Source organism: Diospyros lotus, unplaced genomic scaffold (assembly GCF_014633365.1).
Source record: "Diospyros lotus cultivar Yz01 unplaced genomic scaffold, ASM1463336v1 superscaf1, whole genome shotgun sequence".
Taxonomy (NCBI): Eukaryota; Viridiplantae; Streptophyta; class Magnoliopsida; order Ericales; family Ebenaceae; genus Diospyros; species Diospyros lotus.
This window is the reverse complement of record NW_026267104.1, coordinates 6,311,679-6,383,767: the sequence shown is the minus strand read 5'-3', so window position 1 is coordinate 6,383,767 and position 72,089 is coordinate 6,311,679. Positions and strand designations below refer to the sequence as shown.

The window sequence follows — 72,089 nt, the reverse complement described above, 5'->3', positions numbered from 1 at the left end:
GCATTCTACAACCTCAAAGCTGGCACCGGTGGTTAGCATTGGCCCAGTAGTGGTATAATTCTAACCACCACACATCCCTGGAAATGTCACCTTTTGAGGCCAACTACGGTTACAAACCTCCCATCCTACCAGCTTTAGAGGGACATGCCACAGTTGCTGTTGTTGAGGAGTATATGCAGTAAAGAAGGGTGGTATTACAACAACTTAAGCAAGAACTAGCCACAGCCCAAAATAGGATGAAGCAATATGCAGACAAGAAAAGGAGTGAGAGGGAATTGAAAGTTGGAGAGAAGGTGTATTTACGATTGAGGTACCCCCACCTAAAATCCCTCACCCAAGGGCCGGTGTCCAAACTCAATCCCAAGTATTTTGGGCCATTTCCCATAGTCGCTCGGGTAAGGAAAGTGACCTACCGTCTACAACTCCCTGAGGAATTCCATATTCATTCAATCTTCCATGTCTCCCTATGAAAGATATCAGCTGGAGCTGAGCTGAGCTGATCAACCCAACACTGCCCACCATTCCTAAGGAGAAGGAAAATTTGGAGGAGCCGGAAGCCATTATGGACAAAAGGGTGATCTACAACCAAGGGGTGCCCATCATCCAAATGCTGGTGAAATGGCAACAAGGATACACAGGAAGTAGCACTTGGGAATACCTGCCAAGTCTTCTCCAACGATTTCCCAGGGTTGCCAGCCTCCTTAGCATTTCTTGAGGACAAGAAATGATTTAAGGGGGAGGGAATTGTCACATGCGGCGACTTATTGTTATTTTTAAAAATTTTCGTTAATGTTGTAATTGTTATTTCCTTTATTACTGTTATTGCTTATTATAGTTTGTTGCTTTAATTTCCAGTTGTAATAGTTTGTTACTAGGAGAATATTCTAGGGAGAGCCTACGTGTATGGGCTAAAATATGACAAAACTGGTTGTCATAACCGCTTGTAAGGGGGAATCTGCTATGGCAGCACCCATGCTAGGAGGTATATATATCCCTCCTAGACCTTCCAAGAAGGATTATGGAGAATTATCATTGAAATTCAATATCTCTCTCTCTTTCTCTCTCTCTCTCTCTCTCTCTGTTCTTTCTTTCCTCTGTTTTGCCTAACTTTTTCTCTCTTCTACTGCTATTCACCGATTTATACTAAGTCAGTAAGATAGCCATTGTCACTAGCAGTGACAAGGTTGATTGGATGAAAGGGGTGAGTCCAATAAGCTTTGACTTCAAAAGGATGGAAGTGCCTTTTGAAAAAGAAATGAGGAGAATGACTCTTACAGGGGGAAGGGAGGTCGGAGCCTGTAAACTGATGACCAGTAAGAGGTTACACAAGCTATTCAGGAACAAGTGGTGCCAATTGGCACAACTGTTTTCAATTGTGGCATTGGATGAAGACCTGAAACAGGTGATGCAAGGAGAATTGCAACTCACTGTTAGCCACCAACAAAGGAAGATTGAACAGGTACAACCTCAGCCCCTTATTGATGAATTGCTATTAGAATTTTAAGGACCTCTTTACTAAGCCTACCACATTACCTCTTGTCCAATCCTTGGACCACCCTATCAACCTTAAGCCTAACTCCGAACCCATAAACATTAGATCATACCGTTACTCCCCAATCCAAAAAACAGAGATCAAGAAGATGGTGAGGGACATGCTTAGCCAATCATTCGTAAGACCTAGCCAAAGTCCTTTCGCCTCACCCATCCTATTAGTCAAAAAGGAAGAAACATGGCACTTCTATGTTGATTACCGGCAATTAAACGCCTTAACTGTTAAGGACAAATTTCCTATACCCCTAGTGGAAGGCCTAATAGATGAATTACACAATGCCAAATACTTTTCCAAACTTGACATTCGCTCGGGCTACCATCATATCAAAATAAAGCCCAAAGACATCCATAAAACTGCCTTTAGAACACACCATGCACACTTTGAATTCTTGGTGATGCCTTTTAGGCTCACCAATGCCCTTGCAACTTTTCAATCCCTAATGAACCAAATTTTTTAACCTTACTTAAGAAAATTTATACTTGTATTCTTCGATGATATACTTGTGTACAGCCTCAACTTGGACCAACACCTTACTCACCTAAGAACCACCTTTGAGATCCTTAGAACTAACCAATTTTTCATCAAAAGGTCAAAATATACCTCTGTTCAAAGTCAGGTGGAGTACCTAGGGCATTTGATCTTGGGAGAAGGAGTGAGCACTGATCCGAGAAAGGTGGAAGCCATGTTGGCATGGCCCAAACCTACCACAGTGAGAGCATTAAGGGGGTCCTTGGGCTTGACCGGCTATTACCACAGGTTTGTGAGGGACTATGGAGTCATTAGTAAGCCATTAACGGACCTTCTAAGTAAGGAAAATTTTAGTTGGGGAAAGGAAGCAGAGGAAGCATTTGAAAGACTAAAGAAGGCCATAAGTAGAGTGCCCATCCTGGGATTACCCGATTTTAGCCAACCTTTTGTGTTGGAAATTGATGCATGTGGAACAAGAATATGTGCGGTATTGGCGCAGGAAGGTAGGCCGATAGCATTTTTTAGCCAAGCCTTAAACACAAAGCATCTTGGTCTTAGTATATATAAGAAGGAATTTTTGGCAGTTCTATTGGTAGTGGATAAATAGCGACACTATCCAAAAGGGGGGAGATTCATAATCAAAATTGACCGTGAGAGTTTGAAATTTTTGCTACAACAAAAATTACATACTCAATCACAAAAGAAGGGAATGGCCAAGCTAATGGGTTTAGACTATTCGATACAATACAAAAGGGGGAAGGAGAATGTGGCCGCGGATGCCCTTTCAAGGTGCCATGAGGAGGGAAGTACTGCAACCATCACCACAGTAATTCTAGAATGGTATCATAAGGTGATAGAGAGCTATGAAGGGGATGAGCAAGTTAAAGTAATTTTGGAGAGACTGGCTGTTGACCCTAAGGGGGTAGAGGGATACACACTGGTGAAGGGGTTGCTGAGGAACAATGGAAGGATTGTCATCAGAAACCATGAAAGGCTCAAGAGGAGAATTCTGCCAACCCTGCACGAATCTCCCTTAGGGGGACATTCTGGAGTTCAGAACACCTACAGCTAGGTGAAGCAATTATTCCATTGGCCAAGACTAAAGGTAGAGGTGAGGGAGTTTGTGTTAACTTGTGACACTTGCAAGAGGTGTAAGCACGAAAATATGGCCTATCCCAATCTATTACAACCGTTGCCCATACCTGATCAAGCTTGGAAAAGTGTATCTATGAATTTCATCGAAGGGCTACCTAAGTCAGAAGGTAAAGATAGTATTCTTGTGGTGGTTGACCATCTAACTAAGTTTACCCATTTTATAGGGTTGGCTCATCCCTATACAGTCCAAGAAATCGCCAGAGTATTCATGGACCAAGTGGTAGCAGTGCATGGGGTTCCGGAAGCCATAATTTCTGACAGAGACAAGATATTCACGAGCCTCTTTTGGCAGGAGCTTATGAGGACCTTGGGTACTAAATTGAAAATATCAACTGCCTATCACCCCCAATCGGATGGGCAAACTGAGAGGGTGAATCAAGTTCTGGAGACATACCTAAGATGCATTTGTATTTTACAGCCAAAGAGTTGGCATAGGTGGGTAGCCTTAGCCCAATGGTGGTATAACTCCAACCAACACTCCTCTTTGAAAATGTCCCCATTTGAAGCATTGTTTGAGTACAAACCTCCCCTCTTGCCGGTAGTAGGAGGGCAACCTACCACAGCCTCGGTTGAAGAATATTTACAGCAAAGGAGTGTGGTACTACAACAATTCAAGCAAGAGCTAGCATTAGCCCAGAATAGGATGAAGCAATGTGCTTATAGGAGAAGGAGTGACCGGGAGTTTGAAGTGAGAGAAAAGGTATATCTAAAGCTAAAGTACCCTTATCTGAAGTCCTTCGCCCCAAGGTCAGTGTCTAAGCTCAGCCCAAGGTATTTTGGGCCATATCCTATAACAACTAGAGTGGGAAAGGTTGCCTATCGTCTGCAATTACCTGAAGGAACACACATTCATCCAATGTTCCATGTATCATTGTTAAAAAATTCAGCAGGGGCAAAACAAGTGAGTCCTGCATTACCCTTTCTCCCTAAGGAAGTGAACCAAGGTAATGAACCAGAGGCTATATTGGATAGAAGGGTGGTTTACGACCAAGGGGCCCCTCTTATACAAGTTTTGGTGAAATGGCAAAATGGAGCTATGGGAAGCAGCATTTGGGAATACCGACCTAGTCTCCTTCAACAATTTTCGAGAGTTGCCAGTCTCCTTAGCATCTCTTGAGGACAAGAGGCTGCTAAGGAAGGGGGAATTGTCACAGATAGGGTCTTATTACAACAGTTTTGTTTTCTTAGTGGTTGTGACTCCTTTTTATTTCCTTTGTATTTCCTTTACTATTGTAGTTTCTGTAATTTTTTTTTCTTTTCTTTTACTACTGTATTTGGGAATATTTCTGTTAGAGAATCAATAAGAAAGAGAAAGCACATGCTAGGGTTAGAATAGGACAAAGGATATGGTTGTAAGTGATCTACTGTGGCAGCATCACCCGAAGGTCCTGTAAATTCTCCCCAAGGCCTCGGAGAAGCATTATCGAAAATCAAGAAGAATATCTTACTTCTCTCTTAATTTCTCTCTTCTATGTGTTCTACTTCTCTCTCCCTATTCTTCTTCCTAATTTCCTACCGTGGACTACTGATTCACACTGAATCAGGAAGTCCACCATTGTCTCTGCTTGGCAGTGACAGAATGTCACCTCTAGATTATTAAAATCAAACACTAAGGGGCTGACTGTCCTCATCCAATCCACCCCAAGAACTATGTCACACCCTCCTAATTTCAGAAGTCTAAGATCTGCAGTGAACTCTTGTCTTTGAGGGTCTGGGCATCTAATGTGTGGCACCCAAGTGTTGTTCCTAAGCATGCTTTCGCCCTTTGGCTTGCTGCCAAATCAAGGCTGCTTATGAGGGACAAGTTACTCTATCTTGATATTGACAGAAGCTGCGTTCTTTGTGGGGCTGCTGTGGAGACCAACAGCCATCTTTTCTTCCAATGCCCTTTCAGCTCATCTGTTTGGGGCATTATCTGTGAATGGTTGGGCCTACCGAGGCTCATGAGCACTATTCTCAGTGCTTTAAAATGGTTGAAGAAGGAAGCTCGAGGATCATCGTGGCAAGCCAAAGTCAAGAGGATTGCTCTTGCATGCACCGTTTACTATCTTTGGAACACCAGGAACAGGAAGATTTTTGAAGACCATAGGCCTTGTATTGACACTGTCATTCGTAGGATCAAAACACAAGTATACAGAGTTACTTTTTCTTTGCATCCTCATGTTTTGATTCATTTTGAGGCCCTCTCTTTAGGTCAATGATTGTATTCCTGGGTATGCCCAGTGTACTTGTACAGTTCTTTTGATCATATACATTTACCTTTCAATCAAAAAAAAAAAAACCTTGGCACTTCAATTTACTAAACATTTTAGTGTTGTTGGCCACAGGAACAGCTAAAGGGAACGTGGCTGATGTTGGGCTCTTTAACTCCCTAGCAGTAGTTTCGTCTAAGAAACTGTGAGTGCTCCTACTATCAATTAGGACCATCAACTTCCTCTTCCCATGTTGCCCCCTAACCTTGATTATCTTGCCCAACGAATAGCCTTGAAGGGCATGCAGCGAGATTTCACCATCTTCCTCCCCTGCTTCCTTCACTTCGGCTTCTTCCCCTTCTCTTGTGACAACTTCTTCTTCTTCCTCTATCCCTTCCATTTGCAATAGTTGTCATCAGCATTGGTGTCCGAGGTCATATTTTTTGCCACACCTAAACCAAGCTGTCTCTTCTGCTCCATTGAAAGGGCCTTCGTTGGAGTCACATTCAATGGTCCCTTGGTCATCAAACCCCCCTTCTATGCTACTGGATTGATGGATTTATAACTCCCACTGCCACTGATCTGAGAACCACTCCCCCCGAAATTCTTAGACAGCATTCGATGCTTCCTAAAAATCGCCTCTAGTGCTAACTCTTAGAGTCTGGCCTTCTTCGCAGCCTACTTAACGGTGGTTGGTTGCATCATCTTCACCGTCGGTTGCAGTTCTTCATTTAAGATATGCCACAGCCCAATTTACCTTTTGACTTTTGACCACATGATAATAGTGAAAGAACCTTTCACAACGTAGAATCCACCAACGCGACTTGCCCCCATCGAATACTGGTATTTCCAGCCTCGGCATCAAGGTATTGGTATGGCCTGTATATCCCCCTCGGTTGGAAGCCCTTGCTACAAATCTTGGTCAATCCTTTGTTTCCAAAGGATCCAGAGTACGGCTGTAAATCCTTGCTCTTACCAAGATCAGAGTTGTAATCGTTCTTGGGGGGAAATCTCCCAGCAAACTTGCATTGGGCAACCTCGAAAATAAACTCAAAACAGTACTCAACTACTGCCTGAACTTGGAAAACTCCTCCCAGAGACTAGAAACATCCTCACAAACACCGCTAATCTTAGCCTTCACATTTTTCTCCACCAATATCATCATATCTTTGGTCTCCGCATTCTCGGCCCTGCCATGTCTCCACCGCTTGCCACCTCCGATTGACATGAACTTCCTTCTTGTTCAATTTAATTAATTATCTAGACAAACCTACTTGCCACCTTCAGATCCCACCATCGACGGAACTCCCGCACCAATTGCAACGCTTGTCTGTCCGCGTCGCCTCCAATGTGCTCCTCCATCAACAAGCTTTTGTCCAGCTGCCAAAACCACCGGCTATGATACCAATTGTCAGATCCTTAGATCTAATAGTGGTAATTTCAGTAAAATTCAAGAGAAATTGGAAGTAGAGAGAGGGTTCGGAAGAGAATCGAGAGAGAGAATGAGACAGAAATTAAGAAAAGAGGGAAAGATTCAATCTTTAATTGCCTGAATCCCATCCTCTTACAACTACCCTTTTATAGGGATCCTCAACTGCTCTTCAACTGTAGTAACTGAAAGCCCCAACAGCCAATGCAACAACCATTGCTTCTAACCACTTAACAACAATCGAGATAACAACTAACCACTTCTAACCAATCTACAACAACAACAACCCTCAATTTACACAATTACCCCTCCCACAGCCTAGGGTCGTGACAGGAAAATCAAGAGACAATCTCACCTGATTCTGCCCTACAAACATCAACATGAAACTCTGCAATTGTTGTCAGATCTGGCTCCCAATGCCTTTACACATCTACGTGATTACGTTGTCTAACTTCCATTCCACCATCTCATCCACCGATCCTACTCGGTTCTACAATTCTGACATCGTCACGAACATCTGTTGCAGCTGCACCTCCATTTGCTTCATTCTAGTTTCGTCTGCCACTGCTATCTTTGTTCGAGTGTAGATCGAAGGCCAAGGTTCAATGCTCTAATACCAAATTGTTAGGTTCCTAGGGCTAGCCTAGGGTTTGTAATGGAAATTGGAAGGGATCAAGGGATTTTGTCGGAAATGGAGGGAGATTAGAACAGAAAGGGAGGGATGACGAACAAAACTAAGGGAGAATAGGAGAGATCAAGAGAGAACAAAGAATTGAGAGGGAAATTTTAAGATTCAGTTATCATCAAAAATTATTTATAGGCTGGTCCAACCTATTCAACTGAAAGGTACAAACTGCTACAGCAAGTACAACTAGAAAGAAATACATCTAATATCTATTACTACCATACCCTTGGGTCATGACACAAAAAGAAATTAATTGTTTTTTTGCAATAATATTAGTTGTTATTACAACGTTGGTTGGATGTCATTTATGATTTTATGAGTTTGCATCTATCTCCTTATACATATTGAAAAGATTAGTATATAAGTATTTTATAAGCATTTTGATAAATGTGAGCCTCAGGTGCCTTAGGCTCGCACTTTGCTTGCGCCTCGTGCCTAGGCCCTAAGAATTTGTGCCTTAGCACACCTTGCACCTTTGACAACTATGCTACGAGTAAGCTGCCTCAACAACTAGCAGACTAAAGACCCCACATTGACCTACCAAGTCAAATTCACTCAAATCCACTTCGATAAAAACATAATTGGAAATATGACAGGGGTTGTTCTAACTTCCAAAGCAAATTGAAAATTTCTGAAAGGAAAGTTAAGTTCTCAAATCAAGGACAAGATTTCTATTCATCTCAAAATTGGACCAGTTCAGAGTTCAGGCAAGAAATGAATTAAACAGAAGAACCCAAAAGTTTTTAGTGTCAAGGGTTTTCCTTGTAATCTTGGCCTTATGCAAACTTTGAGTCTATCTAACTCGAGTTCATAAAACAGAATCGTCATACAGAAGCACCTAAACAATTCTAGGAGATCAGAAAACAAGGCTAAAAACCAATATAATGGCCGAAATTTCAATCAAGCCCATTCTCAAACAATCAAATTCTATGCTAAGTAGAATCAGATAATCAAGATTCATAAGCATGAACACTTTAAGCCTTTATAATCTGAAGAACTAATTCGCAATTGTGAGTGTTTGACTTGTGAAGAAACTGTTACTAACCAAGAGTAAACAATCCAGGAAAAACAATGCCTTCTGAATGATGCATGCATTTGCCAACAAAATAAAAATTAAAAAAGAAATACTCCATATTCAGAACATAATAACACAATGAAACCATTCCAACCGAACAAGGTGCATCCACTCACATCCGAATCAATATGATTGACGCTGAGAATTGAAACCCTTGAATAACACCAACTCAATCACTCAAAAAAACAAAACTTTCATGAAAAATGAAAACAAGAGAGAGGTCTAACCTGAAAAGCTGAGCGTGAAAACCCTTGGCTTGATACCTCGATCCAATAAGGACTAGAAAAGGAAAAAATCCTCGACGTAATCTAACGAGATTAAGGAAAATGAAGAGCATCAGGGTTCCAGTAAGATCGGTTAGGGGATTTTTTTCTTTTCCTAAGTGGTTTGGGGATTCTTGAAGTGAGAAGAATTAACAGGGGTTTTACAGTGAAAGAATTAGGGCTCCTTTTGAGAGAATTAACGATTGGAGCAGGATTAAAGATTGTTTTATTGAAATTGGGTTAGGTTTAGAACATTCCTTATTATTTTTTTTTTTATCAAGGTTGAGTGGGAAGGCAGTTGTTATTCCCGCCTCGCCTCACCCCAATACTGTATATATGTATATATTAATTAATATATAAATCTGTTATTTATTCTATTGAACATAAAAAAAATATTATCTATTCTACATTATATTTTTTTTTGAAAACATAAAAATATTTATATGAATATACATAAATATTATATATTCTATTAATTAAGGAAATAAGCCATTTTGAGATTATAAAATATTTTTAATAAGGTGAATTTCAATATTTTTTATTTTACTTAAAAAACAAAAACTTATGGAAATACGAATTAAAATTCATTTTTCTTTCGGATATATTTCTAAGTTTTAAATAATTTCAAAAACTATTTATATATTCATAATATAGTATTTTAAATCTTTTAACATAAGAGATTATTTTTGAGGCATCTCAATTTGGGATTAGTTTTGAGGCATTTCAATTTTGTTGGAGTGAGGTATCAAGTAAAAACTCTTAACGGCTATGATATAAGACAAAGGGCATGTTTGTTACACCTTAAAATTTGTGACTTTTAACTTATAGCTTTTAAAAAGTAGAAATGTAGTGTTTATTTTAGCTTATAGAATTTTAGTTTATAGATTCCACTAATTTTTAGAAAGGGTAGAAGTTGGTTTTTTCAAAACTGAGGTACTTCAGTTTCTATAACTTCTGATTAAACAATCACATTTTAATGACAATTTTGCCCCTATTTTTAATAAAGAATTACCCTCCTATCCACGCAATCAAACGTCTCTCTTCTCTACCGTCATCTCCCTCTTTCTCTATACACTAATTAATTTTTTTATAACTACTAGGGGTATTATGGACAATTATACAATAATAAGTTATTCTACAACTTATGGTATCAAATATCACAACTGTTTAACTATAATTTCTTAGAAATTGCAACAAACAGGTTTACAACTTATTTTAAGTTTTAGAAGTTATAATCTGAGAAGATAGAAACTATAATTTCTCTAATTAAGCTGTAACAAGCAGGGCCAAAGTATTGGAGTTTGAAATTAAAGACGAGACAATTTTGTCTTGTTGCCAATGCTTGACTTAGATCTTAAAATTAATGGTGTCTTAATATGTAGTAATTTTTTTGAAAAGAAGCCAAGGGCTTCTTTAGTTTCTAATTTTTTTTTAATTTTTAAATTTACATATTTTAATAGTTTATGTTTTAAAATGTAATAACATTTATTCTTAAAAAATTTAGAAAACAACACGTTCTTTAATCCATAATATAAAATTGAAAAATAAGAAAATTGAGCCTTTTATTTTATAATTAGAGACTCCATCATTTAACAAAAGATTGAAGTTAAAAAATTAAAAAATATTTTCTATAACTAAACAAGAATATTAAGATTATTTTTACAAAATAATATTGATGATGTAGATATTTAAATACCAAATATTTATTTAACACATCGCTCAAATTATGGGCTAGGTTTAGGTAATTAGATCTATAAAATAAGAGTTATGACTACCTTAAGACTTGTTTGACAAATCACATCGATGCCTAATGGAGTACTAGTAAAGTAACCAAAATAGTTATGAATAGTGATTGAGAATGCTTACCCTAAATAATATGTCATAATTTATTTATATTGTTTTGAGGATAATCCTTTGTTCAAAATTAGGTATATGATTGTGACTAATTAGGAATAAAAGTCCTTGATAGACTTAAAAAGGTTTCCCTTATCTCAGGTGATCGCCTCTCTAAGTTATAGGGAAAAAGGTTAACTCTAAAATTGTAGAAATTAATTTTAAATCGAATTGAGTTATTCCTAAATTATAAGAGTGAATCCTAGCTGAGAGGGGGTTTTGTCCCCTGTTAAAATATATGTTAAGTGTCTTAAACAAGATTAGTGTCATTTCATGAATTCTGAGTGAGATCACTTAATTCCTAAGCCTTCAACTAAGTTCTCCATTGTCTCAGACCTTCAAGGCCCATGCTTGGCCCAAAGGTTCTAAGGTGGAGCGTGGCCATATGACCACCGAGAGTGAACCTCTATTAATGATGATAAGGTTGAGCCTAGCCTTGAGAAAATGTGTTGTAAGTTCCAAATATCAAATATATATATTGATTTGATTTGCCTAAAATCAAAATATTGTTATTAAAAGTGAATTGCAAGCCAATTAGTTTATATACCCACATGATCAAGTGAGTATAGAAATTATTTTTACATTGACACTGTATATTCCTCAAGTTGTAGAAGGGCTAGTCTGTCCACACCAAACAAGCCTTCTAGAATCAATTCGTTGTTCTCGTCATGTGCCAACTAGAGAACGTTGAGTTACCAACACTTGTCATGTTCTCCCAATCTTTTAAAATCCTGACTAAACGTTCAAGCCTATTGCAACAAGTAATAGACAATGAGCTAGAGTCGGCCCAATGGAGGGCCTTGGAAGAAAAAATTTGTCGATGTTTTTTCAAGAGTATTAATTTATTTTATAAAAAAAATAAATAATACACATTTTCTAAAAAAAAATCATCATTTACTAAATTAAAAAAATTGAAGTTTAATTATAGTAAATTTTTAACTAAAATATAATGTCTCAGAAATAAAAAAAATAAAAACAAACGACCTACTACAATAAATAAAGAAAAAAAACTAATTTTTGGTAAAACTCTAAGAAAATTGATGCAAGTCGAACAAAGAACTAAACATTCCTGACTTTTTAATTTTTATTGGGAAGGAAGACCCAAACTTTAGGTTTAGATTATATATTGTATATTTAATTTTAATAAAATATTTATTATTAAAAAATAAAATATGTATATAATAAAACAAAATGATTTTTGAAAATGTCTAAAATGTATCTCTAGGTTGATTCTATGACTGAAATGAGTTTTGAATGTTGGTCAATAGTTTAGATAAATTTCACTTCCCACCTAGTTTTTCTCTCTCTCTCACTCCCTTACTCGTTGTCTCTTTTTCTCTATTTCTCTCTCTTACAGACCCACTCACTCACACTTTCTCTTAGACCCACCCACTCACGCCTTCGTCGGCTCCCCCTGTCGCCCCTTTCTCCATCATTCGCTATACCCCTTCTCAACCTAGCCTCACAATTATCGCATGCCCGTTTCGTCGTTTTAGCCCAACCCCAATGTTGTCGCTCCTTCCCTATGACCCCCCCCCTCACACACATACATATACACACACACAAACACGTATACACTCGCGCGCGCGTTGTGCTCGCGACAGGGGGTGACGACCAACAAACTTTGCTCGCAGCAGTAGGGGGCAACAACGGTGCTCGTATTGGTTGGCCGCTGGTAGCAGCCGACCCATCGCCCCTGATCAGCAGTGATGAAGGCTTAGTGATTGTGTATGTGGGTTACATTTATGTCTTTCTCAACAAAAATAGTTCTTTCAAAACTTCTTAACTATTATAGGATTTGGCATTGTTGGTGTTTTCATGTTATCACTCATTATTACAACTGGTGATCTGCTTCTCTCTCACATTATTTTCATTTTTGCTCACCCTTGGAGCCCCTAACCAGTGGTAGTTGAGGACTACAATTTTTTTTTAAAGTTTTTATTTTTTTAAAAATTTATTTTTTAAAAAATTTAATTTTTAAAGTATTCAACAATGTAAGTTTTTGAAAATTTTGAAATATCATGTAAGTTTAGAAATATCTTGTAAGTTTTAAATAAAAAAAAAAACCAACGGTGTAAGTTTTAATGTATAAAAATTTGATATAGATGATTCAATTCCAAAAGAAATAAAAATCACTTTTTTAAATCATTGATGATCAAATATTGTTTTAATGTAAAACTTTATTCAAATAATGATATCAAAGTAGGAAGATTAATTCGAAATTTAATATTTTTATCTTTAGGTGTTGAATCTTTGATATTTTAAATTTTTTTTAAATTTAATTTTTAAAGTATTTAATACTTAATTTTTAAGTATTCTAAATATCAAAAGTGTAAGTTTTTGAAATATCATGTAAGTTTTAATACTTATTTTTTTAAATAAAAAAAACATCAACAGTGTAAGTTTTAATGTATAAGAATTTGACATTTAGAATTTAACATGGATGATTCAATTTCAAAAGAAATAAAAATCTCTTTTTTAAATTATTGATGATCAAAATGTTGTTTTTAGTATAAAACTTTATTTAAATAATGATATCAAAGTAAGAAGCTTAATTCGAAATTTAATATTTTTATCTTTAGGTATTGAATCTTTGAGACTTAAAGAAATGTAAAATTGGTTAATCTATCCTATTGAGTTACTTAAAGATGCAAATATTCAAAAAGAATTTATTTATTTTTTATTAATTCTATTTTTTATTTTAGGCACAATAATTTTTTTTTAAATTAAAATAATATAAAAATCAAAGAGTTCTCGACCACGCATGGTCGGGGAACCCAAGGTTCTCCGACCCCGAACTGAGGTTCCCTGTGGCCATGGCGGCCAGCGACGGCTGGTATGTATTATTTGATATTTAATTTTCAATTCAATTTGTTCATATTGTAAAGTACTTACTGATGTGTTTTATTATATAGATTTAATAAAAAAAATTCTTTTTATTATAAAACGTTAATAAGTATAAAATAACTTTAATTTTTATTTTTTGATCAATGTTTATAATTTTTTTTACTTGCTTTTATATTTTGATTTACAATATTAGTGAACATTATAAATCTTATATGTTTGTTTCTTATTTGAGTTTTGTAAAGTGTTTAATAAAAATAAAATTATTACAAGTTCCTCACAAATTTCAACATAATACATATAAATTATAATTATATTTTAATCTTAATATTATTCACACTGTGCCTTTAGGCACGGGTATATGCTAATACATATATAAATTATGACTTTTTGACTTTGGAGACCTTAGGTGACCACCTACATACTTAACCGACGAGTCAGCTCTGCAATATTGAGCAAAAGATGAGAAGTAGTGCAAAACCGAATAGCAAGAGCAAAACCCGTAAGCCTCACATAAATACTCTAATTTCCTCTTAATCTCTTGTCCATCTACTTAATCCAAGGGGCCCAATAGAAGGAAACTAGAGAGCAATAAATAAGAAAACTTACTTTTATAAATATATATAAAGATCATCAAATATATTTTACACACCTGCTAAACATCATCTAAATCTAATATTATAGCACATCACTAACAATTCTAAGTTTGGATCACTAGCTAATCTTGATAAATTGGAAAAGAAAAAGGTGAGACTACCCCAAGGCTTGCTAGGAAAGTCATACTGTTGCTTAAGTAAAACATAAAAATAATAAAGGAGAAATAATGGAGCTAGAGATAGCCTGTGGGCATAATTGAGAATGCTTACCTCGAATGAGAACTTTCTCTACTTATAATAGTTTAGAGATAATCCTTTAGTTAAAATTAGGTATCCTTGGTTAGACAACATTAGAATACTTATCCTAAACAATTATGAGGAGATAAGCATACCTCCTAAGACTACCTTCTTAGGATTTAAGAAAAGGGTTTTATTTCGAATTTATCGAGATTAGAATAAATCATTGGATTAATGCAAGTCAACCAAGATCAATGTTTATTCCTTAATTGTAAGAGAATAATCCTTAGCCAAATTTAAGTAACTCAGTCCCTAGTAGGATTATTGGTCACCCTCAGGCCTATAAAAGACTCCCCATTTGGGTTAAGCGAGGCCTTCATATAATACCAAAGCCGAAGGTGTCCTAGCTAGTAGGTTGAGGCCAAGCGTATTCTGGTTATTGGGCTGAGGCTAAGTGTACTCCAAATAAAGTGTATACGTACGTGCGAATTAAATTGAATCTCGAGTATCATTATAATTTTACCAACACCATTTAAATTCATGATCTTTAACTTATAATAAACTTATTTTACTACTACACTAAATCTTATATTTATTTAAATTTTACTTACAAATCTAAAACCTAAATTGCAACTGATTATAGTCATTAAATAAATCTTCATTTGAAATATTTTATTTTTTTACTTGCACATGAAGTGCTCGACCTACACTTTTAGCAGCAAAGGATAGTACTCAGTAATTTTGCGTGGGAGACTAAATTAAGTTAGAGATTTATCATTTTAAATTAGAATTCCCACCTAGAGATTGATTTAGAATTAAATTCAGAACATGAAGCAACAAAAACTTGGGGGAAGAAAAGAATAGAGAGAGCAGTTTTGTGAAAATAACATAACCCGAAGGATATTTACAGCATTTAATAAAATTCTATTGGAATTCTATTTTTTCTCATGGGGATTGCAATATATCTCTCAGGGTAAAAGATGAAATTCACACTTAATTCATTGTATCACGATGTCTTGGAAGATAAAGGGTGACACCAAGATCTTCCCTAAGATTGCCTTTCATGGCCTTAAGAGGGAGAAAATCTTGCCGTTGATTACATAATAATGAGTAAAAAAACTAAAAGGATAATGATAAAGATGAAGAAGAAAGGTGGTTGAGTGCATCGACCGACAGAGCAAAATTACAATTTAGCCCATGCATGAAAATCAATCCATTTTCATGCATGGGCTAGATTGTAATTTTGCTCTGTCGGCTAACGCATTCGGCCACTCTTTTCGACAATCATATCTTCATCGCAAACATATTGTTACCAAATCTCCTGCATTTAATTACAACACATCTCCATGCATGAACTTTTCCCTATAAATTAGAAAGGATGCAACAATCTCTTGCACTTACATTGGCCTTGCACATTTCTCTCTACCTTATAGAGTGTAAGAGTTCAATTATTCCACTGCAAATACTTTTTAAATGCGTGCGAAGAGCCATCGACCATTCGATTATCGATGTGTGTGCATGCATTTCTACAAGAAACACAATGCTATTTAAGCTCTTTTTTTTGTTAATTATCTGTATGGTTAATTAGCCAGCATTGTACGCTATCTAATTGATATTTCTATTGCCATGGGTTTCTATCGGATCTTTGCTAAGAGACGAGAGATATATACCTTCAGCTTCAATTTAATTAAAGTTCACGCATTTGAACTAAGTTTTAACTACGTCTATTATTTATGATCACGCAGATAATCACATAGCAAGACATATGGCTTCCGGAGCGGGAGGTTCAGACTCAGTGATCGCGAACAAAAATGGAGATGAAAAGAACACTGATGTTGCAACAGGAAGGAAGTTCTATGTGCTTGTGGTGGATGATGATCGTGCGACTCAAATGATCCATAGCATGATGTTTAAGAGGTATGGGTTGGAGACTCAAGTGGCTGGAAATGGGAAAGAAGCTGTGGAACTGTATCGCTCTGGGGCATCATTCCATTTGGTTCTTATGGACCTGGAAATGCCAGTCATGGATGGTTGCGAGGTTAGCCCTTTTTTTTTGCATCCATTTCTTGTTTATTTCTTCTAAATTATATTATATATTTTTTATATATATTGAACATGAATAAATAAACATAAGATGTAAAAGGGGGCAATTATCAACGATGATTAATTTTGTTGGCATAAATGCAAAGAATTTATATACAGTGATGTTTTCATAATTATTTCCTGCCTTATATATATAGTGGGTATTTTTCTCTCTCCCTTTGATTTAAAAGTATTGTTGGTATAACATTATTATGATAATTAAATATTGGTCTTAATTAAAGCTCGCACGGCACAACTAATTTCTACTTCAGTTATTTGTCTTAAGAGGCTAATTTCCACTAATTTGCAGGCAACGAGGGAGCTTCGAGCCATGGGAGTGACCAGTATGATTGTTGGGGTGACTTCTGCTGACTTAGACTCGGTGAAGGAAGCATTTGTGAGCGCTGGTTTGGATGGTTGCTATGGGAAGCCACTGACTGTTGATAATGTCAAGTCTTCTCTGCAAGAACTTGACAACAAGAAGTTCTGATCAATTTACTCAAGTCATAGAATAAAGTGATGTTTATCACATTTTGTCATAAGTTGCCTGGTTTTAGATTGCTATGGACGCTATCGCAACTTTTCTTAATGAAAAAAGATAATAATAATGGACTTGAGTTTCAAATATCTCCTTTATGAATGCGTGATCATCTACTATATATATATGGCTTTCACTGAGGGTAGAGACCTTAGAGAGTTTAATTTAATCTCCAGGGTTTCTTGAGGTGTTGGCATTTTGGTTGTCGTCGGCCTAGGTTGGCCTTTTGCTGTCATTGGACAATGATCAGCTTTCTGTGATGAGTTTGGGTCCCCATTTTCTCCTTTATTTCTTAAGTATCTTTCTTCTCTATCTGTGCATTAGTTGTGGCCACCTTGTTCGTGTTTAGTGCATCTGTTCCATTGGAGATCTATGTCATCACTATAACTATATATTGGGGGTAGATCTGATCGCCAGTCAAGCATTGAAGATGTTGATCGCAAATTTAGCTTCAACCAACTAGATTTTGCCACTGAAGTTGCTATTGTTTGATTAGTTTAGTTGGATGGAGATCTCTCCCCTCCCTTTGATATTGTCAGAGATTTATTTATGGGTCTTTTTCCTTTTTCTTTTTTTTTTATTCATCTGGAGTGTCCGAATTTCACCTGACTAATCTCAGAGGCAGGTGACATTTCCCTCTTATGCACTTCGAGTAAATTTGGATGCGATATAATCTATATACATGTAGAGCTGGACATTCGACATAGTCCATGCAAGACTTGACTTCCAGCTTAAATCCTATCTTCCAACAATAATTCTACATTTTAAATCGCCACACTAATTCGAATCCCAATACTTCATGTAAAACTCTAAATACTTTACTACTGCACCATACCTATGGGGGCATAGGTCTTTCTTTTTAATCTTTATGCATAATCATATGAATGGTGATCTCCGGCCCGACATCGATAATCATTCTTTTGTGCTAAGTTAAAGAGAGTGTTTGGCTTAATGATTTAACAACTTATAAGTTTCTTTTTTAACTTATAAACCACACAGTTTATTTATTTAGATGTTTAAATTTAAGAGTTTAAATGCTATCAAACTTATAGACCATTTTAATAGCATTTTCAATGAACTACACCTCTCACATTTTCCAAATAAGCTATTAGTAGCTTAGAGGTTGTTTGGCTTACCCTTTTTTTTAAGGAACTCGTAGGCCTTTCTATTTATAAGTTGTATAAATTTTAACAACTAGCTACAGTTTAAATTGATAATATATTTGGATAAATGTGTTTTAAGGTGTCATTTATATAGTTATGTGTTTAATTTAAAAAAGTTGATAAATTATTAGAATTTAACAAAAAGAACTAAAATAGATGTGTTATTGAATAATATAAATAAAATTCATAAAAATATTAATTTTAATAAAAATAAATTATAAATTGATATCTAATAAAATTGTTATCATTACATATTGATAAATTATATATAATTATTTAAAAATATATTAAGGAGACCCTTTTTTGTTGTGTGTGTGTGTGTGTGGAAGCTTTTGTGTTTTATTTGACAGAAATATATATAAATTTTATTTGACAGAAAATAGATTCCATAAATATAATGAAAATCTATTTCTAAATTTAAAATATATTAAACTATGTTATAATGATATAGAATATACTTTAAATGTAAAAATATATATTTTCTAACATTTATACTTGTGTCTACCCATCTCACCCATCTTTGAAAAAAGTATAAGAGAGGAGCTCGCCTCGCCTCTAGCCAATCTCACTCAATCGGACCCTTAGTCGGTCTGATCAAATCGGTAAGCTTCCCGAGTATTCATACCACACGCATATATATATATATATATAATGGCTGTTTTGACAGTAGAAATAGAAACAGAAAAATAAAAAGAAAAGAAAGTAAAGAGAGGGGGAGACGGAAAGAAGAAAATTTCGCATGAAGAAACCGATGATTCTTCAAATTCTCCTGCATTTAAAAGTCACTATCACTCATCTCTGTCTCTCTGCCATATAGAGAGAGTAGGCAGAGGTGATTAAGACATCTGCTTGAAGCGAAAGGGTCTTTCGAGGAGTTCTCTGAGGGTGTAAGGCTAAACATTCAACATGAGGAACAAGAGAGCATGGATTCTTCAGGCTCTGATAATGCTGCAATGCTCTCTGGGTATGTTTTCCTCTCTTCTGATTTACCCTTTCTCCATCTTCTATAATTTCTTCTTTCCTTTTCAAAGTTCGTTTTGGTTCCATTTCTTTCTCCTCATGGTATTGAGTTGTTCTCGGTTTCTTTCTTTGGACAAATTTTTATGGCATTCTTCGTTCAAATATTTATGCTCTGTCTTGCTGTTGCAGGCAAAGCATGCTACTGCCTGTTCAAGCTGGTTAAAATTTAAATACTCATTCTACCCCCTAATTTCAATTTTAATTTCATTTTACATCACCCAACAAGACTTTTTTTCAGCTTGAAAACCACTAACAAAAAATAAAATTACTTAATGAGTATTCATGCATTTTCCCGTGAGCACCCAAATCCTAGGTTCAGACATTGCCACCAAACAGGCGGTTTAGGGGGGCATATAGAAAGGTTTAATAAAGCGATCTTGTGCCATAAGATTGCTCACAAGGAAAACATATTGAATACAAAATACGAGAAAAAGAGTGAAAAGAGGAAATGCACTTTGCTTCTTATCGCACTTCCGTGTTCCTGAATCCTCCTGAGACATGATTCCTGCAGACCGTTCAGAGTTTAGTTCATTGTTGCATCTTAGGACCTTAAATGGAAGAAACTATTAGCATACGTTAACATTAAGATGAACAAAAACTCAGCCATTTGCACAATGTATGATGTTTGAAGGCTGCTGTTTTCTGTGATTTCTCTTTCTTATTTTTTTTTTCTTTTTGGTTAGGTAAGATATAACATTCGGACTTAATTGACAGCAATTAAGCCTCACGAGACTCGTACTCGATAAGTCGAGTTTAAACTGCACTATCTTTATCATCATTGGGATTTTCTTCAAGACAAGCCTTTTCAATCTTTTCTTTCCTTTTTCTTTTCCATATATAAATGGGAAGGCTTTGCGAGAGAGATGGCGGCGGAAGAGAAGGCCGAGACGGCGATTCCGGTGACGACCCTATCGCCGCCGGAGGGAAACACGACGTTCCTGGACGGCACGACGTGGTGTGTGGCGCGTCCCGGCGTGTCGCAGTTGGATTTGCAGAGCGCGCTGGACTGGGCGTGCGGGATGGGAATGGCGGATTGCGGCCCGATTCAGACCGGCCGCGAATGCTACGAGCCGGACACGCTCTTGTCCCACGCTTCCTTTGCTTTCAACAGCTACTACCAACAGAATGGAAACTCTGACATCGCCTGCAACTTTGGGGGCACTGCCTCCTTGACACAACGTAACCCCAGTAAGTCATATATCTTCCACCATTCCATGGTCTCTCCAATGAAATTTTTCTTGACTGGATCATACCTTTTGAGTTTCATTTTTTTTCCCTGAAAAATATACATAGATCGGGTATATAGATGAACCTATGTAATAGAAGATCAAGATTGGATCATGTTACCAATAACCCAAATAGAAATTGGTAAGTTGTTGAGAGGGGATTTGGATTAGTGGGCAATAGTGCCAAATTTTAATCTTTGGTTGTATGAGACCACCTAACTCTTCGTTTATCTAAATTTGCCTGAGGGAATGTAGATGGGTATAGAAAACCAATCTCATTAAGATATTGACTATAAATAAATAAGCCTTTTTTACTTCAATTTTTAATTCAAAAAACAAATAATTTATGAGATAATATAATTAAATTATTGCAATTGTCCGTCATGGGCGAGTTTTATAGTTTGCTAAATAAGCAAAGTTTTGAAGTGTGTATACCAGTTATTTGTAGTAGGACCGGAATGGTTTCTCTATTGGAACAAAAACTATATCGTGAAATGATTTAAGGCAATTATGTATACATATAAGTTACATATTAATTTAGTAAATTATTTCATTGTTTTGAGATTATAAATATAAATATTAAAGTTAATTAAACTACATTAAATTTTTTATGTTATTTTTTATGTTACGGGTGATGTTAAAATTAGATCCTAAGAAGCGGTATCTTAGTTAGACCAGATTATGAACATTAAGTTGATGCTTAGTATGAATACATGGACACACACACACACACACACACTGTGTAGTAGTATGCTACTTAAGGAATATTATGCTGCTTTGGGGGTGTTATCTTTTATCATGTTATTTTACTGTTTTGATTAAAATCTTGTGATTTCGGGTGCAGGTTATGAGAGGTGTGTTTACTCTACATCTGGGTAATAGTTGCTCACTTAGATTTTGTGTTAATTTTTTGTCATTATTCTTGGTAATCATGGTATTTAATTATAATATACGATTTCTACAGGACTGTGGGATCAGCGGCGCCTCCAGCGTCCGAGCACAAACCAAGCTTCATCTGGTGGAGAAGCATCGGTTTTGTGCTGCTTTTGTACTGGAGATGCTGAGCAGCCATTTAATAATAATTAATATGCCAAAGTGGAGAAAATGAAGATTCCAGCATTAGGGTTGTGTTGGAGAGAGATGAGACATCTTCTTCTTAGTTTATGTACTTATATTATGAGCATCTTATATTCGTGCTTTGAGAGGAAATTCCAGGGTACCTTTCTTGTTGGGTTTGGAATTGGAATATAATCTGGAGCTGCTGATGGATGCAATGCAAGTTTCTGTCTTCTGTTGGTTTTGTTCCTTGAAATTAATTGTATCTCATTTTAATTCCAACTTTATAGACTGATCTGATTCTGCAGAGTGCGTGTTTAAGAATCAAAGGATTCTTCGCCGCCGTCTGGACTAATTAACTCGATCGCTTTCTGTCTGCCAAACATATAATAGTCTAATATAATCTTTTACCACATTTGTAGTAGTCGCTTTTAATTTTCCTTTTGTATTTCTGGGTACGACTCTTCTGCACAGAGAAAAAGAGACATTTGGGAGGTTGAAGAAGAAAGCTCATGAAATGGTGAACTGAAGGGTCCAGGCAGTCTCATTTCTCACTTTTTTCTTGGGGTTGCCATCGAACAATGATCTCTTTTGTCCTTTCATTGGGCCACGAGACGAAAGGGGTGGGACCATTTAACATGGGACTAGTTTTGATTATTAAATTAAATTGTTGTTTAACCATGCAGTGACATGCAACGCACAACATGAGGGCATTATATAAGCACGCTCTCTTTTTACCGCAGCTGTAAGATGAAATCAATTTACAGGTACAGATTGATCTTCTTACTCAGATTTGGGCCAAAGTTAATTAGATGGGATTCTTTCTCTCTTCTGGGTTTGGTTTTGGGGCCTCGGGCAGTGTTTTCCTGCAAAGGGCATGCCAGTGACTCATTTGACGGCATATAGTAACAGAGCCTTTCAGGACCAGACAGCCACAGCCAGCCTTTTTCTTTTTTGGTTTCTTTTTCATTATTGCTTTCCTTTTTTATGATGCTATTTTATCATTTCATTTATTAAACTAAATAATTAGCTAGAATTTTTTCCTAAAGGGTAAATACTATTTAAAACCCAAGTTTTTTTTTTTTTTTTTTACATAAATTTCAATTTTACACTAAACATTAAAATTATCAAAATTACTCTTAAGCTTATTTTTGGGTTAATTACTAAAAAAATACCAAACTTAATTAGTGAATAAATAATACATCAACATGGTATTGATTATGTAAATTTTTTCAGTGGTGTTATAGTATTAACGTAAAATTAAAATTTTAAATATAAAATTAATAATTTTTAAAGCTTTTTATGGAATTGATACAGTAATTTTTTATAATTAACCCTATTTCTTTTAACCAAACTATACCACCATCAATAATGTTTGGAAGCAGAAATGCAGTTCAATGAGCTCGTATAACGCCAAGATGTATTTGAAATAGTACTTGATATGATTGGGTACACTTAAACTAAGACATCAATAACAAATCCAAACAGAACTTAGAGGTTTTTCATTTAATCTTATATCTTTGGGTCTCCTGTTATGTTACCCTATATGAAAAAGGAAATGGAACATTTACATGTCCCACGCAAAAGCCCAAAAGGCATTCAAGATATTTAAATAGATAGAAGCCAAATTTATTATGAATAATGATGCTTTGATTGATTAGATAAATATTTGTTTAATTTATTAAAATATCATTGTTCTTATTTTTTTGTTTTAAGAAAAAAAATATTTTTTTAAGAAATAATTAAATTAGTGTCCCAATTAAGGCTACCCAATCTTTTAGGCCCATTTGCCTTCCAAATTTTAATAGAGAAGTAGCCCAACAGCTAATCCGGCCCAAACGGATTGGGCCTTCGATAAATTTATTAGCATTTTTTTGAGCTAGAGTTCACCATCCATTATTTAATCAAATGCTTTTCATTTATTTAATAACATTTCCGCCTCTGTCATATCAAGGAGTGCAACTGAATGTTTTATGCAATCACCCTTTTTGATTGGACAAAATTATCCAGCAAAATTAGGGAAATGGAGATCTTGAGAAAATTTAGATGGAGATCCAAAGTGAAAAGGAGCTCGGGTCAAAAGGCTCCACTCAATAAATATGCATCGGCCCAATATGGATAAATTCAAAAGATGAAGATAAAACAATGAATTAAAATATAGGGGGAGCTTCAAAGGACAAGTAAACTCGTAACAAAAGAAAGATTCGAGAGACCTACTAGTCTACCTGAACACATCTCTTGTGAGATGTTCCCAAAATAACAAAAATATAAATAGATAACTCTAAAATTCTATCCAAAAATAACCTCTCAAAGTAACACAAATGATTTATCGCACGTGTTTAGAAGTTTAGATACTGCAAGGTTATGGATCTGAGTCGGCCTCTGTGCAATTGTTGATAATTTGCATGTATCTATTGGACTAGAGCCCAAGTGAATTAGGCCATGGCTTATAAGGTAGACTGGGATGCTTTGACGCCCAAAGGCTTCTCGATTTCTGCATTACAAAAAAAAAAAAAATCAAAAATTATGTAATAGATGACTATAAGTCAAATCTAAGTCAATATTAAGGATGGTTATAACAAATTTCTCAAGTTCTTCTATAAATAGATGAGCCATCATTTTTCAAAGTAAACCACTAAAACCCATGAAAGAACTCTTGCTAACTCTTCCAATTATAGAGATTTATTTAAATATCAGAGTATTTGCGTAAATGATGCTTGACACCCCCATTGATCTTTTTCTTTCTTACAGAATCCTAATGGCTTGAAGACCAATTCCTCGACAAATAAAGTTATTGTTATATTCAAGCAACAACAATAAGTATAAATATAGAGTCATGACATGGGTGTAAAATATAAATTATTTTTTATATAAACCTTTAACTATTTATTTTAATTAAAAATAAAAGATACAGTTTAAACATATCTCCAAACAAAAAAAAACACACACACACACACAATTTTCATCATAATATATTCAATTTTTGAAACTAGTTTTGAAAAAGACTAATTCTTTTTCCCCTCTTAGTCCAGAGACGGGGCAAACAATTTTATATATGAAATTAGCAACTACTCAAAGAGACCTTCGTTATTTTAATGCTCAACCGTGAGAATAATTTAATACAAAACTATAAATAGAAACTTAATTTAATTCAACGAAAAATTATTTATCTGCTTTATCTCGAAGTTAATATTTTTAAAATTAAAAATAAAATTTATCTCTTCCAATGATCATATAGTCTTACTTCAACAACTCCGCAGTACTCAATATTGTCTTTTTGGCTAAGACTTTTCTCCCAATCTCTTCTTAGTTCTTACATTAACATAGATTTCCATTACATCTTTAGTTCCAGTGCTTCCTATCTTATAGATTAAAGAGCTAAATAAATAACAAATTGTTATTTTTTTATTATTACTATGATACCACGTCAATACAATACAAGACTTAAAAAGGCCCAAGTCGCCTTAGGCCCGCCATGTATTCATGTGTTCTTTGGTATTGTGCTTCTGACTCGAACGTGGTTGTCGCAATTTGTTACTCAAAATGGGAACAGAGGCAACGTTGTTTTCAGTTCGAATGATTTGATTCTTGTATTTTCTCCTCTTCACCTTATGGTTTAAGAATCAAAGGCGTCCTTGCTGCCCGATCATTTGCAAAAATAATAATAGTGGCAGTGGCCAGTGTTGTTATAGTACTTGTCCTTTTGTTCTTGTTGTGCTCATATATTAAAAGTATTATATATGGAACTATCAGAGTCGTGTTGGAATGGAGGAGGAGGAGAGACTGCAACAGCTTTCGGGCGATTCCTGTTTCCACACGCATCCGGTTGTAAGGCTACGAGCGGGGCTACCCCACTTGGGTTGGGTGGATATCTCTAACACAATTTTTTCAGGCAATTTATGATCACGAAACCCTAAAACCAGCCAGCAAAGAGTTCTTGTCAATGATAGTATGATAAATTATTGAATGAAGAAAATAAAAAGTCAAACAAACAGGTATTTATTCTATATGGACTATCGAATGTGTGATTCCCCCGCTTTGATTTGATTTGATTTGATTTGTTATTTATAAGTTATAACCCATCATTACGTCAGTGTTGCTTCAAGAAATATAGCGAGGCTTAGAATTTATGGAAAGAAAAAAGAACAAAAATATATTATACTTTTATGTACAGTCGATCCGATCCTATCCTAATTAAGATGAAGGCATGCAATTAAAAGAAGTTGGACTGCATAGAATTTAATAATCATATGATGAGGTAAGTATGTATTAATTATTAATTAATCAAATGGTTGTTGGGGCGGGGGGTGGGGACAAGATCTAAGAATCAGATGAACGACTTACAGAATATAAAACCAGAACGTGATGTGAAGCTGCAATGCATGCAGACATGGAAGCAATAAGAGCAGTCATTGGGAAGAAGAAGACGAGTGGGATTCCAGCAGCAGCTTGGAATTGGATTGTTAAAACCTTTTCTTTACTATTTCTGGGCAGTTCTTGACATGGGTACTTGGCCACTAATGTAAACAGTTGAATTCCATGGTTTTCAACTTACATATATATATATTCTTGCAATTTTCTTAGTTAATGGCCATCTCAAGAAGCCTTGTCTGTGGGAATAAAATAGTTTGTCTCTCTGTCTCCCTATCAAAACACCGCGAATATTGGAGGGTGTTTTCTATCCATTATATTTCCTTCTGGTAATTTATATATATGCTTATATATGTGCATGTTTTGTCTTTGTATCTTCATGGCTTAATTAAACTATTTATCTATGTTTGAGTTTCTCCAAACCAACACAACTCGGCAAAGATTACAGTCTGAAAATTCTGTAGCTTTCTTAGATGGTGTGATTGATTTGAAGTTGATTTTTTCTTTTTTTGTATAAACATTTGCAGGAAATGGAGAAAGCTTTGGAGAGGCTAAATTAATCTTAAAGATCACTTAGAAGATGGTGTTGAGATTCCTTCCGTATGTTGTTAATCAGTTAATGATTTGTAGCTTAATTAGTCAGCACTCAAACTTAGGTGAGATCGGAAAGATTGAAAGAAACTGCAGCAAGAATCTGAAAAGAGAGTTTAAGGATCCCACAAGATCTACTGAGTGGGATTAGGAGCTCGGATTTTCTGCTTTACTTGTTCTATTATTGCATCATTTACCACCCTAGCTACCTATATATCTATATTTTAACCTCTTGTTTAGGGTATTGGATTTTGGGCCTTATTTATTTTAATTATACTTTGATAAAATAAACATCTGCAAAATTACCATTCAACTACGTACTTTGATGGGATCATAGTTTTGGGCCTTCTTCTTCACATCACCTAGACAACAAGGCCGATCAAGATCTGCCAAAAGATGGTTCAAATCTTGATATTTCAGAAATATTATATAGTTATGTTTTAAAAGTAAAGTTATACATCATTAAATGGTATCTTTTTAAAAAAAAATCAACAAAAAATAATTACACTTCATAAACACAACACAACAATACGAGACAAATTAATAAATAGAGATGGAATTGGTGGCATCACTTTCCCAAATATAGGCCTTGTTGTCTGGCCATGGTCCTTAAGGTCTCTAACAAAATCAGCACATGCATTTCTCCTTTTCTCTTTGTGCATTTCAAATCAAATTTGAAACATTCATGTCCCCTGTCATGCCAGGGGTGGTTGCCTTATCCCCCTCAATTAAATATCAAATTGACACCCCTTGCACCATTGTCTGCCCATAGCATAGCTTTCACAATTTACAAAGGGTCATGCTGATATCGAAATAGAAACAAAAACTATATATATTAGTGATACGCAGCTAAATTACACACTATTAACACATAAATATATAGACAATAGGTCAGATATATTACACGTAAGTTATTTGTCTCATGGAGCAACTGAGAGACCCACACATCAAGTTTTTCAGATAAATACTAAAGGCAATCATTAGAGTTGCGAGTAATAGCCAACTACTTCAACTTTCAACCAATTGAGGATTACAATAATGATTCCAATACATTATTAACCCATAGTAGGGTGATTGTTAAACTGATCTATCATAAACAAAGACAAGAGGAATCTATAAATATTGTAACTTAACATAGTACTTGAGATCGTCTTCTTTGTTCTCCTCGTATACTCACCCGTTGCTATTAGATTTTTAATTAGTACCTCCCTCTAACTTAACCACTGGAGAGCCCTTCTAATGCATCCTCCAAACAACGATTAGTACGAGAGTTTAACTGCAAGCCATCTGATCATTGATTCTTATATTTATCTTAATAATTTCTTGCATCATCAATTAGAGAGTAAAGCCATCACAGTTTGGCAGTTTGTTACTGTAAAAATGTCACTGTAAGTCATCTAATGATACCTGTTTTTTTCTTGCACAATTAACTAAGAGATTCATTTTGGGTACGACGAGATGTTTGACTATGTGGGTACGTAAATAGTAAGTTTGGTGTATGATACCCGAAAATTAAATTTGTCATTTTCCATGGAGACAATGGGGCATCTTGAATAAGGGTGTTCATGTTATGGCCACACTTTAGATTGAAATAAGTAGCTCTCAAAGCTGAAAAATTGGTTCCACTTGGTGTACCTTTTGGCCACCTTTTGGCAAGACAACAATACCCATCCAAACCCATCATGGGGCCCCTCTTCCCTTGCCATCTAAAGTGTTGAACAATTGGGGCTAAGATAGTCTCGTCACATACTTTGGCATTTGTTTTGAGACTTGTTAATAGTGTTCTTTCAATTTGGAGTGGGCCAACTGCCATCTCCAACTGTAGGAAGCCCTTTTTGCTTCCCAAGCTTGGTGACATTTCATGCATGGCCATGGCCTGTTTGGCCAAGTGGATTTTTAAATCATTTATTATCTGTCTATTTCCATCGGCTGGTTTGCTTTCATTTCAATTCCTAAAGATATTTCAGCCCATGCTGTGATGATATATATATATATATACATATATATATAAATAGTGTGTAACTGTTGCCAAACAAGGAATATATGTACACTTTGCTCCTGCCCAGACATGGCACATCTTCCACTGCTGTAGAGTGTATATATGATCTTAGAAAGTAATTAATTTCTTGGATGAAAAAGAAAGATGGAATTAATGAATGTCTAGGGTTTTGCAAGATTCGCTACCCCAATTGTTTGTTCAATTGAATGACTTATGAAGCTAAGACCCCCACAAACTTTTGTTGCTAACCCATCATGCATTTTGAAAGATAAAATTAAGGAAAGGAAAATCATGACAACTTTAAACTTCTGTAGATTTAACTTTTTCAAGACAACTTCAAATTGCCATTGCCTTGTTTGTTCCTTTCACCAACTAGATGTATATATCTTACTGGCTGATCATAATCATAAAGAAAATTTGCTAATCATATATAGACACTTACCTGAACTTATCAAACTCTTCTAAATATGTGCTAATTATATATATAAATATATTCTTTGACATTTACCTGTGCTTTGAAATTGAATTAACAAATGTGCCAAAGCAAAAGGGTATATACTTCCTAAACCACTCACCATGTCCAGGAAAAGCATGTGTTATTCCGAAATCCTAAATGCCAAAAAATATATGCCTCTATACAGTGTCTGGTTCCCATCTTTTTTCCTTAACCTCCTTTTAATCTTTTTCTTTTTTTTTTTTAATTTTGAAAACTAATTTTATTGTTATATAAAAATAATATAATAATCTTTAAAACCAAAAAACATTTTGCCATATTCATTTATTTATTTGGGGAGGTGTGTGTTGGCATTGTCGGGTGAGTAAAAGTTAAAAAGGATAGAACAATCATAGACTGAATTGGAGGAAGACAAATCATTGATTCAATTACAGAATCCCATGCAAATGAGAGCAAAGCTCAGGCAGAGAGAGCTGCAACCAAACAAAATATGGTCAGTTGAAGGGCCCCAACAGCAGCAGCTGCTACCAAATCTACCACATACTTTGACTGCCAAACCATTTACCCCTTTGTTTAAAACGATTTGGAAACCAGCAAACATGACACCCACCCTTTTCTTGGTAGGTTAAAATGTTTAGGGAAATGAGTTATGTTCGAGATTTTTTATTTTTTTTTTAGGATTTATTGAAGTTTAATCAGAGATACTATCAATCCCATGTTAATTAGTATTTGATTTGGTATCAAAGTGAGTTCACATGAAATTAACAAAGATATTATGTTATTTTGTATCAAAATTAAATTGTAAACTAAATTCAAAGTTCAAAATTTATCAAGTACGATAAATGTTTATTTATCTTTATTTTTAGTAAATCTCCATTCGGATTAACTCGGTTCAACCTTCAACCAAAACAAGACTCATTCTTTTACACAGAAGTAGGTGGGTATAAAACACAAACTTCTCCGAAAAGGCAACACTACTGTGTTCTCCCAATTGGACATGTGAAAAGCAACAATATATATATATATATATAATATACTTTGTTCAGAAAGAAAAAGCTATACTTGTTAAAACTATCTAATCACGTTGAAGCAACAAACGTTTGAAAATTAGGTGATGGTCGGCATAAGCTGGCCAAACTTTGTAACCCAAAAGTTAATTTGAGGAGACTAAACTAATTAACTTGGTGTGTGTAAAAAGTAAGCAATGTTCTAATGCATCACCGACGTATTAAAGACACATTTGCATGCTACATATAATAAAAAACTTAAAAAACCAACGGAAGAAAGTAAAAGAAGAAGAAGAAAACACAAGCAAAATTAATTCAATTAAAGAAGTTTTGTTGGTAGAGAGGGCCGTTGGATGCATAATTGGTGCGTCAATGTGGATAAATTGATAGAAAATGGTGTGAAATCAACTTTTAGAATGATTGTTCTTGTGTGTATTTAGTGTTCGTGTCCTCAATTACGTTAAAAAAAATAAATCGTAAATGTGAGATTTCTTCCCACTACATAAGATGAGAATCGAATTTACGATCAACTAAACTGATATCGAGATATCACTTGCTCAACTGAGAGATTCACGGAACCAACCTTACTCTTGTTATAGTGATGATTATAGGAAAATGTGGACCAAAATACCCGGGAACGAGGCTGCAGAATTGAACAACTGTATTCACACCCCAATTATTATTTTTAGGCTTGTACTTGCTGCTGTTCGGACACAACTCATATGCACCCGACCAATCAATTTAACAAAGGTACATGGCTAAAACAGTCCTCTTAAACATATAAAAATAAAAAGACCACTTGGAGTTAGTAAAGCTTCAATTAACTCAACTCCCCTGTCACTTCTACTCAATATGCGTGTAAATTAAAAATTCAATTTATTATCCACATAAGAAACCATTATACATATATATTATGCAACTCATAAATTATATGTATCATCAACAATTCACTCCCAATAATTTTAACCTCACACGTCACAATGCCTCGACAAAGGCACAAGGACTTGTAGTTCAGCCACAAGTCAATGTGCTTGGGGAATTAAGAACAAGATGGGAGGGCAGAACTGTCATTTTGAGCAAGAACGATTTTTTTTTTTTTTTTTTTTTTTTGACGCCATAGCCCGCTTTGCAATTTGCAAAGTCCACCCCACGCTGCAGCTGCTGCATCTGAAGAAAGAAGATATTGGCTAACGCACTTGCCATTTGCCACGTGTCAGAAACCAACGTCACCAAAAGCTGCAAAGGCTCGCACGTGCCAACCCCGTCACCTCACGTGTCATTCTCACCACCAGTAAAACTAATAATAATAATAATTTTAATTTTTTATTTATTTAATTAAAAAACCATAATTACAAGTTCAAAAATAATAAAATAAATAAAAATATGGGTGACGCCATAAAGAAATTATTGTGTTTTTACACGTAGTAGTACAAAAGTTTTGATGTATCAAATCATTAATTTATTATCATAATATAATCGTAAATGCACCGCCCATTATTTATTGATAAGAAGAATATTTATAAACAGTGGCGAAAAATAATTTCTCCAGTGCCAGCAGCATAAATACCCACAACGACCTTCTCTTCTTAACCCCCTCTCTCTCCCTCTCTCTCTCTCTCTCCCGTACCCAAAACAAACCGCAAGTCCGCAACCAGAGAAGGCCAAGCTTCTCTCCTTCTCTTCCTATAGATTTCTGTACGGAAGAAACCGAATGCACCCAAGAAAGGCCTCGATGCCTGCCAGAAAGCTTTTTGGAGATCAATAATGGCGGTCTAATCGGTGCTCTCTCTCTCTCACTTACTCACTTGGAAAACATATCGACTTTCAAGTCTTGAACTGCGTTGATTCTCCTGCCCCTTTTCCCCTCATTTGTTTTTCTTTCGGCTTCCTTGCGTTACTGTTGATTCATTCTCTGCTGTCGCAATCCCCAGCATTTTCTTCGTATCTGATTCGAAAAAGCGCCAATCCATTGCTTCTAACCACCAGTGTTTGACAGTTTTTTAGAACGTGTTTTGAGAGTAGTGTGATTATATTCGAGTTCTTCCAACTTTTTGACTGTCTAATCGAGATTTGATACTTACAACCGACCAGCTTCCCATCTACCTCGAATATTTGAGCGTTAGGCGCTGGACTGGTGGATTAATTTTGTGGCGGATTTCGGACAATGTTAGGGTTTCGTCGACGGGACTCCGACAGTGAAGTCAGTTCCGGAACCCTAAACTCAAGCCAGAGCTCGATGAGCAGCGCCGATAGTTGCGTCAGTTTCAGCCGATTGTCGTTTGAGAATCTGGAGCTGAAGTCGGAGTCGCCGGAGAACTTATCGCTGAAGCCACACCGGTCGTCGGACTCCTCGTGGCAGGCCATACGATCCGCCGCGTTCCGCCGGAAGGCGGGGCTAGGGTTCCGCGACTTCCGGCTGGTCCGGCAGATCGGCAGCGGCGACATCGGGAGGGTCCACCTCTGCCGCCTCCGCAGCGGCGGCGATGACGATGACGACGGCGGCGGCGGGTTCTACGCCATGAAGGTGGTGGACAGAGAAATGTTGGCGATGAAGAAGAAGATTCAGAGGGCGGAAATGGAGAAGAAGATTCTGAAGATGGTGGATCACCCCTTCTTGCCGACGCTGTACGCCGAGTTCGAAGCCTCGCATTACTCCTGCGTGGTGATGGAGTACTGTTCCGGCGGCGATTTGCATTCTCTCCGCCACAAACATCCTCTCAAGCGCTTCCCTTTGAGCTCCGCAAGGTACATTAATCAATCATCTAATTTTTAAAAACCCTAATTACGAGGTGTTTCCATACAAATTTTGGGAAAATAGTTTACTAAATGCGTAGCCTGAAATCTTTTAATTGTATCACTTTTTTGGGCTTTTGCATATCTGGTTTGATCCTTTTTGATTTGTTTGTTTTCTGAGAAAGGGACCTCATATGTTCTATCAGGAAAGGTCATGTCTGTTTCACTTCTGCAACAAGTCCATTACCCTTCCAATGCACATTCCATCTATTTTCCTGAGAAAATGATATCACTTGATCAGCCACAAATTTTCCATTATAATGAAAATTACCGTTATTGGATTTTTCTTGTTTTGGTTACTTGTTACGTCGAAGGTCCCAGATCGGGCCTGAAAGCATTATCCTTTCATGCAAGTTATCAGACGATTTTCTCAGATTTCTCTGCAGGTTTCCCGTGTTGAAAATATTATTTGTTTTTCTCTCCTGGGTGACGTCTGGCTGCTGCTTGGCTTGTGTAGAAAATCTGAAGTTGCGAAATTTGTTTGGTTCCCGAGAAAATGAACTCACGTCAGTTCGTGTCTCAATCTGCAGGTTCTATGCGGCTGAGGTTCTCGTAGCCCTAGAGTACCTTCACATGTTGGGAATCCTTTACAGAGACCTGAAGCCCGAGAACGTCTTGGTCAGATCGGACGGTCACATCATGCTCTCCGACTTCGATCTCTCCCTCTGCTCCGACGCTACCCCGGCCGTTGAATCGCCGGACTTGTCCCCGGACCCCTCATCACCCCGGGCCACACAGTCCCCCCGTACTCTCACTCCATTTTCATGCCTCTCCAAACGGCTCTTCCGCTCAAAGAAGATTCAAACGCTGTCAACGAACCGGCTGTTCGTCGCCGAGCCGGTCTCCGCCCGTTCATGCTCGTTTGTCGGGACCCACGAGTACGTGGCGCCGGAGGTTGCCTCCGGGAGATCCCACGGCAACGCCGTGGACTGGTGGGCCTTCGGAATCTTCCTCTACGAGATGATCTACGGGCAGACGCCGTTCGCCGCCGACACCAACGAAGCCACGCTGCGGAACATCGTGAAGAAGCCCCTCACCTTCCCGACTGACTCGCCGTCCAGCGCAAGTGAAATGCACGCGCGCGACTTGATATCGGGCTTGTTGACCAAGGACCCGGCTGGTAGAATCGGGGCACGGCGCGGGTCGGCGGAGGTGAAGACCCACCCGTTTTTCAAGGGCTTAAACTTCGCGCTGGTACGGTCGCTGACGCCGCCGGAGATTCCGGGTTTACGGAGGCAGAAAACGACGACGTCGCGGCAGGGTACGAATGCGAGACAACCAGCGGCGTTCGATTACTTCTGAACCGCGGGATAAGCGCCACGTTTGAGGAGTTTACTCCCGATTTTGTCAGCCGGCAAGGGTGTATATATATATATATATATCTGTGCGGATCTTTTCTAAAAATGAAAAAACAATCTTTTTCCGCTTTGATTTTAATGTAATAATATTAGGTAGGGGGAAAGTTATTGGCAGAGAGTTTTAATATTTAGGAACCATGAAAATATATATATATAGAGAGAGAGAGAGAGAGGGGGAGGGGGGTGAATTAGTGAATTAATGGATAATGGATTTGCACGACAACGAGGCAGCCTTTCATTCGCAACCTTTTATAATAATATAAATAACCATCAATCATGTAAATAAAAAAATGCTTATTTATTTTTTCTTTTAAAAGTTCCCGAAAATGCGAAATGTTAACTGAGATTCTGTGCTTCTAGTAACTCTAAGGAGGGGACCCACGGAGACGCGCCGCGTGGACGGCGGGAAAGGACACGACATGTGGGGGAGTAGGCGCATTGTGGGCCATATATATGTAGTATATATAACATTAATTTATAAATAAATACTAATCTTCATAAATCGTCAACATGCTTCAGACAGGAAAGTCGTTTACTTACCATCATTTCTCAATTATTAATTAATCCCCCTCCAGGGAACATGATAAAAGCCTAAAAGCCCAGGCCCAGGCCCCCAGCCCAGCCCAGCCCTAGCCCTAGCCCCAGCACCAGCTTCGCACCTGCCGAGGTTTCCTCTTATGAGAAACACGCTGCTTTTGCCCCTTTTTTTTATTTTGTTTGAATTATAGCTTTTAAAAGAAGTACATTTTTAATGAGAAATTAAAGAAGCGGGGATTTGGAGACTGGATCACGCGCTGGGGGTGGGGAGAGGCCATCTTGACAACACATGGGCGTGTCTAAGGAACCACCCTGCCAACCAGGCAGCCCCTCCCACCTCGCTTTAAAGCTCTGTCCCCTGCCTGTCCCCAAACCCTACGCCACCCTCCAATCGCGTTCCACCACGTGGCGTGCCGCCCGGTTGGCCACCTCTCCACCCTCCTCATCCGTCCTCCGCTTCCCAAAATCTATGCCCTCCTTTTCCATCCCCCCTCTCTCTTTCCTTGTAGCTGCCATCAAGCCTTCAATGATTTCAGAGAAAACCCCATGAGAAGAAAAAAAAAAAAAAAAAAAGGAAAAAGCTTTGTAATTGATGATAAGGTTGATGATGGCGATAAGAAAGAGGGATGACAAGATAGAAGCGAGCAAGCCCTGCAAGGATAGGGTATCCTTTAAATAACCAAACCCTGTAAGTAATTAAACAGACGACTTGAACATGGGTTCTTTTGGGTTGGGTGGACTTTCCTTGATTGGAAATGGGGTGGATGTGGATGTGATAGAAAATTACTTTAAAAAATCGAGAAAATTTTTGGTTCAAGAGATTTGGGGATGACTTTCTATGGGTTGGGGCAGTCGTTCCGATGAGGCCAACTATATATACGATTATTATTAATTAATAGTTTGACTGCGGGTGTATGTTGATGGATCATCCCCAAATTCTTGGTCTAACTAGTTTTTTTTTTTATTAATTAATTAACGTTGGAAATTGTTGGGTTCGCAGGAAAACAATGCTTTGGTTGGCTTATAATAAGGAGTTTATTTATTTATTATTATTATTTTTTTTGCAAGTGTCAACGACAAAGACAATGACAACAGCACTTTATTGACAAAGCAAAATTCAGTAAGTGACGATCTATATGCTTTTAAGGGTGGCTCCAGCTAATTCTCTAATACAACACTTGGAACTTGGAAGCATGGACTGACTGCTTATCCTCTAATATATCTGGTTGAAGTATTATTTATTTATCAGGACACATAAAGAAATTAAAATTTATTTTACTTAAATATAAAATTTTAAAAAAAAAAAAAGAAGAAGAAGAAGATAAAAGTGAGCAAACGTGATTGATTGAGTTTGAAGGACAATTTGGGCACTAAGTTTGGGAGCAAACTTACTCCCAAACAGGTCCATAATGGAGTTGGGTGAATTAATGGGGTGAAGGGGGTAGGGGCTAGGTGCTAGATGCTACATACATATATATAATGATACGTGGTCCATCACTTTGGGTATATAGCTCCATCATCATGGGTTGGTTGCTGCAGTGAGGTGTTATTACTAATAAAAACAGTTGAAGACTCAGAGACCGAGCACCTCCCTCCCTCCCTCTGGTACATGCATTGTATGAGACCTTCATTATATATTACACATATATATTAAAATCGGATCAGTTGTTGAATCATCGTACGTTACGGGGGTTGGTTTATTGGTTTGATTATTAACAATTATTGATTTTTGTCCACATTCAATTTTAATCAAACGTGATTCGTTAGACTAGCAATGAATGAATAAGTCCAAAATATAAAGAGAAAGAACAACACAAAAAGAATACAGAATTTTTACGTGATTCGAGTATAACGATACCTACTCTATGACTGTACCCTAATTATTCTTTCAGAGTGACAGTATATCATTATTCATGTTGTCTCTCCCTTAATGATATTTTCGTCCCCTGTTTATAGTGAGGGGCCTTTACAATTTGCATAAGATATAAAAAATATAAAGATGATATAATATGGGACAAACAGTCCTTATCATCTGCATAAAATCGAGAGTGAAATCTTCATTACGAGAGATATGGCTCGTCTCAGATAAAGTGAGTAGGTCCCATGTCTCTAGTTGTCCAACAATTTTGTTGTCTATGCGATCTGAAAGATTTTGAACCAACAAGCTGAATAGTTAGACTAGCAAACTGAGAGTGTCGCTGGAAGCTCGTTGGATATATTATTAGGAGCTCGCTAAAAACCTTGTTGGGAGCTTGCTTGAAGCTCACTTGGGCCTTTTGGCCTTTAGGTGGTTGGGCCGACCTATTGGATTGGGTCTAGTCCATAAGAAGTGGTGCGAGAAATACACATAATAATATTCAATCATTAATTAAATATTTTTTAAGACTTTGAATTAGAAATTAATTGAAAATATAAAATAATTAGTTAAGATGCTGCTCTAATTACATCACCTTTTAATGAAGTATTCTGTTTTATTCATTTATCATTATTGTAAATAATAATTATAATTTAAATCAAATATTAATATTATTTGTTGAGAGAATAATTGTAGTTAACTTTGATTATGAGATTTATTTTATTGTTCGTGTCGAATTTGCTTGACACTGGCATGTGGGGGTGTTTGGAAGACAACTCCCTCTCATTTTGATCATATTAGACAAATATTATGTTACTGATTTACTTTACTTCACTTAGTTTTTATCAATCGAAATAAATGTATACATTTAGACTTGGCAAAAGTAATGTGATGTGAGCCACTTCCTTTGCACCATCACACGTGGGTCCATTTACATTGAGGCGGCAATCATAGGTTTGCTACCACTCACCCTAGACAGTTATAGTATTTGACAAATTCATTACATTGGAAATATATATTTTAAATTATGTACTTATATATTTAATTTTTTTATTATTTTAATTATATTTCTAAATTTATAATTTTAAATCAACTAAAATTACAATTTCAATTAGCTAGAAGAGGTGGACAGAGGGCCGGGTGAGATGGTCAATTGCGGTGCATATATATATATATATATATTAATGTCTAAAAAAATTAGCATGAACTAAAGTCCATTCCAATCTTTTCTTAAATCCGCCCCTACCACCACCAATATGTTTCTTAAATCTAAAGTTTTTTTTACTCGTGACCTAATTAATTAAATATCAATCTATCATTTATCATTTATTATTATTATTATTGTGATTAAGGACTGTTTTCCTCATTAAAAAATATATATATATATACTACTGATGGATGGATGGATGGATGGATGGAGCTTATTGGAGTGAAGAAGCCAAATTAAGGAAAGTTTGAAGGTGGTCACTTCTTTTTGTCATGAAATGAAAATGTTGTCTTCATGACTTTAAAAAGCAACCTTTGAATGAACATAACATCAATGAATATAATAATAGTGCTAACTCTCAAAATTCAACATTAATATTAGAGTGAGTCGACATATTGAATAATATTTTAAGCTATACAACAACAACAACAAAAAAAAGTCCAATATATATATTCTAATCTGCAACTAAATTAATACTGCAAAATATATATATATATATATATATTAGCACCACGTACGACTTCTTCTTCATCTTATAATTGTGGAGTCATTTTCATATATCATACTTCATCATAACTGTGGAGTACTCAAAAAGAATAATGAAACTATGCCTAATCTCAGCAATGTGCAGTGGTTGATTACCTGATTACACCTTCAATTTGAGTAATCTCATAAATCTAAAATAAGATTTATCATATATATATATATATCATGTTTAATCTTAATTATGAATTAAATTACAAATTAAAGTCAAAATTATCGTCCTACCCTTTTTGGCTAGCAAAACACAAAAAAAAAAAAAACGAGTTTCCTCCCGCTTGGCCCAAGATTACCACCACTGGCCGGGCACGGCGGTGGTACGCCGGTGGCCGCCGTGGAAAGAGAGGTTTTGGTTTCCACCGGAGCAGGCACCGTAACTTGAGCCTACGGATAGATAGCCAGCCTTACCAACAGTCTACAGAGAGAGAGAGAGAGAGAGATGGCCTCTCCCTACCCTACATATCCATGCCAACAAATAATAATAATAATAATAATAATAATAATAATAATAATATGATAACAACAATTAATTAATATTGTAAGTACAAGTAGTAAGTAATTGCCGGTCTTACTTCTGCCAAACTCTCTCTCTCTCTCTCTGTGCTGGGTCTCGACCGGTCTCCCTAAGCTCTGATTGCCAGCGGCTAGGCTTAGCTACCTACGACCTACTACATCGCTCCTCATAATACGGCCCCTATCAACTGAGCCGCTAGCCTTCCTACTTCCTACTTCCTACTTCCATTAATTTATTTATATCTTACAACCCACAAGTCCTGATGGGAGTGGGACGACGTTCCCTCCCTCCAATCATCGTCAATTGCTTTTCCATCCTCCACCAATATACAAGCAAGACTACATTATTGCCTCCTAGATTATAATTAGAATAATGTTAAGGATTATAATTAATAATAATATCATTAATTATGTAACGTTTTTATTAAATAAAATTAAAAAAATTATATATTATTATTTTCTCTACTTAATGATGGTGCAACATAACTCTTAATATTACTCTTACTATTATCTTTTAAGTGTGAAATGAATAAATATTCAAAAATAATTTATAATTTATGTATATAAATGTATACAAATTTGTATGTAAACTTATATGGAAAAAAATTAATCTTAATAGCAGAAGAGGCAAGCAAGCTTATGTAAACCAAAATACTAATTTGTATTGGAATAGGACCATTAATTTATCAGAACCTAATTATGGAGTGAAATTTTCTAATGTCTTCTAGAGGAGAGGAGAGGAGCACCCAAAACCCTACACCATAAATTTTCTATGGATAACTGTCCGAGTGGGTGGGCGGGCGGGCGGGTCGACTGTCCATTTTCTATGTATCTATGTTTTCTAGGGTAAATTTCGAGCAAGCAGCGAGTATATTCCAACATATATATATGTATAGCAAAGGAGAACACAAGAGTGGGGCTTAAGAAGGGTATGGCGAAGGATAATGTCCCCTAAATGACTTTCTGAGAAAAGAACTAAAAACTTCATGCTGCAAGAGAACACCAAAATTCCTAGAACCAATGGGATATTATTATGGGTTTTGGACTTAGACCCACTTGGTCTTTTTATGTCCACTTACTAAAAAATTAAGGACCATATATAATTATATTATTATAGAAATGACAATGACACGTGATTCTAATTAATAGCTGTTTATATATCAAGATTTAAGTTCAACATCATACATAAAGCAGCAGCCCATGTGTCATTCGACAAGGCTGCTGTTCATCCTCCCCCCCCAATGGCAACGAATCCCAAACTAGAAACAATGAGGGCCATCAATCCTTTAGTATTATTAACAATAAGAACATGCCCCCACTACCTACCTTTTAAATGTGCATGGGATTTGCATAAAAACTCATCGTGCCTATATATTATAATAGTCCAAAAACCAAGCGCCAATAGGAAAAGTGAAACGCACTCATCCACAAGTTGAATCTTCCTCCTCCTAAGCCCAACTCTAATATATATAGTAAATAAACCACAGCTGACAATTCTACAACACTCTTGAGCTTTGCCTCTCTAATCGACCTACTCAACCAGATGATGATCATTTATTTTCTAACATCAAATTCAAAGCTTAGGTAGGTTTCCCTAGGAAACCGGGCAGATCCAAAACATGAAAAGCTGACCAATGTATATCTAATACACCCAGCGTTGCGAGCAAAAGCAAAGAAAATAAACATAATAAACAACAGGTTCAAGGGTAACTTAGATATACAGTCAGGCCTAGATGTGAAGATCCACCAACCGGCTTCATAATAATATAGCCCCTCGATTGCAACTTTTACAATATAAGCACCAACACCTGCACCATTTCAGTTGCCTCACCCCAAAAAGCAGCCATTGCTGCAACTTGCCCTCGCAAAGAGTAATTAATGCATCCCCACCTACAAAATGTAAACAATGTTATTATAATTCCATTTGTGCAATGAAACTCTGGGAGGGGATAAACCCACTACACTTGCAGCGAAATACAGATTCATGATGATCAAAGTTGTGCCACATGTGGACCTGATAACACTTTGCATAAATACAAAAGGGGCTATGGAAACTGAACTCGTAAAAAGTATGGAGGCAAGCGCGTGAATGCATCCACACTTAGCTACGCATACCTGGACTTTCTCACCTGTAAAAACTTATGGGCAAACAGAGCACTAGTCATCAAAAAACAACTCTCCATAGTCAGAGAAGTCACTGCCACCAGAGAACGCATAATATTCATCATCGTCAGACAGGAAGTCGATGTTCGAAAGCCCAGATGGGTAATCATCATCATATGAATCATCATCACGCATATCCAAAACAGTTGCATCAAAAGCATAATCATCAGTAGAATCATATGGTTCCCGCAATTTTCTGATATGTTCATAACATTTTTTCCCCAGTGTCCCTCCTAGATTAATGTTGAAGCATTGTCGAATGTCAAGAGATTCAAGATGAGGACAACCGTCCAGAATGGCCTGCAAACCATCATTTGTCATCTTATTTCCAAAGAGCTGAAGCTCACGTAACCCAGGCATGCTTTCTGCAATAGCCTGTGCCTCTTCATCACAGTTCATGTGCGGGCCCCTGTATACTTGATTGTTAAATTTAAGTAATTTAAGCCGAGGGCAACAGCGCCCAACACTTTCAAGGGCTTCTTTTGAAAGTGAACAATAGTAAATGCGAAGTTCCTCCAACAACGGCATCTTTTTAGCAGCTTCAGACAAACCTTCATCTGAAATGTCAGAGCAACACACGAGTCGAAGGCATCTCAGCTCACTTGCTCTGTAAACGGGGAGCAAAACAAAGTGATAGCAAACATCAGCAATTACAACACACTGTGAAATTGGTTTACCTATTCGCATTCACATGACGACATACAGATGCCACAAGGTAGAAGAACTAACATATCAATCATTTGTTCACTGATCACATAATTACATTGATAAGCATCTCAGTATTTATAGCATTAAGCAATATTATTAGGGAAAAAATTAATCAAGTTAATGAATGGAGCTTCTGACCAAGGCCTAGTAAGCTTTAATAATTATAACTCAATTTGGTTATGACATTTGTCGAAGTTCAGCTAAATCCAAGAAAAAGCATCATAAAAAACTGTTGATATTTTATGAAGAAAGAAGAAAGGGAAGGAACGTACAAGAATAGATTGGGAGAAGGGATGAAGATAATTATTTTATTGAACATTGATATCACTTATTTATACAGCAAAAGATCAACAAATCTGCAAAATAATCTGCTAACAAATCAGAAAATATTTTCCTACAAAATAATATAAATAACAAGTCATAGTCTAACTGATATTTGACTTATTCAAACCAGATCTAACTGACACTTGACTTATTCAAACTAAAATTAGAAGTATCTTAAGTCATAATTCAACACTCTTCATTGACTTTGAGGCTGCAAATGTAAATTTTTAATTTTGGCATGTCTTGGATATAGACATTTTATAGTTTATAGTTATGAGGCATAGGTATGGTTATGGGGCATAGGCATGGATATGATTTTGAGTAGAGTTAAAATAACTCCTCCTTCGGCGTGCATGCGTAGTCAACATTGCCAACATATATTGACCAGGAGTCCACCTCTTCCTTCTCAGCCTGTGTAGCAGACCCACCAGAAGAATCTTAAACAACGCCCATTTCCATTTCAACTTTGGCCTGCATTTCGTGAAGGACACCAACTTCCTCTTCTATCTCCTTGAGTCTCTTCTTCATCTTCTCCAAGTCCTTAGCATTAGGGTCTTCTTCTTCCTCAGCCCTAGACATGTTGACATCGGCATCCATCTCTGCTTCCATTTCTGAAGGTTGTGTTGTAGGAGGTTATGTTTGGTTTCTCTCAACTCACAAGTCCCTCAAGAAAATATGCTCTGATACCATTTATTGGTATTTTATGAAGAAAGAAGAAGAGGGAAGGAACGTACAAGAATAGATTAGGAAAAGGGATGAAACTAATTATTTTATTGAGCATTGATATCACTTATTTATACAGCAAAAAATCAACAAATCTGCAGAATAATCTGCTAACAAATCAGAAAATATTTTCCTACAAAATAACAAGTCATAGTCTAATTGATATTTGACTTATTCAAATCAGAATCTAACTAACACTTGACTTATTCAAACTAGAATTAGCAGTATTTCAAGTCATAATTCAACAAAAACCAGTCATCATGACTTCACCAAATAAAATTTGGCTGGGTCATGCACCAATTCCATCTTCAAATAATTGATAGAGGCATGTTTTGCTAGCTAGAACAGAATGAGCAGGTCTTCTCCATATAAAATGCAACAATAAGCCTAATAACACTATATCTCATCTTTAAAGCAAGAAATGTTAGTTAATATTGCTAGGGTTGCAAATGAACAGGGTCATTTGCATACAGCTCAAAACTCTTCTTGATTCGGACCCATTCAACTCATTTATGTAGTTAAATAAACAAGCTTGAGCTTGAATTGATTAGTAAACAAGCCAAGCTTAAGCTTTAGGGTACTCGGAATGTTTGAGCTGATAAACAAGCTTGTTTGTGGCTCATTAATAGACTCAACATAAAATAATTTGTCTTTTCCAACTGATGATGTTTTTGTAATACTATTTATGTTATACTAAATATATATAATAAAATATACTAATTTTATATGTTAAACTTATTTGTCTGCATACGTTGAGATGATGCCCAAATTCTAGATGAACGTACAAGATAAGAAGGATTAAAATAAAAGTTATAATTTATAAACACTAAAAAAGTAAGATTAAAAATTATAATTTATATCATAAAGGAAAAGAAATATTAATATAATATTTGGATCTTGTTATTTTTTGTTGTCATTAGGACTTGTAAATTAGGAACACACGAGAACAATACTCCACACAAATCCTTACACACTCACGAAAACAGAAGGATAATAAGAACAATTAGTTATAACAGAAGAATATGCAAGAACGGTAAATGAAAAAGATCAAACCACACAAAGAGATTGAGATTATCCTGGCTCAAAATGTCCTTAGACAAACCTACATCCAGCAGTCCAACACCCACAGAGCAATTTGTTATTCAATTAGAAATTGATCAGTACATCAAACCCTCTACTTCTATATCCCCGAGTACATAACCCTCGTTCTCTCAAGAATACACAAGACTAAATTCTTATCACTTAGCCTCTCTTTTCTCAAGAACAACACAGCACTCAATCACAAATGAAAACTGAGATCTCACCATTGATTGCTATCAACTGCCCCTGCCCTCTTATTTATAGAAAGGGCGGACACTCCAATGAAACTAACCAACATTGGAGATATTACAATTAGACCCCAAAAACCAAAGTAAATTACACTTTGAAATTGAAACCTAACTGTTCTAAATCTTCCAGTCAATAGATCACCAAAACTTCACTGATCTCCAATCATTCAAACTCGAGACAAACTCAACAGTTTTTATGAGAGAACATGGGAAATAAACTTAGCAAGACAATCAAGTAAAGGATTGTTGAGACTATGAAGGGCTAATTGATTCTTAAGCTGGAATAAACCCCGGTAACATAAAAGGCAGAGCAAAATCATATCCAAATACTTTTGTATAGGAACCAACTAAATGAAAGATCTTAATCATGTGAATTTAAGATCTGATTATCACATCACATTTATCTACACAAGGTATTGTTTCATTTTGAAAAGATGCAGAAAGTTCATGGAAACAATATTCTTAATAAAGGAAAATAAAGAAATTTTCCTCAAAAAACAAAAGAGTTCATAACACTCGCAAATGAAGACAAAGTAATGTTATAAATGATCCAGATCCTTAAAAATTATTTTTATAGAAACATCATGGTCACTCTACATGATGTATGCCATTTGCAGATGACATAGTGTTGGTGGATGAAACAAAAGAGGGAGTGAACACTAAGCTTGAGTTGTGGAGAAACAATTTAGAATCTAAAGGATTTAAATTAAGTAGAAGGAAAACAGAATATATGAAATGTAAATTTAGTAAGAATGCAAGAGTAGAGGATGATATAATAAAATTGAAAGACCAAATCTTACAAAAAAATGACCATTTTCGATATTTGGGATCGGTGATTCAAAAAAATGGAGAAATTCACGAAGATGTCACACATAAAATTAAGGCAGGTTGGCTAAAATGGAGAAATGCATCGGGGGTGTTATGTGATGGTAAAATCTCATTAAAACTAAAAGAAAAATTATATAGGACAGTTATAAGACCAGTCTTATTATATGGCTCAGAATGTTAGGCAATCAAATACCAACATGAGCAAATGACAAACGTAACGGAGACGATAATGCTAAGATGGATGTGCGGCCATACAAGAAAAGATAAAATTAAAAATGAAGTTATTCATAATAAGATAGGAGTGGTACCAATCGAGGAGAATATGAGAGAGACTAGACTAAGATGATTTGGTCATGTGAGAAGGAGACCAAGAGATGCTTCTGTGAGGATAGTTGATAAAATGGAACAATTAGTCAAAAAAAGAAATAGAGACAAACCCAAGAAAACTTTGGGAGAGACATTAAAATTTGATATGAAGTGTATGAGCCTAAATGAAGATAAGACAAAAGACAAAAATACATAGAAGTTTAGAATTCATGTAGCCAACCTCATATAATGGAATAAATACTGGATATATTGTTGTTGTTGTTTATCATGCTCACTCTAGGAGTTCACAATGTTGAAGAAAATATGGTTCGGTCAACAAGGAAGAATAAATCCTCAGGATGGTGAAAACAATTCAATCAAATTATTGTTTTCTTGTTCCTAGGGGTGTAAATATTTCTGAGGCGCATGCCCTGACCCAAGTCCACCTAGACAAGGCCAGGCTTAGGTTATGGTGGCCTTCCAACACTCAATTCCCTGCCCCCTTTTTTTTCACAAAATACTCAATTATTTATAATAAGTCCTTCCACCCCCAACCAATTAAGTAGACACTTCCATATTAGATACCTACATGGTATTGTATTGTCATGACCCAAGGAATAATAGAAAGGCATCATTGTAATAGGGTTACAATGGTTTGTTAGGATATTTTTATAAGTTGTTAGAAACACATGGGTGCTGTTAGGATGTTGTTAGAAATTAGTTAAGCAACTAGCTACTATGCCTATAAAAAGGCCCATTGTAAGAAGAGAGGATATGTTTGAATTGAATTGAATGAATTATAATTCTCTCCCTACAATTCTCTACAATCCCCCTCTCATTTTCTCTCTACTTTTCGCCCTCATTTCTCTCTACATTCTCTCCCCATGTCTGTCCATTTCTTCCTCTCAAATGTTCTGTTCTTGATTCTATTCATCAAGTCCTTCCGATTGTCATTCCAATCCTAGGCTAAACCCTAGGTTCATGACATGTATCTGTTAGCTTTATAGTGTTGTACATGCTTAGCCTTGTATACAGTTCTTAGCTTATTAGCTTTTCTAAGTTGTACCTTGTAGAGTAGTATATATATACCTAACACATGAAAAAATAATCTACTTGTCTTTTTTTAAAAGAAAAAAAAAAGTATCAAAGATTAAACTAGTCAAGCACTTGCCAAAATGGATGTGAATTACTTATCCAAAAATCTCCCTTATTTTATTTTTATTGCTGGACATTTTTAAGGTTGAGCAGAAATGACTTGTCCAAGCGCCTCCCTTTTTTTAAAATTTGTCATCACTGGACACTTTTAAGCTACACCAAACATGATGGTGATCAAAGCTTGTTAGCACAGATGCTTTTAAGTGAAGTAAAAAGGTATAAGGTTAACTAGACAAGCAAACAATTAAAATCTGATAAGGATGTGCACATACAGTAATGAATAAAGGTTTAAGATTGGGTACAGGACAACAGCCAGAGGTAGTTAAGATGCATGCCTTAAGTAATTTCAATGCATTTAAGTTCAACTGGGGAGAGTGACAACCAGAGTTGGCATGAAAAAAGAACAATGACCATGCACCATTATAGCTGTTGAAGTTTGCACCAGTGAAGTCTTAAATTCAGAGCAAAAGGCATGAATGAAACCAGAAGTTTATGTTTTATTTTAAAATCATTGTAACGGTAACTAACCATGTAACGGTTAGTACCAACTTATTTTTCCGTTTCATTGAAGTATCTTGTAATTGCCACCTCTATCCTCTATAAATAGAGGGTCTGCTGTGTTTCTAGTGGGTCTTCTTCATTTTCACGTACACGAGAGAAAAAAGCCTAGGTTCTTAGACTTTGTAATCTCTTTGAGGGAAGCCTGTGTAAGAAGGCTATGTGAGTGTGTATCTTTCTGTTCTATAGTGGAATTCTTGGTATCACCCACAGTCTGGATGTAGGGCCTTGAGTTATTCAAAGCTTGAACCAGGATAAATCTTTTGCCCCTTGTATTTTCTGTTTTTCAGCGAGAGTGTGTGAGAATTGTGTGTAAAGTGTTCGGTCCAATACTCAATAATAGTGATAAGTTTACACCACTTACATTTATTTTCATTTACGATTGATTTTGTGATTTAAATGTTAAATCATAAATTCATAATTTGCATTTATCATAACTTAGAGAAGGATTTTTCACATCATCAATCTCCAACAACGTTGCCCTAGAATCATCTTATATCAGTTTGGGGGCATACTACCGGGGGTTGGAACCCTTAGGAAGTCTAATTCCATATAAAACCGGCTTCATTGGAAATGACCAAAGTATCAAAACTAAGATTCATAGTGGCGGCAACTTTCTAAATGTTTTGTTCAAGAAAATTTTAGAACAGCTTCAATCTTTCTATTTCCAATTTAAATAAACAAATACAGATGAACAATGTAATCTCAACTGCATCCTTCACTATAAAATGACTTCTTAAAATTATCTTTCGCGCAAGTAAAAAAATATCACCAAATAATAAACATTAAAAAGAAAATCAGAAACTAATCAAATCAATTAAGCCAAAATCATTATCCATTAAACCCTAAGACATTAACGAAGAAAAAATTGAACAGAACAGTACGTGGATATGTATAAACGTTTAAATCTTACCGGTCGGCGATGTACATAAGGAGCTCATCAGTGCCGAAATGTTCTATATTGATATCGACCAACTGGCCGCAGCTGCGATCGACGGCGTGGCGAGTCATCTTCTCGAGATCGTACTCCATTTCAAACGTATCATTGTGCATGTCGATCTTCCTCCACATTGCCGGGTCCTTGCTGATGGAACGCCAAGTTGTGCATACTTTCTGCGCGTTCTGGAGGAGGTCAATTGAACCGACTCTCTGCAGTATCGCCGCCGTCACGTCCAGCGGGAGCTCCGCCCAGTGTCTGACATCCGCCTCCGCCTCCCCCATCGGCGGCGAACTAGACGACGACGACGCCATTCACGGAAAGTTTCGGTTTTCCGGGAAAGATTGGGGAAATCCCTTCGATTTGAGATTTGACGAGGAGCAGTACCCCTTGGGGCATCTGTGTATTAAGCGCCTTTCGGTTCCAGAAGAATTGCGGATAAATCACAATCCCTATTTGGGAAAAGGAAAATTCACGGATGCGACCCCCGCCTTTAAATTTAGTTTAATATTTTTTTATTCACAGTAAATTCCTCAGGATAAATACATTTCTTTTTTTTTTTTCCCAGGAAAGTAATTAATTACAAAATACTAAACTTTAAAATTATTACTAAAACGGTTATGATTATTATGTAATTATACTTGAAACAAATTAAATATAATCTTAATTTAAGATTTATGTACTAAACATCTATTATTACATCAATAATAATAATAGTGGATTACCACTACTAAAAGTCCTGCAATTGTCCTTTTTTTTAGGAAAAAAAATAGACATGCCGATCATTTGTTCGATAAAAGTCCTGAGTTAAAAGCATGCAGATTGAGGCTGAGGTGTCACGAAAGCTGGACGACGGGACAAGCAACAATGAGCCAAACCGACCCCCATTGCCATCAATCATAAGCTTATTATCGTCGATCGCATTCTTCTCCTTTTAAATATGTTCTGAAATTCTAAGCTCAAAAACTGACAAAAGAAATAATTGCACAGCAATATGCACAAATATCACAATTGAAGTTCAGTTTTCGACCTTTGACTGATTCAGAAGTTGTAAGGACACGGTTCACGGATAATGATTATTTTTCATTATATTTTAGCATCATAGGACAACATGAATAAATCTTGGCATCAAGCCAAGTTGTCCTGTAGCCAATGGACAAATATCACATTTTACTAGAATGAAAATTACACACATCCTCACTATCGGGTGATATAATCATAAAAATTTTCTGGAACAGATGGGTTCTTCAACATGATCCAAAAAGAAAGTTACCCAATCTTTGCCTGGTTTTTTGTTTTTTTTCTCAACAATTTACATGAGCTTCCTCCAACAGTGCTGAAGAGATAACCTCATAACTACACCAAACCAGAACTTACTGATACAAGACTGTAGAACTGATGAAAGATGATAATCTCCTGCAATCGGTTAGTATTCTGCAAGGTTTTGCAACTTACAAGCAGCAATGCTGTCCAAAATCCATGAGTTGCTTGCCACTGTGGCTCTAGTGGAGCTTGCTAAAGCTTCAGCATCTAACCGCCTCAGTTTGAGAATTGAATTTTTCTGGTCGGGGTCACACTTATCCGGCAGCTCGAGGCTGAAAATGATGAAGGTTGATGATGTTTTCTTTCCAGATGAAGCAAATTCTTGGACACTTGAAATGGGTTTCCGTTGCAGAACAGCCCCCCCAGCTGCAATTATGAGATCATGTAGGTAACCCTTGTATGAAGGTGCAAATTCTCCTGTAAAATAGAATTCACACTTCTCGAACAGATTTGGTTGCTGCAAGAAGAAAACTCGGTTATTTTAAGTTTCACATGGGCAAATATTTTACCAAGCTTTGTGCATTTCGTCTTGTATTCTGTATTTCAAGACATAGAGCACAATCTGAAATGACAAACCAAATGTGTACTTCACATTCCATGCCACTGCCATTTAAATATTTTGAGCCACTTTGCATGCGGGAAGAAAGGTCACCGAATGGAAACTAACTAAATCTAGAGATTGCTGCCTAAACTGATTGGAAGAACAATACTAAATGTATTGAGAAAAAATATTTGGGAAATCTGAGTGTTAAGAGACTTCTTATGAAGTCCACTAATTGCACAAAGCATTATGTTCAGCTATTCAAGTAATACTCACAATTAGTTCATTGACTAATGGAAACTTAACATTTCTTATGAGTGATGGGATTCCGATCTTTTCACCTAAGGGTCAAAGCAGCAATTATGGTATAACTGTTTGGTGAGTTACCCTAGACCAAGTGGATATGACATTTTTTTCATTAGAAGGGTCAAATTCCATTCAACAATCTTGAATTGTTAACATGGACTTCTAGAATAGAAAATCACCTTGTTCAGAACTCTCAATCTTCCAAGTCGAGGACCATCCCTGATTCCATGGATGTCGAGAGCAATTTCATAAGGCTGCTCATTAACAGGTTCCATGGCCTTCATGCAGACCTTAATCCCTGAAACAACAGAAAGAAAGAAAGAAAAAGAGTTAAAAATAGGTGCTATTCATAGCAAAACATGACTTTATGGTAATCTCCACATTGCATTGGCTAAGACAAAAATATTCACTGATTGAAGAGACAGTTACTGACACTCAATACTTAGGATCCACTTCCCCTCTAAGATTCCCATCAAAATTTTGAGGGTTCTTCTGCAAGCTCCGTTCTCATCCGTAGACGCAACAACATGGGTGACTCTGGAATTCCAATTTTTTAGTACCATAACCCCAGATAATCTCTCAAACTTGGAAACGATTTCCTGCATTCCAGCTATAAAGTCAACAAAACAATGAAGCACTCTTAATCCTGTAAGTTCAGGAGTAACAATCAGATGCTTATTTCACCTTTTCTTCACTTGTGAGAGCTGAACAACAGAGGATCAGTTTTCGAGATGACAATCCATGAGAATTCCACTGCTGACCAGTGCTACCATCTTTTGAAGCAACTTCTGGTTGGTGGGATTGAGATGGCCTGAGAAATAAAAGTGTAATTTAGAAAGGGATGTAAAAAATCCGTACCACATATCTGCTTTCAAATCAGTTCAACAAAAATTCAAGGTCCATTCAAAAGAAATGTCAAGATACCTTTTTGAGGTGCATTTCTGTTTCCTTTTGATCTGAGATGCTGATATCTCATTAGGAAGCTTAGAAGAAGAATGAATGGGGCATAACATAACAAAGTTATCCTGTAGCAAGAAAAAAAAATTAGCCTTTTTACCGTAGTGTTCTATAGTTTATTCACATATATGAAAGACATACATTATCCCAACGACATTGTTGGATTAACTTCGCACAAGGAACATGGAAGCTCTTGCGACAGCTTTTCTCATAACACCCGAGAGCTGCCCCTCTGATATCACAGCAACAGCATTTAATCCTTCGACTTCGTGATAATTCAGCATCCAGGTTGATGGCAATATCATCTTCAAAATACACATTAGGAGCCCTGTGCATGTCTCCAAATAAGTAGACAAGCAATGATGTCAAATGTGAAAGGGAGGATCCACCACAACAAAACAATACAAGCAATTTAAGATAATCAAGGACTTTTTTCCCTGAGAGCTTACTAATGCCAAAGGGATAAGTAACTTTTCAGTGGGCAAAATCGTGGAGTTGCAATGAAATTACAGATAAAAATGCAAGTTCATTGCTATCAGAATATACCAGTTTTATCAGCTTTAGTAAGCCTTATCTGGATTATTCAAACACATTTGAACAAGAATATCCAATCACAAAAATTCGTCTCAACAACTTAGACAGGGTTGAATGCACGCCCTGAATCATGGTACCAAGTTACCAACATTGATTTGGTTCAAGCCGGCAACAAAAATTGAGTCGCATGCAGAGTTATACAATGGAATATAAATAGAGAAATTCAAAATTAGTTCTTTTCATATCATTTAATAGAATGTATACCATTCCACACAATTCCTATGTGCATGTATGATCTTTTGGCCACCACTATAATCTGCTGCAACTGGCTTGCCATTGAGATAGTGAACCATGACTCCTGACGCCTGTAATTAAATATGCAGGTTAACAGAAGCAAATGCACATTGAATGAACCAAAAGACTGTCACAAATGACATACACTTGTAGAGAAGACCACTTGAAAGAGACTTGTGATACCTGAGATTCTTCTGTAGAATGACAGAAAGCACATTCAATTTTGCTAGGAACATTCTCACATTTATGCAATAACAGTCTGAAAGAATCAGGCAGAGCCTTCTCTGCTGCAGAATTCTGCAAAACTCGAACTTGGGAATTGTATGAGGGTTGAGTGCTCTTTTCAGAAACCATGTTAGAACCATACTGAATGCTATTAACCAAGCTATTATCCTTCAGAATATCATCATTGAAGACTTTTTGCCTTTTAGAGTTGCTCAGCTTCTGATCACATTGTGTATTGTTTGTGGTGTTAATTTTGGATCCTTTAGGGCAATCCCTCTGTTTCTGATCATTTGTCTCCATGCTGCTACAATCTAATGCAGCTGGCAATTCTGAAATGGTCCTGTTATTACCATTCAGACTATTTTTTCCAATGGATAAAGCAGAAACATTTTCCTGTAGACATCGTACTGCAACATTCTCACACATAACTTTCTTAACTCTCCTATGCGTTTTTTCTTTTAAATTTAACAAATTAATGTTATCGTGACATTTCTTCTCAGATGCAGCACCTTCAACCACTTTGTTTGGGTCAGCTTGAACTCCACGAACTTCATCTATGGGTCTCTTAGCTTGTTTCCTTTTTGTTCTTACACTCACCTTCCTGCCACACTTGTTGGACTTTTTAATTCTATTGTCAATGTTAGTAGTGTTAATTCCTGAAGAGGATAAACCAGCTAAGCTTGCTTCTGCATCATTGGTTTTCTGTTTGGGAAACACATTTTCTGTGTTTTCAGTTCCATATTTTCCAGTTGTGGGTTTTGTCTGCAATGATAAGTTGCATTCTTTTACCTGAATGGTATTGTATTCATCAGTATCAGCCTGCATTTTGCAACAAAATTTAGTAACAGTTAGATGAACAAGGCAAAAGAAACTAATAGTTTGCATTTTGTTTACTTGAATTTATCAATATCTCCAACATGCATTTCACAATGAAATTGTCAACTGGATGATGAATTAACTATAAAAGGGAATTAAAAATACACTAGAAAGACAATGCAATTGATATATTTTTTTATATTGTCAATGCATACGTGGACATACCTGTATTTTCATGGGACTGGAACAAAGTTCAGGTGAGCAAGGTCTCTGTGTCCATTCAAACATCTCACTCTCAAAGTAATCAGCATTATCAGATGTGGTATTTCCTCCCCCCTGCATTTAATGAATTATGTATGGATGTCTAAGGAAAGGCCTTTTCTGTGTGTACATCTTTTATGAATAATCAAGCAAAAAAAAGTTATTTTCTGGACAATAATTGATTCATTCACTTCTAATATCTAGCTCAGACAGAGATGCAAAAGATAAATTTGGATCCTGTTCCTTTAATTTCTTTTCCTAATTTTCCATTATTTTCCTCAACAAATCTTAGTTTCAAACATAAAGTTAATTAAATAAATGATCATCCAAGTCCCTCTTAGAACACACATGCTAATTGCATCAGAACCAGAAAATTTGGCCCTTGCTACAAGCCAGTAGATCTGCCGGCAGTCCCTTTAAGAAATTATGCACATTTAGGAATTGGCAACAATGGCCTAAGAACATTGTCCACTAATCCAGCCTCTCATTGTATTCTGGTCTGAGCCATGCATCAGTGAAAAATAAGAACTTATTTCCTAGGCAAGACAATGACCCAAAATATTTCACTGCATATTCCAGATCTAAGGCCAAGTACAAACTCATAAATAATTGGATACTTACATTTTGGCCCCTTTGAGATAGGGTTTCATCATCTGAGTCCTTTATGTCACTGAAGCAAGGAGCATCAATTAGTGGTGTATCCATGTTCTGATCACCATCTGTCTGCTGACTTAACTTTTCTACATCCTCATCATCTCTCAACCAAAAAAATGGGGTAAAAGCCAATTCTCCTTTTTCCTTTACAGCTATTTTTTCTGTTAACACATCTGAATTCTTTGGTGGCTGAACTTCTGCAATTCCACTAGATCTACTTTTAGATGTTGTCTGCTGTTCAGCAGTCCTCGAAGGAGGATATTGTGGGAGCTGAACCCTTTTCTTTGTTGGAAAGGATGGTTTTGCAGGATCCAAATCAGAATTCTCTTGGCTAGTCTTTAGTGCAGGCTTTGAGCACATTCTTTTAAAACTTCCCTGTTTCCTGTCTGTCTGTTGGCTTCTTCTATCAATTTTTTCTCTTCCACGATTTCTACCATTCCCAGCTTGATCCGAGCCATCTACTATAACCAGGGGGAAAAAAAAAGAATAATTACTTAAAAGGGGACTTAACACTGACACTTAATTCTAAAACACAACTATTAGACACATTTCTTATTTGATTGCACATAGCATTTCCTATTGCAAAAGATAAAGTTTATACTGAAAAGGATGCTAACAGAGAATGTCACACCTGTGACCTGAACTATTTTCAAACTCTTGCACAGAAAAGATAAATGACACCAAAAACAGTAATGAACGCAAGATTTCAGTAGTTCAACAAGTTGTGCCTACATCCACAAAATCATTCCTTCACTTTATTAGTAAATAAAAAATATAGGATTACATTATATTTAATTACTACCTGCAACCTTAAATGGAATATAAGTTCCAAATATACGATATAATACCTCAACAGTTGGACTGATAAATTAGTGTAAGTGAGCCGCTACTGTAATAACAACTAACAAAAAACAAATCTTTTAATGTGCTATAGTTATAGAATGTTTTGTAAATTAAGAAGAATAAACAAACATTGGAGACATTGAGCTCATTCAATGTCATACTTTCCAACTGGAAAACATGCAACATTAAGGAAAGAGGGAAGAACAGGCACTATTCACAGTACTAAGAAGCCAGGTAAAATAACTGAATTGTATTTGTCGGTTCACAAAATTGGTAAAAAGAAACAATAATACAATTCAAAGATAAATGGCAGATAACACAGTGGACATGTTATCTATCAAAGTAACTGCTCAAACAGGAACCTGCTTAAGGTCTAAGTTGAATTTTGATTTTGCATCTTTCAAACCGTTGTATAACACATACCTGAAATTTTATTTGAAGGTGCATTTTGAGTTACAAATATATTGGCACCTGAAGCCTCTTCCATGTTTTTGTAAATGCTTACTAGGTTATCCATATGAGGGGCAGGACGAACCTCTGCAGACAAAAATACTATTTAGTTGGTGTAAAAATAAATACATAAAACTGTGCAACAAAAAAACTATGTGAACAATATGGACATTAGTGATTGGAAATCAGCTACAAGTCCTCCTACATTTTGAACATGTTAGTCAATAAAACTTGTTTTAGCACCTTAAGAGCAAGTGTTTAACGACACAAATGACCCTTTCCCAACAATATTGTAATTTGGCACCATCCATGATTCCCACTAGGGTAAGCAAGAATCATTCAACATCATATGAGAAATTCAATTCAATGGAGCATTATTTCACCACTTTTTGAATAAGCTGCCCAAATCCTTTTCCACAATAAAGATGTTCCAGGCATTTCCCAAAAATTATAGACCCTTGTGTCTTCTCCATCTCAAACACGTTTTTGCCTATACCCGTTAATTTTACTAAAAAAATGTCATTTCTTCTGGCGCAATCAGTCATCTGCACGGCACATGGCCAGATCCACTGACGGTGCCACCCCAACTTCTCCTTCTACAATGCTATTTCCAACTTGTCATGAATCTTTCTGTTGAAGTTTATACTCAGTGAGTGTCAATGCACTTCGGCTACACTTTTTGCGCATTAAAATTTCCATGATTCTAGGCACACTAACACTTTAAAGCTGCTTTAAGATTTACACACTAAAGTAATCAATACCATCAGTAGACCTGAAATGCACTTGCAGATTCTTCCTACCCAATGTCATTTGTTAATGGCTATAGATTTTTTTTTTTTCTTTTTCTTCCCAGAAATTTAAATTTTAACAATACATTTTGAATTACCCGATTACAAGTTGACAGAGTTGGCGTCAAATAATTCCTTTGACACAAATTTAATCCAAGAGCCAAAATAACTCCAATTGTATTGCACTTGTAGTAACAGAAGAAATAACGAGGTATGAAAGATACCTCTGCGTCCATATGGAACCTTACAAACAGGACAACTGGAAGCTGATTTCATGGATTTTTCAATACACGGGCTGAAAAACCAAAGACCAAGCATCAGGTGCACGCTTGTAAAAATTTGAACATTATATTTGTGTTTCCCTGTTTGAAATCGAATCAGAAGAACTTACTTGCAGAACACGTGGTTGCAAGAGAGAGACACCGCAGAGTTGAGCAGGCTCAAGCTGCATCAACATCCAAATATCATCAATTCCCAACAATCCCCAACGCCAAGTAAAATCAGTCCCACGTACAGAAAAACTTGAACAACCATGAATTAAAAACAAAATCGAAGGGTACGACGGAGATTTACCAGATGGGGCATTTGAGTTCTCGGCCCATTCTCTCCAACTGAGAGTAATCCGCCATTTTTCCCGATTACTGTCGATCTGTGTGTAACTCTGAAATTGAATGTAGAGAAGACCAGAAAATGATGAGTACAAAGAAAGAGAGCGGGGAGAAGAGGGAACGTTTAGCGCGACGAATTTGCTTGAAGTTTGAATTTTTGGCCGCGCCAGATTTTTCGCGGTCTACCCGCCGCAAATTCGGAGTTTCGGAGGTTCCTTCTTGTAATTTTTTAATCCGAAAAATGAAAATTCTTGTAAAAAATATGAGTAATACTATTTATCTATATGGATTTTCAATCTAGATGATATTTTTTCATTAGAGAATGAAAAGGTGTACAAAAAATGTGAACACTTACACATTTTTATTATTTAATGAAAATATGCCAATTATATTAAAAATCTATCTTCAGTTTAGATAAATAATATTATTTAAAAAAATATATTATTTCTCATCCTAAGTTATGATGCACAAAATCTTTTTAGAAGTGTTGTTTCGATATTTTTGAAAAGTTTTTGTTTTCAAAACATCAAAAAATGTTTCAGCGCTGCTTTTGCAATTTTAAAAAGTTTTTGTAACTATTTTATAATATAAAAAATATCAAAAATGCATTTTCGTTTTGAAAATTCATTTCCACAAATAGAAATTAAATATTTGTTGTCTCTAACTCAAATTTTTATTTTTTTTCTATAATTTATTTTCTAAATTTATTTAAATGCATTATTGAATTTATATTTATTTTTAAATTAAATAACTATTTTTTATAATTTTGTATATTAAAATTTATATTTACAAAAAAAACCCCAATATTTCTTTATTTACTCATTTCCGTTTCTTATCTTTTTTAAAAATAATATTTATTCATTTCTGTTTCATATAGTATCTGTTTTTCATTTCGTTTTATGTGTATCGTAAATCATAGGTTCGTACGTATTTCTAATTTGGGTTTATTCTTCAAATATTAAAACATTAAGTGTAATTACACTCAATTTTGACCATATTTTTAGTTTTATATTATTAATTAGTTTTAATTATTTATCTTTCTATCTACAATTATTGCTTTTGTTCTATGGCCCAATGTATGCAAAATTAAAGAGGGCCATGACCCTACAGGAGATGTGGGACCCACACACCAACCACATTTGCAAGTTGCATTAGCAACATAAGAGTTGCTTGATGTTGGCAACATAACAAGCCCTTATAATTATTATTAAATGATGACATAGTATGTGCCTTAAATAAAGTGTAAAGTACCTACCATCTATGAAGAACGGAACAGGCAAAGACGACTCGAAACGGTTTTTGGGGTGTTTTTGTAAATTGTGAAACATTTTGAGACGGTTTCACAATTTACAAAAAAATGTGGGAAACACGTTTCCGACAACCACAATCGCTTGCAGCGTGAAAGATGAAGACAATGGTCACCTACAGCAAGGAAGACAATGGTCACCATATCTGCAACTTGGGGCACTAAAAGGTGAGGTGGCGGCAATGAGGCCAGAGATGGGGTGTGCGACGGTGAGGGTGAGAGGCGAGCGAAGATGGTAGAGACGTGTCAACGATAAGAAAGGCGAGATCGACGGTGAGAGACGCATCAACAATGAGAGAGGTGGTGGTAGAGGAAGAAGTGACGATCGGCGTTGACGACAAGTGGTGAGACAAGTTGACTGCAAGCAACGACGTAGGTCTTTCTCAGGGCAGAAATCAGTGAACACTAACATGCAATTCTAGGGTTTACAACTTAATATAATTTATAGTATATAAATTATAAATTAATTTTACATACACCTCTAAATTTTTTAAAAATTACAATTTATCTCGCATTTCCGTTTCCTAACTTTTCTGAAAAATATTATTTTCACGTTTCCATTTCGTATCGAAAACATTTCCCGTTTTTGTTTTCGTACAACATAATTTGCTATACTATTTTTTAAATATTTTATTTAAAAGTTGTCACATTATTATTTAATAATAATTAATCAAAAATAATTTTTGCACTACAAAAAAATATTTCAAAAAAAACAACTACAAAAAAATTATTTTAAAAATTATTACGTGCAACATATAATAGGGAGCATAATAAGAAACTCCATTGGAGTCAGCCTAAAATGGCAAAATAGAGAACCACTGCCAAAAAATAAAAAACAAGTTTGTTTTGTTGAATTATTTCAACAATAGAATCATTTGAAGATGATTTTACCAGTAATCCCTACAGGAACAAAGTCCATCTCTAAAATGGTGGAACCGACTGCGATCCCTCACAACAATCGCGCGATCGTAAATCTTTGAGATGAGTTTGATGGCAAGGTGACAATCTGCACACACTCTCAGGTTCTTCACAACGGTAATAGGAGTCCTAACTGGCGTGTTAATGAGCATGAAAGCAATTGCAATCTTCTCACTGTGATATGATAATGCCGTTTCCTTGTCTTCTTCCTCTATGTCTGCGAGCACATTGGCTGTACGAGGCGCGTAACCTTCCGATTTCAATAGCTTCACAATCTGTTCCAGCATCGCGTATATCTCTGCACTTTGCGAATGAGACTTATCTCCTATGACAAATTCATAGACGCAATTTCCTAGCTCCACAAGGCTATAGCCCGGTGTTTTCTTCACCCCTTCTTTCAGCATCGACCTTCTTACATTCTGCACATCTGTCCAGCGCTGCTCGGATGCATAAAGATTGGAGAGGAGGACATAATCCCCACTGTGCTTAGGCTCTAATTGCAGAAGTCGGGCTCTTGCAGTCTCCCCGAGAGCCAAATCGCCATGCATTGTGCAGGCACCTAGTAAGGTCCTCCAAATTACAGCATTAGGCTGCATTGGCATGCTCTGGACGTATTCATATGCCCTCTTCAACAACCCTGCCCTTCCCAACAAATCAACCATGCAACCATGGTGTTCGACCCTCGGCATGATTCCAAATTCTTCGGTCATCCTCCGGAAATAAGCAAAGCCCTCGTTGACCATCCCACAATGACTGCAGGCGTATAACACCCCTATAAAAGTGATCTCTGTGGGCACCAATCCATGTCTCTCCAAGTCCTTGAAAAGCTCAAGTGCTGCTTTTCCAAATCCATTCACAGCCAAACCAACAATCAATGAATTCCAAGAAACCACACTCCTGTCTTCCATCTCATCAAAGACCTTCCTTGCCTCCCTAATGCTTCCACATTTTGCATAAAGGTCCAAAAGAGCATTAGCAGCATGAGAATTCTCATTCAATCCAACCTTCAACATGAAAACATGAGTCCTCCTACCCAATGCCAAGGCCCCAAGCTCCGCACAAGCAGTGAGCAAGCTAACCATAGTGAACCCGTCAGGTTCAACACCATCTAAACCCATTTCCCGGTAAAGGGTCAGAGCCTCATTGGGCCTCCCATTGAGTGCAAAACCATTAATCACAGAATTCCAAGTCACAAGGTTTCTGTCGGGCATTAACTCAAACACCTTATGTGCACTCTCAGCATGGCCGCAAGCAGCATACATATGAACCAAGGTGTTCTGAACAAAGACCGACGAATCAAACCCATTTCTCACAGCAACAGAGTGAACCTTCTCGCCCTCTCTAACATTCAAAATCTTAGCAACGGCTTTGAGAAGAAAAGGGTAAGTATGCGTGTCAGGTTCAATGGAATTCACACGCATCTCCCGGTACACATGAAGCCCTGGACTCGGGTTTTCGCTCTCGGCATAGCCTCTAATCATGGTATTCCAAGTGAAAATATTTGGGCTTTGGATTTGGGTAAAGATTTGGTGGGCATAAGCCATGGATCCTGAGAGAGACACGAGTCTGAAGATGAGGTGCTTGCCCATGTCTGGGCTGCTGAGAGGGACCCAATGTCTGATAGAGAAGGCATGGATTTGCCTGAGTTTGTACTTTGAAGAGGCGCACGTTAACAAAAGAGCAATGCATTGTTTGAGAATGAAAGGTTTTGGGTTTTCCTGAACACCACCACCACCACCACCACTTCCACTTGAATACAGCCTGAAGCCAGAGATTTGGTTTGTAGATGAATAGAGAGATCTTGCAAATAATGCGTCCAGAATTGGGGGCATATCATATCGTGCTGAGTGGGCTTTGCGGGTTCTTGTTTTATGCACCTAATTTGGCACCGGTGGGTCACCAGTTTTGAAGCGCTCTCTCTCTCTCTCCCACACAGTATTTTATAGGAAAATTTAATTCGCACCCATAATTTTACTTTGGGAAATTCTATTCACAGCGAGAGTTTTACTCTTCGCAGCTATATTTTAATATACCTAAAATACCCTATTTTGAAAACTCATTTTTACCCTTACATTCACTTTCTTCCTCAATCAATTACCCGCCACTCATTCCTTTCAAAACCGCCATCTATCTCTTCCAAAACGAAGACAATATAACAAAAAACTATCATATCTAATGTATATAATACAATAAAAAAAATATCAATACAACAAAAAATACACACACACAGATATATATATACGCACACAGAAAGAAGCACACAAACATATATATAGATATATATATATATATATAGGAAGGAAGCTCGGCGGCCGAGCTTCATCAATCATTCCCCCCGAACCCTGGAATTCGGGGAGCTTGAAGCTCCCCGAACTCCAGCGTTCTGGGGACTTTAAGTCCCCCGAACGCTGGAGTTCGGGGAGCTTCAAGCTCCCCGAACTCCAGGGTTCGGGGAAGCCGCCGAGCTTCCTTCCTCTTTCTCTCTATATATATATATATCTATATGTATGTGTGCGTGTATATATATGTATGTGTGTGTTTATATATATATATATATATATATTGATGAAGCTCGGCAGCCATGGCCACTGAGCTCTCTTCCTATATATATATATATATATAAATATATGTTTGTGTGTCTGTGTGCGCGTATATATATGTATGTGCGTCTTTGTATATATATATATATAGTGTGCGATTATTTATTTTCATCTATTTTTTGTGTATTGTGAAGCTTGTTTTTGTGAATCGAAATTGTTAAGATTTGAATATATTAAAGAGATGAATGTTGGTGAATGGCTACCTGGCATTCGGGAACGCTAGCCTTTCTCGAATGCTGAAGTTCGGGGAAGCTGGGATTTCTCGAATCCCAGAGTTCGGGGAATTCCAAATCCCCCGAACCCTGGAGTTCGGGAGACATGGTGTTTCCCAAACTTTGGAGTTCGGCAACATGATATTAAATAAAATTTAGGAAGAAATATGTATTTATTTTTAAAAAAATAAATTATTCAAGTCCAATACTTATATAAAAAAATTAAGTATACAAAAATATGTTAAGATAATGTTAATATAAAATATATTATATTAAAAAAATATGTTAATATAATTTCATAAAATATAAAATATAAAAAAATAAAAGATGTGTTCCCTGAACCCATGAGTTCGGGGAATTATGGATTTTCCTAAACCCACATATTCGGGAAATCATAGTTAGATAAAAAAAAATTAAACAAAAAATTATATATTTATTTTTTAAAAAAAAATAAATTATTCGATTCCAATACTTAAATAAAAATTAAGTATAAAAAAATATGTTAATATAATGTTAATATAAAATATGTTAATACAATTATATAAAATATAAAATATAAAAAAATAAAAAATATGTTCCCCGAACCCTGGAGTTCGGGGAACTAACGGATTTTCCGAACTCTGGAGTTCGGAAAATCCGTTATTAGATTAAAAAAATTAAGTAAAATATATATATTTATTTGTATTAAAAATTAAATTATTTTATTGCAATATTTAAATACAAAATTAAGTGTAAAAAAATATATAATATAATATATTATATATTTTAGGAGCCTCCGAACTCTAGAATTCGGAGGCTCCCAGCGCCTCCGAACTCTAGAGTTCGGAGGTAGTAATTTTAATAATAATAATAATATTATTATTATTAGTATTATTATTATCATAATATATATATATGTATTATATACATATTATATCATTATATTAACTTAACTGCAAATTAAAATAGTGGAGGGTTCGTGCAAATTGAAATCTGTAATATATTTTATTATATAATATATAAAATAGAAATTAAAATATATAATATATTATATTATATAATATATGAAATAAAAATTGAGAGCCTCCGAACTCTAGATTTCGGAGGCTCCCAACACCTCCGAACTCTAGATTTCGGAGGCTCCCAACGCCTCCAAACTCTGGAGTTCGGAGGTAGCCAACGCCTCCGAACTCCAGGGTTCGGAGGCATGGGCTACCTCCGAACTCTAGAGTTCGGAGGCACGGGTCATTTCCGAAACCCAAGTTTCGGAAGTGGCCAATTCAAGTTTCGGAGGCATTGGACGCCTCCGAACCCTAGAGTTCGGAGACATTGGATGCCTCTGAACTCCAGGGTTCGAAGGCATGGGCTGCCATCGAACTCTAGGGTTCGGAGGTGGCCAGCGCTTCCGAAACCTAGAGTTCGGAGGTGCGGGCCGTTTCTGAAACCTAGGTTTCGGAAGCAGCCCAAGCCTCCGAAATCTAGGTTTCGAAGGCGCAGGTCGCCTCCAAACCTAGTTCGAAGGCCATGCTGCCTCCGGTTCGATGGCGGTGACCAATCCGAAACTCAGGCGGCCACCACATTTGCCTATCGAACCTCTCCCCTTCTAGCCTCCAAGTTCAAACATGTAAAAATTACCAGTGTTATCAGCAAGCGCAGAGCAGAAAGACGTGTCTATAGAGAAGGTGACTGCGACGAGTGACTATAGAGAAAGGAACGACACGATGTATGAGATATATGAGGGTAATTTTGGAATATAGGTGGTTGCAACAAGTAATAATAGTAAATGTGAAGAGTATTTGTTAAATTTATTTTAATTATAGCTGCGAAAAGTAAAAAGCTGGTTGCGAATAGAATTTCCCTTTTACTTTTAGCAATTATTTTTTAGTATACCTAAAATACCCTCAAATAAAAATTTAATTTTACCCTTATCTTCAATACTCAACCACCACTTAACATTTTGTAATTTCATCGGAGAAATTCTGTAATTTCTTCTTCACAATGGCTCATATCCCAATCAAATATTTTCTCTTAAAATCTCTCATCTCTCTCATTTAGAGTCACTCTCACTTTCAAACCCACACTCATACTAATCTATTTTCTCTCAAATACATATCAGCGATTCATTTTATCATCCAATCGATCATGGATTACTACACTAAAATATTGACGGAGAACTGGGAAGAGTTTGAGGAAGAACAGAACAACTATTTAGAAAAAGAATATTTCGCACAGGTAAGTAATTTGTAAATGTATGTTTCTAAAATACGAGTTTGTGCTTGTAAGAGTAATATGGATTGTGTTTTCTGGACGTTAAAAAGTAAATAGCGCATTCAGGAGGCCAGCCTTCCCAGGGAAAGGCTAGCCTCCCCGAATTCCAGCATTCGAGGAGACCAGCCTTCGGGGAGGGCGGCCTTCGAGGAAAGCCACCCTCCATGAAGGCTGGCCTTCGGGAAAGGCTAACTTCCTCGAATTCCAGCCTTCACGGAATGCTAGCCTTCTCGAATGCCAGGGGTTAGGGTCGGGGAAGAGGTTTCGGGAAATATGGTTTCTTCATTTTCAAATTGCTTCCAATCTATGTTTTATTTTATTGATTTTTTTTTTATAGGAATCAAATTGTGCAATCTAGGAATTTGATGTTATTCAACAATTTACTACGGAAGAGGTATGATAGATTTTTAATAATTTTGTTTGAAATATATAATTATAGAAAAAAATATATTTGAATATTTTTTATTGTATTAGCTATTTGAAATTAGAGAAGCACTCATCGGATGGACTAAGAAAATTGGAAAAGAAAATGGAATTGTGATTGTGATCAAGAGTTCAGAATCTGGAGGTCCTGGAAAAAAACCTAGAGTTCGTTTTACTTGTGAACGTAGTGAAAAGTATAGACCATAGAAGAAGAAAGAATAAATAATAGGAGAATTAAAATGGAAGTGCACAGGTTCAAAAAAGTGTGATTGTCCGTTTGAATTACTTGGTATGAAATTTGAGCAGTGGGAGTTGAAAGTTATATGTGGACTGCACAATCATGCACTAGCAGTTCAACTGGAGGGTCATTCATATGCAGGGAGGCTTACAGAAAAAAAGAAAGTAATTTTAAAAACAATGTCTGAGAATCTCGTGAAACATAGAAATATTTTGATGAGCCTAAAGATAGATAATGAGAATAATGTTACTACTATCAAAACTATATATAATGCGCGTCAAATATATAAACTTATTGAGAAAGGTGGTAGATCACAAATGCAACAGTTGATGAAGAAATTAAGAGAATGTAATTATGTGGAGTGGCACAGAAGCGATGGATCAACAAATTGTATTGCAGACTTATTTTGGGCTTATCTGATGTCTATAGATTTATTAAAAGTATTTCCACATGTCTTGATAATGAACTGTATATACAAAACCAATAGGTATAGGTATCCACCTCTTGAGATCGTTGGTGTGATATCCACTGAGTTAATTTTTCCTGTTGGATTTGTATTTATGAACCATGAATACGAGAATAACTACACATGGGCTATGGAGAGATTAAAGAATGTGATGGGATCTAATACATTTCTAGGAGTAATTGTCATTGATGGAGAATTGGCATTGATGAATGCAATACATAAAGTCTTTCCAAGTACGACGACCATATTATGTAGGTGGCATATATCTAAAAATGTACTTGCTAAGTGTAAGAAATTTTTTGATAGAAATGAGACATGGGAGAAATCTATGTTACAATGGAATCTTTTTGTTTTTGCCTCTACTGAGATTGAGTATCAAAGTCTGCTTTGTGACTTAATGGTTGAGTATCATGCATATGAGGAAGCACTTGATTATGTGAGAAAGACATGGCTGAATGATTATAAAGAAAAATTTATTGCAGCGTGGACAAATAAAGTATTATATTTTGGCAATGTTACTACTAACAGGTATTCTATAGTAAACTCAAATGTTGTTGTTATTGTTTTTATTATAATATCTCTTATTAATCTAATACTGCTTATGTTTTTATTCAAAGGGCTAAGAGTGCACATGCGAAGCTCAAGAGATATCTGAGATCATCTAAAGGTGACTTTGAGTCATCATGGAAAATTATCAATTCTCTCATTGAGTTACAATATACCGAGATAAAAGGGTCTTTTGAGAAGAGTTTAATGTTAGTACAACATAATTTCAAGCCAGAAATTTTTAGAGAATTGAGAGGTATTATATCAAGAAATGCAATGAATATGGTATTAGAGCAAACACAGATAGCTCGAAAAATTAGGGTGGATAAGGTTGCATGTAGATGTGTGATAAGAAGCACACATGGTTTTACCTTGTGTACATGAAATTGCAGAATTAATAATGGAGGGACGACCAATTCCTTTATCATTTGTGCACCCTTGTTGGACAAAATTAGATTTAATGCAGACTGCTGATATGTCTTCAGTGTTAACTATTGATCCAGAGTTAGAAAGTCTATATAATATATTTCAATCAGAAAACCAACAGAAGGTAAAATCGTATTAAAACAAAAGTTGAGAGAATTAATAGATCCAACTACGACTTCATTGATCCCACCAAGTGTGAAAGTTCGGACAAAAAGTAAGCCATCGTCAAAGAATAAAATTCAGGTTGATACATCCACTCGACGTGATCCATCATATTTTAAAATAGTATAGTCTATTCATGATAGTACATCTCCAGCAACACAAAGCTCAATTAACACAGCGAATGAAAGTAAACTTTATCGTATCAGTGTCAAACACAGATTGCTTGGCTATGATGCTTCATTCCCATAAAAAATACATCATTTTATACATAATATTGTTAATGTGGAGTCGGATGGACATTGTGGATTTCGTGCTATTGCTGCATTACTTGGAATGAGTAAGCACAACTGGAGGGATATTCGTATGAATCTGATTGGAGAGTTGCATACTTTTCGTGATGAGTGTATAGAGTTATACGGATCTGCTATGCGTGTAGATAAGTTAATGCACGCACTTTCTTGCTTTGAGTGCGTTGCACCTCCTCAACATTGGATGACTTTACCTGACATAGGTCATTTGATTGCTTCAAAATATAATATTGTGTTGGTTCATTTATCTCGAATGCAGTGTCTTACCTACCTTCCATTGAGATCAGCCGCCCCTTCAGTTATACAACATAGAATTATTACTATTGGTTTTGTGGATGATTGTCATTTTATACAGGTATTATTATTTAATAATTTACTTATATATTTCTATACTCATGTTAATATAAATTTGGTATTAACAATATTATCTTATCATTTTTTCAGGTGTTTCTTAAATCAGGTTCATCAATTCCTCTCGTTGCACGTAATTGGCATAAATATCGATATGATATTGCACGTGAATGGGAAACACCATATATAACTCGAATTCAAGTATTTCTGTCTCTTATTAACAAAAATGTTATTACAAATGATGTTTTTTATTTAACTAATGAATGATGAATTACCAATGTGTATGTTTTACATTATATATTTTTGATTTAACTATGAATGACGAATGTGTATGTTTTATATTATATGTTTGTAATATTTCTTTATTTTGTTAGAAGTGTCAAAATTGCACAAAGTTATGCTTCTTTCTTTCAATAATTTATTCTTTTAATTTTTATGTAAATGGTATTAAAATTAGATAAATCATAATAAAATTTAACAGTAAATATTAAAATAAAATATCATTACAAGTTATACATAATTCAAAATTATAATTTACGAATTACAACCATAAACAACAACTATAAGCAATTCGGTGCTATAAACAACAACTACACAATAACTATAAGTAAGGTATAATTAATCCGAAGTGAATTATCTTGGAGGAGATGTACGATATGTGGACGCTTCAATATTATCAACATCAGGATGCTGAGAGTCTAGAATGGTATTCACCTCAAGAAATGTCTCCCTCCATACATCAGCAGATACAGGCTCAGTACTTGATATCGTCTGGTTGATAGCATATAATGCTAGTCGATTACGCTGAAATAAAAATAATTATATCAAATTTTTTTAATTTAAATAAACTAAATTCAATAATAACTTAAATATAATTTATAAATTTACTGATTCAGCAAGACTGAGCATATCTTCTGCATCTCTATCAAAACTGGATCGATGTATAGGATTTTGTATAATTGGATGTGTAATAGCTCCATACCACCTCAAATATTCAGGTGTAAAATGTCATGGAAATTTAGAATAATTACCACGTCGACGTGGTGGTAATAAATGCATATCCCATCGATTTCAAATATTATCAACATATGTATAAATTACCCGATATGAAGCCGTACCCGAACCCCACCTAGCTTCAACAGGTGATAATGGGGGTGGAGGAATAGTTTGCACATGCCCAAATTGTCGTAAAACTCTCTCAGGATGATATGGTTTTATAATATTTTCACATTTCAGATAACCTGAGAAAAATATAATTTGTGGAAGTGGATGTTGTGCCTGAACCCTCCCGTACGGCGTCCAAATCAACTATAAATATTATTTAGTTTAAAATGTAATTTTATAATATATTAATTAACTTACAAATCATATATATGATAAATACCTCGTCCGGTGATAAATCATCAAGCTGCTCCCTAATAGATTGTAAAGAATCAGTATCATGAACAGGTATCCAATGGAGTGCTCGTGGCTGATCGTCACTATATAACAAGTTACATCTAATTCTAGTAAAAGGGAAATGCTCGTACACCCATGCCTGTAAATTTAATATAAATAATTATGTTAAATATATATAAATATATGATATAAAATTATAAAATTAAAATAATTACCTCAAATAAGGTATGATATCCAGCAATACTCTTCACCTCTCGTCTAGTAGCAATGCCGAGTTGTCGATACAAATATGCGAGGCATGCAGCTCCCCATGCATAATTACCGATCATACTTAAATCATCTAATAATGTCAAATATGCTACTGAAACTAATGTCCCACTCTTATCTACAAATAAAGTACAACATAATAAAAATAATAAATATGCTCTACTAATATGTTCAATCTCTTAATTAGAAACCTCATTTGGTAGATGCATAAATGTTCTTTTCAACCAATCTAATTTTACAAATGCTCCTTGATTCTCTCTAATTTGTTGTGTTGCTACATCTAATGAAACCCCAAGTAACCTACATAATAAATCACTAGCTTCACTAGGTGTCAAATGATGAGGCACAGATACATATCTTTCTGTTACTGGAATCTTCAAAATAGTAGCAACATCATATAATGTTAAACTTATCTCTCCAAATGGTAAATGAAATGTATTAGTCTCAGGCTGCCATATCTCTGTAAATGCTGAGACTATAGCATGATTTATATATCGATAAGTACACTATATCAATGGTGACAAACTAGAATTCATAACAATATCACGAACACGAGGCTGATTATCCAATGGCCATTTGGGAATTTTAAGGCCATGATTTCTACATTTTAATATGCCTCTTTCCTGTTAAAAAATTCAATTACCTAATTATTTAAATTATAAAGATAAATATTAAAAAAATTAATATAACTTACATCTCCTGCCCATATTGCAAATGCAACATGATTTTTAAAACTTTTTAGAATAGATCTATCACTAGAGCCCCCAGGTAGTGGTTCAGAAATATCATCATCATCGTGCTGAGAGGAAGATGGTTGATCAATTGCTTCCCCTTGATTAATGTTGGGATCCTCCTCAACGGGTGTCACATAATCTGCTATTGGATCTTCTACTAGCTCTAAAATAGTCGGCTCACTAGAACTCTCAAATCCTCATTCTTCTTCTAGTTGATGCAGTAGGACGCTCCCGAGAAAAAGAAGGCTGGCGAGATGAGGAAGCTTCACCTCTTCTACCGCGTACCATATCTACAAAATAACACAAAAATAAAAAATAGCATGTACCTACAAAATAACACAAAAAATAAAAAATATCACGTATCATACCTACAAAATAACACAAAAATAAAAAATATTAAACAGAACATTACATGATGTTTCCCGAACTCTAAAGTTCAGGAAACACGAGATTCGCCAAACTCTGGAGTTTGAGAAAATCCATGTTTCCCGAATTCTGGAGTTCGGGACTCTAGAGTTGTGCAATATATGTTAATAAAAAATATGTTAATATAATTATATAAAATATGTTACCCTATCTAGTGAGTTGGGGAAATCCATTACTAGATTTAAAAAATTAAGTAAAAAAATATATATTTGTTTGTATTAAAAATTAAATTATTCAAGTCCAATACCTAAATAAAAAATTAAGTATAAAAAAATGTTAATTATCACTATTTAATTAAAAAATTAATTTTTGTTCAAATATTTGTATAAAAAATAATACAAAAAATAAAATAAAAAATAAATTAAAGGGTTCGGAGGCTGCCTCGCCCCTCCGAAACCTGGGTTTCGGAGGCGGTCATCGCCTTTGAAACCCAGCTTTCAGAGGCGAGGGTCGCCTCCGAACAGCCTGATCGAACCCAAGTTTTTGTTTTTTCTTGAAATTATCTCATCGATCGAACCCAAACAATCAAAAGATGTAAGTAAAACTTACCTCACCAAGCGCGCACAGCAGAGAGACGCGGCTGTAGAGAAAGGCGAAGGCTGCGAGTGCGGCTGTAGGGAAGTTTCAAAGGCGAGTGGAGGTTGCAGAGAACACAAATGCTGTAGAGAACGGCGGCCAGGTGCGTCAGAGAGCTCTATGAGTATATGAGGGTAAATTTGTAATATAGTTGGCTGCAACGAGTAATAATTCTAGCTACGAAGAGTAATTATTAAATTTATTTTAATTATGGCTACGAAAAATAAAAAGATGACTGCGAATAGAATTTCCCTATTTTATATTCCCACCAATTTGCCCCTTCAAATCTCCTTTACATAAAGAACAAAAATGTTATTTATCAATGCGATTTGTACATTTAATTTTAATATATATTGTATGTTTATCAAACCAAGACTACAATAGTGTTTATAACACTGACTAAAATAAATAAATAAATAAATATATATATAATACATTAACTTTGATTGTATAAATGGAGCGTGCAAGCAAACATGGTCAGCAAATAGCATTTTTATTTTCAAAAAAGCTAAAAACTTGCTGAAACGTATGTGTAAGGTTGGGAGGTTTAGGTAGAACAACACACTTAAGTATGTGTAAATATTTTCTTTAAACATAAAACAAAGTATAAGTAAATTGATTTAAGAGTCTCATTCAAATCAACGACATTTAGAATCTATGCCATGTAAAAGAGTCATTATTTTTGCCATTACAAATGGAAGACAAATAAAAGTCCTGATGATGCAGAGTCGATCACCTTCTTTTGTCTCGAACCAAGTACCTGCAAAAAGGGTGGGGACTTGCTCCCCGTGATCCCTCCGACGCTCAAGTCAGTTCATAGGGTTTTTAAGGAGTATAATAATCATGGAAGATCATAAAAGAAGAGTCCCTTAGGAATCAGATCCCATACCTGTAGAGGTTGCCCTCTATTTATAGATGTCCCGTGGCCTTTCCCTTAGCAGATAAGATATATTTCAAAAAGAGAGGTTGATCCTCTTTCCATAGGGAGAAAAGATAATCTTCCCTAATAGAGATAATTTTGGGGATATTTAAAGATATCATTGGTTGACTTAATCTTCTTCTTTATCTCTTTCCAGTTCAAAATCATAATAAAGATTATAAAGATAAGCGGAGCTCCTAAGTCTTGACACGTGGCGATCGCATATTGGTCTTTACTAACACACATGGCTCCGAGTTAATGGTAACCTCCCAGGGGTAGTACAGTAAAATTGCCCCCTGTAAATATTCCCTCATCAAGTCCTTTTTTTTTTTTAGTATATAATTTATTATCCTTTATACCTTTCAATCCTGTTAATCAATTTATATTTTCATAAACATATTATAATTATTGATGTTATTGAAATCCGTAACAAACTGAACTGAACTCAAAATAAAAGTAGTTGATAAGATACTTGCAATAAATAAAAAAAAAAAATCAGTTTGAGTGATATTCTAGGAAAAACTTCTAATACTTAAAAGTTAGTTTTTATCTAAATCGATGGATGAAAAAATACATATATTTTAATTAAAGTGCTATAGTTATCAGTATTCTAAAACGTCTTAGGCGCTAGTCGGGTGCCAGATTGGGGCCTAAGGCCTAGGCGATACATAAAAAAATTATTTAAATAAAATTTATATCTATATTATATATTATAACAAAATAGCTGTCAAATTTTTTCCCGCCTATTTTCAGTTACTATTTTGATATTTTATTATGTTTTTTCAATTTTTTTGGCTTACCTGAAATGAAATTTTTATATGTCATTAATTAAGTCTAGATTTGTAAAAATCGTGTAGTTCTTGGAAATGTAAATAGTTTTTTTAATGGCTTAATAGTGTTTGAAGAATGTGTAAGTATACTGGTATATGAAGAGTTAAGATAAATATTATTAATTTATCCATATCATTAATTTTAAAATATTAACATAAAATTTTAATTAAAATAAATTACAAAAAAATGAGACTTTTTTAAATCTGGAGAAATCTTGAGATATTAGGTAATATCATCGAATAACGACTGCCAAGTAAATTTTTTATTTTATTTTTATTTATATATAGTTTAATTAATTTAAATTTATTATTTTATAATTTTAAATGTTATAATTTTATATATAACTTAAATATTATAATTTTATTTTTTAACTTTATTTTTTTGTTATTTTTTAAAAAATGTGATA

The 72,089-nt window shown here is 35.7% G+C and overlaps 6 protein-coding genes across 9 annotated transcripts; 3 read left to right on the top strand and 3 right to left on the bottom strand.

The window, feature by feature from the left end:
* The first annotated feature begins 16,154 nt into the window (after nt 1-16,154).
* LOC127793164 (two-component response regulator 24-like) lies at nt 16,155-16,961 on the top strand. Its single transcript, XM_052323949.1, has 2 exons — nt 16,155-16,427; nt 16,782-16,961. Exons 1-2 carry the CDS (start codon nt 16,155-16,157, stop codon nt 16,959-16,961), a joined length of 453 nt encoding a protein of 150 aa, XP_052179909.1.
* Nucleotides 16,962-18,770: 1,809 nt separating this feature from the next.
* LOC127793076 (glucan endo-1,3-beta-glucosidase 13) lies at nt 18,771-21,842 on the top strand. Its single transcript, XM_052323846.1, has 4 exons — nt 18,771-19,136; nt 20,042-20,380; nt 21,263-21,293; nt 21,383-21,842. Exons 1-4 carry the CDS (start codon nt 19,079-19,081, stop codon nt 21,480-21,482), a joined length of 528 nt encoding a protein of 175 aa, XP_052179806.1. The 5' UTR covers nt 18,771-19,078; the 3' UTR covers nt 21,483-21,842.
* A 9,628-nt stretch (nt 21,843-31,470) lies between these two features.
* LOC127793011 (protein kinase PINOID) lies at nt 31,471-34,270 on the top strand. The gene is made up of 2 exons (XM_052323741.1): nt 31,471-32,641; nt 33,220-34,270. Exons 1-2 carry the CDS (start codon nt 32,061-32,063, stop codon nt 33,989-33,991), a joined length of 1,353 nt encoding a protein of 450 aa, XP_052179701.1. The 5' UTR covers nt 31,471-32,060; the 3' UTR covers nt 33,992-34,270.
* Nucleotides 34,271-40,138: 5,868 nt separating this feature from the next.
* LOC127793010 (F-box protein SKIP19-like) lies at nt 40,139-48,194 on the bottom strand. 2 transcript variants are annotated; one of them, XM_052323739.1, is made up of 3 exons: nt 47,706-48,194; nt 40,815-41,469; nt 40,139-40,589 (listed from the first exon to the last, which is right to left on the bottom strand). In XM_052323739.1, the coding sequence occupies exons 1-2, from the start codon at nt 48,041-48,043 to the stop codon at nt 40,857-40,859; spliced, it is 951 nt and encodes a 316-aa protein (XP_052179699.1). In that variant the 5' UTR covers nt 48,044-48,194; the 3' UTR covers nt 40,139-40,589; nt 40,815-40,856. The 2 variants fall into 2 exon arrangements, with proteins under 2 accessions (XP_052179699.1, XP_052179700.1); XM_052323740.1 differs by having other exon boundaries at nt 40,829-41,469.
* A 605-nt stretch (nt 48,195-48,799) lies between these two features.
* On the bottom strand, nt 48,800-56,444 carry LOC127792827 (protein BREAST CANCER SUSCEPTIBILITY 1 homolog). 3 transcript variants are annotated; one of them, XM_052323433.1, is made up of 14 exons: nt 56,295-56,444; nt 56,113-56,166; nt 55,946-56,016; nt 54,907-55,020; nt 53,608-54,101; nt 52,951-53,061; nt 51,868-52,728; nt 51,655-51,755; nt 50,998-51,184; nt 50,824-50,924; nt 50,584-50,710; nt 50,333-50,498; nt 50,079-50,197; nt 48,800-49,509 (listed from the first exon to the last, which is right to left on the bottom strand). In XM_052323433.1, exons 1-14 carry the CDS (start codon nt 56,348-56,350, stop codon nt 49,156-49,158), a joined length of 2,916 nt encoding a protein of 971 aa, XP_052179393.1. In that variant the 5' UTR covers nt 56,351-56,444; the 3' UTR covers nt 48,800-49,155. The 3 variants fall into 3 exon arrangements, with proteins under 3 accessions (XP_052179393.1, XP_052179394.1, XP_052179395.1); XM_052323434.1 differs by having other exon boundaries at nt 53,608-54,098; nt 56,295-56,443; XM_052323435.1 differs by having other exon boundaries at nt 55,946-55,987; nt 56,295-56,312.
* Nucleotides 56,445-58,464: 2,020 nt separating this feature from the next.
* On the bottom strand, nt 58,465-60,453 carry LOC127793163 (pentatricopeptide repeat-containing protein At4g21065-like). Its single transcript, XM_052323948.1, has one exon. It carries the CDS (start codon nt 60,383-60,385, stop codon nt 58,523-58,525), a length of 1,863 nt encoding a protein of 620 aa, XP_052179908.1. The 5' UTR covers nt 60,386-60,453; the 3' UTR covers nt 58,465-58,522.
* Between the last annotated feature and the right edge of the window lie 11,636 nt (nt 60,454-72,089).

Excerpts from the sequence above, each read along its gene's own strand:
- LOC127793164 (XM_052323949.1), top strand. The coding sequence starts at position 16,155 with ATGGCTTCCGGAGCGGGAGGTTCAGACTCAGTGATCGCGAACAAAAAT. Across the intron at positions 16,428-16,781 it reads CAGTCATGGATGGTTGCGAG|GCAACGAGGGAGCTTCGAGC; the intron begins GTTAGCCCTTTT and ends ACTAATTTGCAG.
- LOC127793076 (XM_052323846.1), top strand. The coding sequence starts at position 19,079 with ATGAGGAACAAGAGAGCATGGATTCTTCAGGCTCTGATAATGCTGCAA. Across the intron at positions 20,381-21,262 it reads CTTGACACAACGTAACCCCA|GTTATGAGAGGTGTGTTTAC; the intron begins GTAAGTCATATA and ends TTTCGGGTGCAG. Across the intron at positions 21,294-21,382 it reads TGTGTTTACTCTACATCTGG|GACTGTGGGATCAGCGGCGC; the intron begins GTAATAGTTGCT and ends CGATTTCTACAG.
- LOC127793011 (XM_052323741.1), top strand. The coding sequence starts at position 32,061 with ATGTTAGGGTTTCGTCGACGGGACTCCGACAGTGAAGTCAGTTCCGGA. Across the intron at positions 32,642-33,219 it reads TTCCCTTTGAGCTCCGCAAG|GTTCTATGCGGCTGAGGTTC; the intron begins GTACATTAATCA and ends CTCAATCTGCAG.
- LOC127793010 (XM_052323739.1), bottom strand. The coding sequence starts at position 48,043 with ATGGCGTCGTCGTCGTCTAGTTCGCCGCCGATGGGGGAGGCGGAGGCG. Across the intron at positions 41,470-47,705 it reads CTTATGTACATCGCCGACCG|AGCAAGTGAGCTGAGATGCC; the intron begins GTAAGATTTAAA and ends CCCCGTTTACAG.
- LOC127792827 (XM_052323433.1), bottom strand. The coding sequence starts at position 56,350 with ATGGCGGATTACTCTCAGTTGGAGAGAATGGGCCGAGAACTCAAATGC. Across the intron at positions 53,062-53,607 it reads TATCTCAAAGGGGCCAAAAT|GGGGGAGGAAATACCACATC; the intron begins GTAAGTATCCAA and ends CATTAAATGCAG. Across the intron at positions 50,198-50,332 it reads GTGGATCCTAAGTATTGAGT|GGATTAAGGTCTGCATGAAG; the intron begins GTCAGTAACTGT and ends CTGTTGTTTCAG.
- LOC127793163 (XM_052323948.1), bottom strand. The coding sequence starts at position 60,385 with ATGCCCCCAATTCTGGACGCATTATTTGCAAGATCTCTCTATTCATCT.